Source organism: Entelurus aequoreus, linkage group LG23 (assembly GCF_033978785.1).
Source record: "Entelurus aequoreus isolate RoL-2023_Sb linkage group LG23, RoL_Eaeq_v1.1, whole genome shotgun sequence".
NCBI lineage: Eukaryota > Metazoa > Chordata > Actinopteri > Syngnathiformes > Syngnathidae > Entelurus > Entelurus aequoreus.
In genome coordinates, this window is record NC_084753.1 from 16,525,344 (window position 1) to 16,597,432 (window position 72,089).

General features: G+C 38.6%; 2 protein-coding genes across 4 annotated transcripts in view; both read left to right on the forward strand.

Annotated features, from left to right (window-relative positions):
- LOC133640985 (acyl-coenzyme A thioesterase 1-like) overlaps nt 1-12,648 on the forward strand; it is a 21,185-nt gene extending 8,537 nt beyond the window's left edge. For 2 of the 3 annotated variants that reach the window (XM_062034747.1, XM_062034748.1), the window contains 3 exons: nt 1,623-2,132; nt 2,198-2,400; nt 11,221-12,648. In XM_062034747.1, coding sequence (XP_061890731.1) covers nt 1,676-2,132; nt 2,198-2,400; nt 11,221-11,808 — 1,248 coding nt within the window. In that variant the 5' untranslated portion in view covers nt 1,623-1,675 and the 3' untranslated portion in view covers nt 11,809-12,648. Of the gene's footprint in view, nt 1-1,340; nt 1,398-1,622; nt 2,133-2,197; nt 2,401-11,220 lie in introns of all 3 variants that reach the window. The other variant, XM_062034746.1, reaches the window with a different exon arrangement.
- Nucleotides 12,649-23,635: 10,987 nt separating this feature from the next.
- gpr176 (G protein-coupled receptor 176) lies at nt 23,636-58,883 on the forward strand. The gene is made up of 3 exons (XM_062033912.1): nt 23,636-23,994; nt 48,005-48,257; nt 57,277-58,883. The coding sequence occupies exons 1-3, from the start codon at nt 23,766-23,768 to the stop codon at nt 58,481-58,483; spliced, it is 1,689 nt and encodes a 562-aa protein (XP_061889896.1). The 5' UTR covers nt 23,636-23,765; the 3' UTR covers nt 58,484-58,883.
- Nucleotides 58,884-72,089: the final 13,206 nt, after the last annotated feature.

Here is a 72,089-nt window from a genome sequence, read left to right on the forward strand (position 1 = left end):
CAGTAGACCCATAATAAATTCATAACAGAACCAAACTTCATGAATGTTTTTGTGACCAACAAGTATGTGCTCCAATCACTCTATCACAAAAAAATAAGAGTTGTAGAAAGTATTGGAGACTCAAGACAGCCATGACATCATGTTCTTTACAAGTGTATGTCAACTTTTGATCGTGACTGTATTTGTGATTTATATTTTTTAATAAATTAGCAAAATTTAAAAAATATATTTTCACATTGTCATTATGGGGTATTATTGTCTGCAGAATTTTGAAGACAAAAATGGATTTACTCCATTTTGGAATAAGAAAAGAAGCGCTGTGAATACTTTCCGGATGCACTGTAGAACTTCTATTACACCTGGTACATCCCGACACCATTTAAAACTAGAGGGGATAATATGTGTGTGTGTGTGTGTGTGTGTGTGTGTGTGCATATATAAGAAACTGGGTAAGAACATTGTTTTTATCTTCTTCGAGCAGAACGAAGGCCAAAGCTAGTATAGTTCAGTTCAGTTCAGTTTCAGTTTATTTCGAACATGCATACAATACAATGTAATGCATCACATATTTCCAGTTGTTTCATTACAGCACGTCCGAAAAGGAGTAGGAAGAAGCTGATCTTATTTAATCCTACCCCTTTTCATACCATAGCAATTTTATCCCATTCCCTTGTTCTCTGTAACAGAACAGTGAATAAATAAATAAGAAATTAATAATATACCATAGTAATTAAACAAATATTACATTCATAAATAATCTTTATCTCAAAATGTAATTCTAAAGTAAATTCTAAGGCTCTCCATTTTGCTCAAAGGAAGGAAAATGTCCCCATAACATTGTTTTGATATTGTCAGGCTTGTCCCTGACAGTTTGGTCAAGTTTTAGTTTTCTCTCTGTGTTTGTTTTATTTCCTGTCAGCACTCTTATTTTGGTTCAGTTTCCTGTTTGTCTCTCTGAGTGCTGTCCCCTCAGCTGTGACACACCTGGTGTCAATCAGCCAGCTGCTATTTAGACCTGCTTTGACCTCCAGTCAGTGCGGGATTATTGTAGTGTCTACTTGTCAATGTCGCTAATGATTGTCAAGGTCAGTGTCATTTATACTTGTTGATGTCATTTATACTTGTCGTTGTAGCTCTGTCTACTTCTGTTCACTCTGCTCATGTCATAGTTCATCCTGCTCGTTTCTTGCCACGTGAGTTTTGTTTATTCGTGTCACAGTAAGTGTTTTTGTTTCTTGTCCATAGTTTAGCCTTTGTGCTAGTTTCTGTTCTTAGCCAAGTTTGTTCTCCGCCTTGTGCGCGCCTTTTGTTTGTAACTTTTTGTTTGTTTTTTGCTACAGTGTTAAATTAAATCATGTTTTCCTGGACAATGCCTGCCGCCATCTCTGCATCTTGGGGTTCGTCACCTACACACTCTGACAGATATCAGGTTTGAGACAGGTGTGCTGCTGGTGTGGCCACAGTGTGCACGTCTAATGTTGCTCACATGTGGTCCACTGAATGCTCAGAGAGTTTGTGGGTTTGCTCAAACACGTGAAAAATTAGTGGGGACATTGCCCATATCTTACATGTCCTATTATGGAAATTGTTTATATGATGAGTCACGTTTCTTGCCTTGACAGATGCTGTGGTGACATCGTTGGAAGCGACATTCGTCTGAGTCACAAGAACGAAAATGGCTTTCTCTCAGATCCGCCTCAAAATCCTCCCCAGTGTTCGTTGCCTATTTGACAAAGTGGTCCAAGTGAAAGTGGAGGGTCTTGCTCCCCACAAAGCAGTACAGTTAAGGTCCAGGCTGGTTGATGACAAAGGGGTGGTTTTCAAAGCCTCTGCCCTATACAAAGCCGATGAAAGTGGCTTGGTAGACGTGAGTAGCGACCCCTCTCTAGGTGGGAGCTACACTGGAGTGGAGCCCATGGGTTTACTGTGGGCCATGGCACCAGAAACTCCACACAAAAAAGTTGTGAAGAAGAACGTGCTGAGCCCGACCCTAATTGAGATAGCGGCGCACAACGGCGACACTGGAGAACTCTTAGCTTGTGAAACCAACGAGCGAGGATACATGGCGGAGGGCATGAAGAGAATCCCTGTGCAAGAGGGAAGAGTGCGAGGAGTTCTGTTTATCCCTCCAGGTTGGTCTCGACTGCTGCATGAAAATACTTTCTTCCCTTTTGATTTGACTTTGATTTATTTTCAGGAAAGGGTCCGTTTCCTGCGATTGTGGATTTATATACTTTCGGCGGAGGCCTCAGTGAGCAGAGAGCCAGCCTGTTGGCGAACAAAGGTTTTGTTGTGCTGGCACTGGCCTATTATGGCTACCAAGATTTACCAAAAAAACCCAAACGCTTAGATTTGGAATATTTTGAAGAGGCGGCAAACTACCTACAGAATCATCCAGAGGTTAGTCAATTCATATACACAGGGGGCTCTATAGAACACACGTCCACCAGGAACAACTATCTCAAACAAACTGTTTTTAACTGAATTGGGGTATTCCAGGCATTGTAAGAGGTGCAACAAACTCTGAGCCTAAACCAGATATCTGAGTTGACTCACTCTAAAATGGGAAACTCCAGAACAGATCATCTAAATTAGTTCAATGTTTACTCAGAGTTACGACCATAATAAAAAGTGATGATCAATGGAGAGCTCTTTCAACACTTCACTATAGAGCAGGTAGCTAATGGTGGCGCATGGGAATGCAGCGACTCTGCTAACGCTCTTGGGAGTGTAGAGCGATTTGGCAAAAAACACCTGTCATTTCTGTCAATTTCATGGCTGGCTCAAAGCGTGAACACTCTGTGATCACATATGACCGACAGACAATTCTGGATGTGGATGGATCGGGTCGTTATAGACTGAAAGATGCATGTACGGTGGACCTCCTCGCTAGCATGGGAATACTTCGTGGGCTACATCGAGCGGCCTTTGTAGCAGCGGAGTCAAGTGCTAGCGGTGACCACCAATGGAGACGACATAGGCGGTGTGAGCGGAAGCAGAAGCGGGGATGCCGAGCTGGGCTAACAACAAAGAGAAAAGCTAACCAAAGAAGCGTGGAGTCTCTGGGTAAGAAGCCATTTAAACTAGAACTAGCCGGCGTCAGGCTGGATAATCCCTGCACACATAGCAATTCTCTTAGAATAAAACACAACTCACATAATGTTTTTTCTTTTGTGACCATGTCAGAGGCAGACATACATTGTACTGAGGTAGCTAACTATGATGCGTTCAGTTTATCGCAACATCAAGCAAACAATCTGAATATCCCCGTCGTATCAATTCCTAGATATGATCGAAACTATTTAAAGTGCAATATGCATAATAAACGCAACATTATTAATATTGCTACTTCGGATAATTTCAACAAACAATCCTCAAAACAGCCCACTACCTATAATATGGGCTTTTTAAACATAAGATCATTATCTTCCAAAACGCTATTAGTTAATGAAGTCATTAGAGACAACAAACTTGACGTCGTTGGTCTCGCCGAGACCTGGCTCAAACCAGACGATTTTTTTGCGCTAAATGAAGCATCTCCTCCTGGCTATACCAATACACATGTTGCCCGACCTCTTAAAAGGGGAGTGGGTGTCGCACTAATATACAATGAAAACTATAATCTTACACCTAACCTAAATAATAAATATAACTCGTTTGAGGTGCTCACTTTGAGGTTTGTCACACCGCTGCCTCTCCACCTGGCTGTTATCTACCGCCCCCCTGGGCCCTATTCGGACTTCATCAGTGAATTCTCAGAGTTTGTTGCTGATCTAGTGACGCACGTCGACAATATAATCATAATGGGGGACTTTAATATCCATATGAATACCCCATCGGACCCTCCATGCGTGGCGCTCCAGACTATAATTGATAGCTGTGGTCTTACACAAATAATAAATGAACCCACGCATCGCAACGGTAATACGATAGATCTAGTGCTTGTCAGGGGTGTCACCACCTCTAAAGTTACGATACTCCCGTACACTAAAGTAATGTCCGATCATTACCTTATAAAATTCGAAGTTCTGACTCATTATCAACAAACTAATAATAATAATAATAACTACTATAGCAGCCGCAACATTAATGCTGCCACAACGACGACTCTTACTGACCTACTGCCTTCGGTAATGGCACCATTCCCAAATTATGTGGGCTCTATTGATAACCTCACTTACAACTTTAATGACGCCCTGCGCGACACCATTGATATTGTAGCACCGCTAAAGCTAAAAAGGGCCCCTAAAAGGCGTACCCCATGGTTTACAGAAGAAACTAAAGCCCAGAAATTATCATGTAGAAAGCTGGAACGCAAATGGCGTGCGACTAAACTTGAGGTTTTCCATCAAGCATGGTGTGATAGTTTAATAACTTATAAACGCATGCTTACCTCAGCTAAAGCTAAATATTACTCAAATCTCATCCACCTCAACAAAAATGATCCTAAATTTCTGTTTAGTACAGTAGCATCGCTAACCCAACAAGGGACTTCTCCCAGTAGCTCCACCCACTCAGCAGATGACTTTATGAATTTCTTTAATAAGAAAATTGAAGTCATTAGAAAAGAGATTAAAGACAATGCATCTCAGCTACAACTGGGTTCTATTAACACAGATACGACTGTATATACGACGGATACCGCCCTCCAAAATAGTTTCTCTCTCTTTGATGAAATAACATTGGAGGAATTGTCAAAATGTGTAAATGGGACAAAACAAACAACATGTTTACTTGACCCAATTCCTGGGAAACTTATCAAGGAGCTTTTTGTATTACTAGGTCCATCAGTGTTAAATATTATAAACTTATCACTTTCCTCTGGCACTGTTCCCCTAGCATTCAAAACAGCGGTTATTCATCCTCTACTCAAAAGACCTAACCTCGATCCTGATCTCCTGGTAAACTACCGGCCGGTGTCCCACCTTCCGTTTATCTCGAAAATCCTCGAAAAAATTGTAGCACAGCAGCTAAATGAACACTTAGCGTCTAACAATCTCTGTGAACCTTTTCAATCCGGTTTCAGGGCAAATCACTCTACGGAGACAGCCCTCGCAAAAATGACTAATGATCTATTGCTAACGATGGATTCTGATGCTTCATCTATGTTGCTGCTTCTTGATCTTAGCGCCGCTTTCGATACTGTTGATCATAATATTTTATTAGAGCGTATCAAAACGCGTATTGGGATGTCAGACTTAGCCTTGTCTTGGTTTAACTCTTATCTTACTGACAGGATGCAGTGTGTCTCCCATAACAATGTGACCTCGGACTATGTTAAGGTAACGTGCGGAGTTCCCCAGGGTTCGGTTCTTGGCCCTGCACTCTTTAGTATTTACATGCTGCCGCTAGGTGAAGTGAAGTGAAGTGAATTACATTTATATAGCGCTTTTTCTCAAGTGACTCAAAGCGCTTTACATAGTGAAACCCAATATCTAAGTTACATTCAAACCAGTGTGGGTGGCACTGGGAGCAGGTGGGTAAAGTGTCTTGCCCAAGGACACAACGGCAGTGACTAGGATGGCGGAAGCGGGGATCGAACCTGCAACCCTCAAGTTGCTGGCACGGCCGCTCTACCAACCGAGCTATACCGCCCCAGGTGACATCATACGCAAATACGGTGTTAGCTTTCACTGTTATGCTGATGACACTCAACTCTACATGCCCCTAAAGCTGACCAACACGCCGGATTGTAGTCAGCTGGAGGCGTGTCTTAATGAAATTAAACAATGGATGTCCGCTAACTTTTTGCAACTCAACGCTAAGAAAACGGAAATGCTGATTATCGGTCCTGCTCAACACCGACATCTATTTAAAAATACCACCTTAACATTTGACAACCAAACAATTAAACAAGGTGACTCTGTAAAGAATCTGGGTATTATCTTCGACCCAACTCTCTCGTTTGAGTCGCACATTAAGAGTGTTACTAAAACGGCCTTCTTTCATCTCCGTAATATCGCTAAAATTCGTCCCATTTTGTCCACAAGCGATGCTGAGATCATTATCCATGCGTTCGTTACATCTCGTCTCGATTACTGTAACGTTTTATTTTCGGGCCTCCCTATGTCTAGCATTAAAAGATTACAGAGTGTACAAAATGCGGCTGCTAGACTTTTGACAAAAACAAGAAAGTTGGATCATATTACGCCTATACTGGCTCACTTGCACTGGCTTCCTGTGCACCTAAGATGCGACTTTAAGGTTTTACTACTTACGTATAAAATACTACACGGTCAAGCTCCTGCCTATCTTGCCGATTGTATTGTACCATATGTCCCGGCAAGAAATCTGCGTTCAAAGAACTCCGGCTTATTAGTGATTCCCAGAGCCCAAAAAAAGTCTGCGGGCTATAGAGCGTTTTCTATTCGGGCTCCAATACTATGGAATGCCCTCCCGGTAAAAGTTAGAGATGCTACCTCAGTAGAAGCATTTAAGTCTCATCTTAAAACTCATTTGTATACTCTAGCCTTTAAATAGACTCCCTTTTTAGACCAGTTGATCTGCCGTTTCTTTTCTTTTCTTTTCTACTCTGCTCCAAACCCGGGGTGGACCGCTAGCCTGTTCATCAGATGGGGACATCTCGTCTCCACTCGGGATGGTTCCTGCTGGCCCCACTATGGACTGGACTCTCGCTGATGTGTTGGACTTTCTCAATATTATGTCAGACCCACTCGACATCCATTGCTTTCGGTCTCCCCTAGGGGGGGGGGGGGGAAGGGGGGTTACCCACATATGCGGTCCTCTCCAAGGTTTCTCATAGTCATTCACATTGACGTCCCACTGGGGTGAGTTTTCCTTGCCCGTATGTGGGCTCTGTACCGAGGATGTCGTTGTGGCTTGTACAGCCCTTTGAGACACTTGTGATTTAGGGCTATATAAATAAACATTGATTGATTGATTGATATAGAAACTGGGGACAGAAAGGCAGTTTTTCTTGACTCAACATTAACATAAAGTGTAAATATGTGTTAATGTATTGGGGAGGATGCAGGTCTGATGCCAAGAAAGACCGGCGGTAGAGTTTTTTTGAAGGAATTTTCGGATGCAAAATCATGGAAACAAAACTTTATAATGTCTCAGAGTTTATTCTAAAGGCTTTTGATTGATTGATTGAAACTTTTATTAGTAGATTGCACAGTTCAGTACGTATTCCGTACAATTGACCACTAAATGGTAACACCCGAATAAGTTTTTCAACTTGTTTAAGTCGGGGTCCACATAGTCAATTCATGGCTCTGGAGATTCATGAAAGAAGTTTTAAATCCGAAGGAAAAGACTGTTCGTGCCACGACTGATACTGTTCCAGATGAAGTTAGCTATTGTTCTGGACTATCTTGCCAGTTGTGCGGAAAGTTAATCAGTTGGGAGTGCACAAATGCAGCGTGAAGAGGTTTTTGAACGCTTTATTCTTTGCCTTTAATATACCTGCTTCATTATCTTTCAGTATTTCGTTCTGGAGTCCAAATTAAGCCGGTATTTCACATTTCCTTTGCTACCTTCCTAAATAAATCTGTTTTTTTTTTCTACCATCAATACACCTTAAAATGGTCCGTTCTTTTAATTTGTGTAGCAAGTAAACAGTCTCCTCATCATTACATTTGTTGCTATGTTTAATGAATGATATCTGCTTTTGGGGTTGCATCCTGCGCGCTGAGACCGCCGCATGCGTGATACAAAGAGTCCTCTCCGACAGCACACAACTTCTCGAGAGATCTGGGGCCGTATTTATCAAGCTTCTTAGAATTACTCCATTTATCAAGCTTCTTAGAATTACTCCATTTTTCAAGCTTCTAAGAATTACTCCATTTATCAAGCTTCTTAGAATTACTCTTAAGAAGTCTGCTAAGAGTTGACTTATGAGTAAAGAAATTATTCGCTGAAAGCTGCACTTAAAAGTTAGTTATCAAGCGTCTTACTCACACTTTCAGCGAAGTGTAGGACTGAATCTTAAGTGTCACACTCAGAGCTGAATTACGACATTACTATGTGCCGTAAACGGAATTTTAGGTGACGTCATTTCTGTGTCCATAGAAATGACCAATCACTGAAGGGAATCCCTTGTCTGAGAATAAAGATATATCTTAGAAATATTTAAGTGGACAATGGGAGTGTATATTTTGACAATAAACTACAAAATAATACAAAACAAACAAACAATATTGGCAATGAATCAAAAATAAATGTTTCCTTTTCTTTCCAATTCATTACTCAGATATCGAAGCATTGTGATGACCTTTAGTTCTGCTATGAAAGCAGTGATGTTGCTGATGAGATGACGCCCCTTATTAAATCTGTGACAAAAATAATACCCGCTCTGTCTAAATGATACCGTTTGATCAGCTGCTCGTCATCAAACAAAGCCAGGACATCCTTCCGCTCCCTGAATGTTCGCGCATGTCTCTCTCGCCTCAGTGCCATCCCCCGCTGGCAACTCCTAACCACTTAGGACACCTCTAAAGGTCTCTTAAATATCGTGGAAAGTAGGAGTGATTCTTAGACTTAAGAAAGTTGATAAATAGCTTTTATTCTTAAGGTTGAGAGTAGGACTAAATTTCGCAAATTCTCAGGACTTAAGTGTAAAATGGCACTCTAGGACGCTTGATAAATACGGCCCCTGGTTTCTAATCGCATTATCCAGGTGTGTTAGTCCGACTTTTCAAAATCCAAACACGATCAGATTAAGGTGTTTCCATGGGTTGTAGGAGGCTAATTTAGACTCAATCTATTTGAGAAATCGGACTAATTCAGCGCCACCTGCGCTGACGGCAGCAGCAAGATCCCACCTCACTCCTACCCACTTCTCTAAAGTGGGCTGGCTCAAGGTGGAGGACAGGGTTAAACAACTTGCACTGAGCCTAGTCTATAAAATCCACTACACCTCCCTGATACCGAAGTACATGTCAAACTACTTCCTTAACGTAAATGACCGCCATAACCACAACACCAGGGGGAGCTCCACTAACCACGTTAAACCCAGATTCCGAACTAACAAAGGTCTTAACTCATTCTCTTTCTATGCCACATCAATGTGGAATGCGCTCCCAACAGGTATAAAAGAAAGGGCATCTCTATCCTCCTTCAAAACCGCAATAAAAGTTCACCTCCAGGCAGCTACAACCCTAAACTAACACCCTCCCCGGATTGCTAATAATCAAATGTAAACAATCAAATGCAGATACTTTTTCTTATGCCTTCTGATCTCTCTCTCTCTCTCTATGTCCACTACTTGCTGTCCATATCCTACCCCCCCCCTCCACACCCCTAATTGTAAATAATGTAAATAATTCATTGTGATTATCTTGTGTGATGACTGTATTATGATGATAGTATATATGATAGTATATATCTGTATCATGAATCAATTTAAGTGGAGCCCGACTTAAACAAGTTGAAAAACTTATTCGGGTGTTACCATTTAGTGGTCAATTGTACGGAATATGTACTTCACTGTGCAACCTACTAATAAAAGTCTCAATCAATCAATCAATCAAAGACCCAGCTTCCGCCAATGTTGATTATAAGTGCAATGGTACTCAAGAATAGGACTATACAGCCACCATGGCTCCCGCAAGCTTTTACTTCCTGATGGTGATGAGTCTCGATCCATAAGACAGACAAAGAGATTCTATGATTCGCCATAGCAACTGGGGACAAAAAAGGCCGTCTTTCCGGAGTCAACGCGTAAGTCATTGATTTAGTGTTTACTCTGAGTAAAAGCTAAATCGACCAGGTTAAGTTTACGGCGTAAGTTACAATAGTAACTGACTCTGTGTTTGACTTACCTCTGTTTTTGGAACGGAAAACCATGAATTTCCATTATCTTAGGGCAGTGGTTCTTAACCTGGGTTCGATCGAACCCTAGGGGTTCGGTGGAGCCTCCGCCACGGAGGTAAAGAGACATCCGACTTATCGTGTAAATAAAAACTTCTCCCTATCAGCGTATTATGGATACCCCCAAACAATGTTCCCTCTAATTTTCCATCTGATTTGCAGGTTTTTTGATTGATTGATTGAAACTTTTACTAGCAGATTGCAAAGGAAGAGAATACACAGTACAGTACATATTCCGTACAATTGACCACTAAATGGTAACACCCGAATAAGTTTTTCAACTTGTTTAAGTCGGGGTGCACGTTAATCAATTCATGGTAATGTGTGTAAGGTGTGTAATTTGTTGTGAGTTCATGCACTGTGTTGGTTTTGTTCTTTGAACAAGGTGATGTTCATGCACGGTTCATTTTGTGCACCAGTAAAAAAACATACGACTTTTTCTTGAATTTGAAAAAAATATATACCGTATTTTTCGGAGTAAAAGTCGCACCGGAGTATAAGTCGCACCACCCGAAAATGCATAATAAAGAAGGAAAAAAACATATAAGTCGCACTGGAGTATAAGTCGAATTTTTTGGGGACATTTATTTGATAAAACCCAACACCAAGAATAGACATTAGAAAGGCAATTTAAAATAAATAAAGAATAGTGAACAACAGGCTGAATAAGTGTACGTTATATGAGGCATAAATAACCAACTGAGAACGTGCCTGGTATGTTAACGTAACATATTATGGTAAGAGTCATTCAAATAACTATAACATATAGAACATGCTATATGTTTACCAAACAATCTGTCACTCCTAATCGCTAAATCCCATGAAATCTTATACATCTAGTCTCTTACGTGAATGAGCTAAATAATATTATTTGATATTTTACGATAATGTGTTAATCATTTCACACATAAGTCGCTCCTGAGTATAAGTCGCACCCCCTGCCAAACTATGAAAAAAACTGCGTCTTATAGTCTGAAAAATACGGTATATATATTTTTCACTAAAGAAGGGTTCGGTGAATGCGCATATGAAACTGGTGGGGTTCGGTACCTCCAACAAGGTTAAGAACCACTGTCTTAGGGTTTACATAATCAGTGTTTTCACTTAACCTGCTTTATGGAATACCCCCAAGGTCCGCTCAGTCCGCTGGGCCTTCTGTTGTGTCCGTCCCTTCCGTTGTCTCTTAACGTGGTTGGGTTGTTGGCGTACAGTTGTTGTGTTGACGCGGTTGCATTGGTAATGGCTTTTGAAGACGTGTTGTAGCTGTTGTGGGGTTTGCAATTGTTATGACCTTTCTCGACCACCGTAGACAAGTCATATACATTATTTACAATATATGCAGGTATTGTTTAAATGTTATAGTGAATATTATTTGTTTTTTCACAGGTTTTCCCCGGCATAGGTGTCATATCAATGTCTCACAGCGGTGCTCTAGGTTTGTCGATGGCATCTTTTCTCCCAGGCATCACAGCGACTGTCTGCATTAACGGCTGCCTTGCAAACACTGTGATTCCATTACATTACAAAGACATTGTCATACCGCCACTCCAACCCAACCTACAGAATATTCGGATGGTAGAATCTGGAATCATTGACATACGCAACGTCATTCCGGACCCAACCCTGGAAAAAAACATAGCGTCTTTAATTCCAATTGAACGTGCAAGCTGCCATTTCCTGTTTGCTGTTTCGGAAGACGACCACAATTGGACCAGCGCTGTTTTCGCCAAGCGGGCCGCTGAGCTTTTGGGAAATCACGGCAAGGAATCGTTCGAAGTAGTGTCTTATCCAAATGCTGGTCACCTTTTGGAGGTTCCACACATGCCGTGTTGCTCATCTGGCTTCCATGCAGCATTGGGATGTGCTGTGGTGTTTGGTGGTGAGCCAAAAGCCCACTCAGAGGCTCAGCTGGACCTGTGGGAGCGAGTCCAAGAGTTCTTTAAGAAACACTTGAAAAGCACCAGTGCTAATTAAAAAGCATGTCACGTATCCCAGACTGATAGCCTGTACCCAACCGAAAGGTGCTCGTGCACTGAACATTTTGAGAAGCGTTTGAAATTCTCCTAACTGGCAGACATGAAAGTTCCTGAAAAAAATCGAACTAAAACACACCATTAGTGGCTTAACAAAACTTTTTTTTTTTTAAATGTCAATTTTTCGCAATTACTAATTATATGGATAAAAAACGCTCGTCCATCTGAAGGATTTGTCTGGCATTCAAGGCCTGTAACTCAGGGATTGGTATCGAATCTGTTACTTTTTTTGGCATTGACCAAATCCCGCTGGTCCAACCGGGCACAGATTCACGTAAAATCCAACGCCTCAGTTGGCTCTTTCAACTTCGGCACTTGGCAATCACTCCAGCAGCACCGAGAGCGGACTCAGCCCAACTACCTGTAGGTAATTTTGCAATTTCCAATGCCAGCAAAGAAAGTGACTCATAAAAATGCTCCAACGTAAGTTAAGTAAGGCTCCACATTTCCAAAAAGCTCGCTTGATGTTAATATACTTTTGACTTTGCGATTGGCATGCTACTGATTAGCATTAGCGATTTTACATGGCAATTTTAACACCTCCAAATTTGTTAATGAAAACTACTACTAAGACGCACGCTACAATCAAACAGCTGGTGCATATTAAGTACAATATTTACAGTATTAACACTTTTTAGGGCGCAACACACAGCAACGACTGAACTGACCAACACACTATAAACTATACACTAATGCCATCTAATGTCTTGGACTTGCAACTGAAATAAACAAAAATATTTCATAATATATATCATAAGCTCATATTTAAATTTTGTAATAAAAACAATCATTATTTATTAACACATGTAAAAGTAGATGTGTTGTCACAGTGTCCTGCCGAAATCTTTGTATCTTCTCACTCAGTGAACAAAGCAAAGGCTGCATTGTTAGTTAAATAATTCAAATAATTAATTTACATTTGTTATGACATTCTCTTGATGAGCGTATTTAAACTTCTGCTGACAACTGTACTTTATTTAAAGGACCCAAAGTGTATTTGTATGTACTTTTTGCTCCTGAAAATGAATCTGGCAGTTATTTCCCATTATATCAAATCGTTTTTGAGAGATGGGTAGGTTACTAAGTGTACTTGGAACGCCCTCTCTCCATCGCTAGACTGGATATGTTGGATGTGACGTCATCTACAGAAGTAAAGCCCATTTCCCTTTACTTAATTGTATGTTTTTGTCGCCCTGGTCTATGATTACTTCAAAACTGATATGGTTAACATTATGAGCAAAAAATGAATATGAAATAATCGCCGTTTTCAGACATCTCTGCTATTCCATCTTTTCTTCCTTAGACATCCCACTGCATAAAAGAGCTGACAAAATATAAGATAAGACTACATTTGAGGGGGAAAAAAGACTAAAAACTATTGAAATAATCTGGCCATCTAGCTAGTTAATTTTACTTGATAAGACATCCTAAATTGAGATTTGTGTATATAGAAATCAGCCGGAAATAAGTATTTAATTCTGAAAACAAGGATTATTAAACTTGCAATTCTTAAATTAAGCATCCTCCGGATGTTGCATAATCTTTACACACACTTCTCTATGTAGGAGAAAACCAATATATCTTATTTGAATAGTTATTTTTGCACTTTTAACATTTCTAAACAAGAATAGACAAAATATGGATGAAATTAAGATCATGGTGTAAAGTCAAGAACTAAAAATAAGTAAATAGCTCTTAAAACTTGGGACAATTTTAGAAATAAAATGATTAATATTGGCATAGCCTTTGTTTCCTCATGCTCTTTCAGCATGTACTCAAGCATCTTGAGGAAAACATCAGTAGAAGAGGACACAAAATAGGATGCTATTTTGTTAGTTTTCTCTAGTTATTAAGGGCCTGGTCTACTATTTTGTTATTTTTCTCTCGTTTTGAGCGCCTGGTATCTGCTCTTCTTCCTTTTTTTCCCCGCAGGTTGGGACTCATTTTTCTCTAAAGAGGAGGCAAATTTTCAGAATTGGCTTTTCGAAGTCAGAATCATTTAAAGGATCTCTGCAAATTATACTCCTCTCGCTTGTTCGTTCCATTTTCGCGGGAGTCAATTTGACTGGAGAGGTCCATACTTTCCTTTTATTGCCATCATTTGGAAGTCTATGCAGACTGACCCCTTCTTTAGTTGTGTTGCTACAACCTGCAACAATGCATCTGGCAGACATATTTGACCATTCCTTCTAATTGTGCGCGATAATATCATGATTTGGAATGAAGATGCTACCAAAAACACATACTATGCAATATGAAATTGCCTCCAGTCTTCTGTAGGTGACGTCAGCAGGCTGATAAAGGCCCACTTTTAAATGTGCTGAAAGTTGTTAAAAAACAACCCTAAAATCCCTACTTTGTCTGGTATGGGGGAAATTTTACCTGTAGACATCATTTTTAGGTCCAGAACTATGAAATAAGTGCCAACATTATCAGCATCGGAGGGCATCTCAAAGCATTGTCAAAAATGTATGTGATTTTTATCATCAATCAATCAATCAATCAATGTTTATTTATATAGCCCTAAATCACAAGTGTCTCAAAGGGCTGTACAAGCCACAACGACATCCTCGGTACAGAGCCCACATACGGGCAAGGAAAAACTCACCCCAGTGGGACGTCGGTGAATGACTATGAGAAACCTTGGAGAGGACCGCATATGTGGGTAACCCCCCCCCTCTAGGGGAGACCGAAAGCAACGGATGTCGAGTGGGTCTGACATAACATTGTGAAAGTCCAGTCCACAGTGGATCCAACACATCAGCGGGAGTCCAGTCCACAGCGGGGCCAACAGGAAACCATCCCGAGCGGAGACGGGTCAGCAGCGCAGAGATGTCCCCAACCGATGCACAGGCTAGTGGTCCACCCGGGGTCCCGGCTCTGGACAGCCAGCACTTCATCCATGGCCACCGGACCTATGCAACTCCCCCTCGCAAGGGACAGGGGAGAAGAGGAGAGAAGAAAAGAAACGACAGATCAACTGGTCTAAAAAAGGGGGGGTCTATTTAAAGGCTAGATTATACAAATGAGTTTTAAGATGGGACTTAAATGCTTCTACTGAGGTAGCATCTCTAACTGTTACCGGGAGGGCATTCCAGAGTACTGGAGCCCGAATAGAAAACGCTCTATAGCCCGCAGACTTTTTTTTTTTTGGCTCTGGGAATCACTAATAAGCCGGAGTTCTTTGAACGCAGATTTCTTGCCGGGACATATGGTACAATACAATCGGCGAGATAGGCTGGAGCTAAACCGTGTAATATTTTATACGTAAGTAGTAAAACCTTAAAGTCGCATCTTAAGTGCACAGGAAGCCAGTGCAAGTGAGCCAGTATAGGCGTAATATGATCAAACTTTCTTGTTTTTGTCAAAAGCCTTGCAGCCGCATTTTGTACCAACTGTAATCTTTTAATGCTAGACATAGGGAGGCCCGAAAATAATACGTTACAGTAATCGAGACGAGACGTAACGAACGCATGAATAATGATCTCAGCGTCGCTAGTGGACAAGATGGAACGAATTTTAGCGATATTACGGAGATGAAAGAAGGCCGTTTTAGTAACACTCTTAATGTGTGACTCAAACGAGAGAGTTGGGTCGAAGATAATACCCAGATTCTTTACCGAGTCTCCTTGTTTAATTGTTTGGTTGTCAAATGTTAAGGTGGTATTATTAAATAGATGTTGGTGTCTAGCAGGACCGATAATCAGCATTTCCGTTTTCTTAGCGTTGAGTTGCAAAAAGTTAGCGGACATCCATTGTTTAATTTCATTAAGACACGCCTCCAGCTGACTACAGTCCGGCGTGTTGGTCAGCTTAGGCATTATCCTCTTTGCCTTTTAATTAGAAACTAAAAATACATAATTTTCCTTGAATCTACCTCTTTGAATGACATTGCATCAAAGAGTTTTGAAAATATTTCATTTGTTTTGTCATTTCTTTTCATTTTTTTGTGCTGTTATGAACTACTAGGGTGACTATTCTATACACAAGATACTTGAATTATTTCTATTGGTATCTTGAAAATGTATCTAAGAAAATGTGTTAGTATTGCCTGTAACGGCTTGGTGATTGGGATTATGCCTTTATTTTAGGTTTATACATTAGGGGATGTTGATGGCTCTTGAGGGTAAAAATTGGTCTTCAGCGGGGGTGTCCAAAGTGCGGCCCGGGTGCCATTTGCGGCCAGGAGCTTGATTTTTATCGGACGGCAACATATTTTAAAGACACAATAAACCCATTCCAGATTAAACCTGTCATGTCTGTTTATCATGTTTTTGTTTTGGCCATGTGCTGTTTGTTTTTTTGGACACTTTCTTAGTTCCTGGTTTCACTTCCTTGTTTGGTTTGGTTTCCATGGTCACCCATTAGTTTTCACCTGTCATGTCACGCACCTGTTTTACGTTTTGAGTCACGCACCTGTTTGTTCCAATCATGTCACTGTTATTTAAGTCTACCTTTGTTCATCACTCGTTCTGCCTGCATTGTGTTTGTCACGCGTTTATGTCAAGTAAGTGTTTGATTATGCCATGTCATCCATGCCAAGTATTTAAGCTTCATGTGTTTTAGGCACGCTTGCCTTTTTGCTGTATTGTTTGCGTGTGTGATAGTTTTAGTGATTTATGTTGAATAAATCCAAGCTCACCTTCACACTGTCGTCCGGAGCCGTTTTTTGCATGGGAAGAACAACCCCGCAGCCAACTGCGACCCCCCCACGTGACAAAACCATTGCGCACAAAACTATGAAAAAATTTAACTGGCCCAATTCCTCCTAAAATGGGCCCTCAAAACCAAAATGGGCAACGTCCTATATATTAACAACATTGGTAAAGAATAGTACTAATAAGACATTTTACATATCAAGCAGGTTATAGTAGGCTGGGCAAGTTTATTTCACAGCACAATTTGTACACAAGGTACACAAAGTGCTTTAAAGATGCATACAATTACAAGAAGGTGAACGCAATCATGAATAAAAATAAATTCATCATGAATTAATCAAATTTGCTTTGTTATCTATAATACACAGCTAATATGTGGATGTTTTGTACAGCTATTAGCACGAATTGACCAACATTGTATTGGTTTTACCGTAGTATCTTTCGTGTACAAAATGTGTACTTTAGGGGTGTAACGGTGCGTGTATTTGTATTGAACCGTTTCGGTACGGGGGTTTCGGTTCGGTTCGGAGGTGTACCGAACGAGTTTCCACACGAAGTCGCCTCCGCTTCCTTCTGCCTCTGTTTCTGTCAGTACTCTACACAGGACCCAGCATTGTCCCACCCACACAACCATCTGATTGGTTACAAACAGAGCGGTAACAGCCAATCAGCAGTGCGTATTCAGAGTGGTAACAGCCAATCAGCAGTGCGTATTCAGAGCGCATGTAGTCAGTGCTTAGCGTTTAGCAGGTAAGCATCAGGTAGTGGACTCTCCCCAAATTATAATAAACACCTCCCAGTCAACTACTAGTAACATCACTATGAGCCCGTTGACCTTCTAGAAATATAAAAGGCAGCTCAGCTCGCTCGCAGTCCTGGCTTGAGGTGAAGGCTAATTCGCTTTTAGCGTAACGTTAGCTCATTTTGCGGTGTGTGCGTGTGTGTGTGTTACGGACAACAAAGCCCTGTCTGTCTGTTATTTCACTTTACCTTTTTCTGTGTTGATTGAGCTGTGTTGAAGCAGCAAAAAAGGACATTATTTTAAATGAAGAGTTTCTGTCTTTGATAGTTGATATAATAATGTAAGTGCATCATTAAGCCTACATAAATTCCATGGTGTTCAGGGATGAATAGTCTCTCCTATTGCTATTGTACCATATTTTCAGCTATAGTTACATTAATCATTAGTAATGCAGCAGCCTAGTTTTGAATGGCAAGGGTCCCTGCTATCACATGTTGATAAAATTATAACATTTACATAATAAATCAACTACAGGCTTCCCAAATGCTGTAATAAATTAAGCATGATGAGTTGACTTGAACCTGTTTAATGTTGCACTGTTTATATGTAGAAGAACAGTTTTGTCATTTTATTTAATCTGAGCAACAACTTGAGGCAGTTTAATGTTGAGTAACGTGGTCAGAATTATTATAGTGTTCCCAATGTTAAAAGGATAAAGCCATTGTTTACAAATTTGGTAAATAAATAACCAAAACAATTATATTTTGTTGTTTTCTTACTGTACCGAAAATGAACCGAACCCTGACCTCTAAACCGAGGTACGTACCGAACCGAAATGTTTTGTGTACCGTTACACCCCTAGCATACTTAAATTTTTCTGTATATGGCCCTCGCTGGAAAACGTTTGGACACCAAATAGGAGAAAAATCTTCAATAAATGACTTATACAGTCAATTAATGAAATGCGTGGATTCAATTTTTGTCATTTTGTTTCTCAGCCCTTTCTAATTTATAACACCTGACCAGGAATAACGTTTATCATGTTAACTTCTCCTGTGTGTGTGTGTGTGTGTGTGTGTGTGTGTGTGTGTGTGTGTGTGTGTGTGTGTGTACACTATTTTGGTCGTTTCCACAAACCAAAGAGGAATGTCACAAGCAGTTGTGAGGGAACAAACAGAACATGGTAACAGTATTTCTTTCAGCCGCCATCAGGTTACGATACCCGCATATGCACCAACAACACAGTAATTCACAGTTTGCACACGTTCTTGCTCTGCAGACGTCTATATCATTAAGCTTAGCTTCCTGCACATTTCTCTACGATAGGGCATGAAAAGGTCTGGAGTGCACTAATTGTCTGTTTTTGTGTTGCAAGCTACTTCCTGGATCATGAAGGATGACGTAAGGCGCGACGGATGGATCGGATTGCGCCGTTTTTGGGGGTGAACACAAAAAAGTAACAAGTTTTCTACAAATGTTATCTGTATCTCAAACAAAATTGAATATGGTACCACGAGTCATGTATTGTACAACGTTTCAGTGTCATCTTTATACAAAGCCATTTTTAACTAAAAAACATTCAATGTTTACCAAATGTAATAATGTAAATTAAATGATTGATGATTAAATTGTGTAGTAAAACTTAAAATATTTCTTATATTTTTCCGTTTTTTTAACCCTATTTATTTTGTGACCAATAAATGTACACCTCATTTTGTAGAATTCCTAATTATTTCATGTAATTTTTATTAATTTAATAGAATAGTATGAGTGTTTATTGGCCATGAAATGCGCGCTTTATGAAAGTGGTTATTCGTTAATTTAATAGGGGTGCTGGGAAAAAAACGATTCACATTTGAAGCACGGTTATTATTAATTACGATTCTGAATAGATGCAATTTTTAATCACGCTTTTGCAGATACAGGTTTAAGAAATTATTCAAAGAACTTATCACTGATCTGCATCTACTCAGAGGTACACTATATATGAACTATATGTTTGGTGATTAAAAGTCCTTGAGCTTTAATGGATTACAGTCACAATTTATAGAGCCTTTTTTTGGATGATGTCGAGCTGCCCGAGAGTGGTCTGAGCGGCATTCATCCAGGCTAGGCAGGAGTACTCCGTAATGCTCCTGACCTGGATCTTGTTGGCCCGCTTACGTGGCGCTCGAGACGTTGACCAGCACGTTTGCAGATGTAGGACAGGTGGCTGGTCCACGTAAGGCTAGGCCTTCAGTGATGGCCGACTTCAAAGATTGCCTCTCAAAATACCATAATTGATGTCACCACATGACCATTGCTGGAGAAATACTATACAGAAACACATTTACGCACTACTGTGCATTAAATCACATCAACAGCATACAAAACGGGTTATTTTCTGGCGCATTTAAAAATCAATTAAAACGCATCAGCAATTAAAACATATCTTATGTGGTACTGTTCAAATTAAAATTGCAAAAAACATATTAAAAAGTGAAAAACTTCAATATTTTAACTCACAGTTAGTAGGACTTATTCGACGCCATATAAGCCAGTGGTACTCCCTCGTCGTCGGCTTCCCCATTTCCTCGCCAGAACAGCTGAGCTTGCTTCCGGGGTTGGCCGACACCGTCTCACAAGATGTAGTTTCTCTTTAAACATCCTTGCAAATATATATCTGCCACCTAATCAACGTTCTGGCTACGGCGAATATGAATCATTTTAGATATTTAGGGAAAGTAAATTAAAAAATAATTGTATCTTTAATTATAATCATGATTTCTGGTTATGTTAGGGCAGCAGAGAAGGCCTTGCTGGGCCTGACGGCACACCACTCCATGTACCCGGTATATATATATATATATATATATATATATATATATATGCATATACACACATACACTATATTGCCAAAAGTATTTGGCCACCCATCCAAATGATCAGAATCAGGTGTCCTAATCACTTGGCCCGGCCGCAGGTGTATACAATCAAGCACTTAGGCATGGAGACTGTTTCTACAAACATTTGTGAAAGAATGGAGCTCAGTGATTTCCAGCGTGGAACTGCCATAGGATACCACCAGTGCAACAAATCCAGTCGTGAAATTTCCTCACTCCTAAATATTCCATAGTCAACTGTCGGCTTTATTATAGGAAAATGGAAGAGTTTGGGAACAACAGCAACTCAGCCACCAAGTGGTAGGCCACGTAAACTGACAGAGAGGGAGGGGTCAGCGGATGCTGAAGCGCATAGTGCAAAGACTCTCTGCACAGTCAAGTTGCAACAGAGCTCCAAACTTCATGTGACCTTCCAATTAGCCCACGTACAGTACGCAGTGAGCTTCATGAAATGGGTTCCCATGGCCGAGCAGCTGCATCTAAGCCATACGTCACCAAGTCCAATGCAAAGTGTCGGATGCAGTGGTGTAAAGCACGTCGCCGCTGGACTCTAGAGCAGTGGAGACGCCTTCTCATGAGTGATGAATCACGCTTTTCCATCTGGCAATCTGATGGACGAGTCTGGGTTTGGAGTTTGCTAGGAAAACACAGTACATTTTGGGCTGCATTGTGCCGAGTGTGAAATTTGGTGGAGGAGGAATTGTGGTGTGGAGTTGTTTTTCTGGAGTTGGGCTTGGCCCCTTAGTTCCAGTGAAATTAACTTTGAATGCTCCAGGATACCAAAACATTTTGGACAATTCCACGCTCTCAACCTTGGGGGAACAGTTTCCAACATGACCGTGCTCCAGTGCACGAAGCAAGGTCCATAAAGACATGAGTCTGGTGTGGATGAACTTGACTGGCCTGCACAGAGTCCTGACCTGAACCCGATAGAACACCTTTGGGATGAATTAGAACAGAGACTGAGAGCCAGGCCTTCTCGACCAACATCAGTGCGCTTTTGGAAGAATGATCGAAAATTCCTATAAACACACTCCGCAACCTTGTGGACAGCCTTCCCAGAAGGTGTAATAGCTGCAAAAGGTGGACCGGCATCATATTGAACCCTATGGGTTAGGAATGGGATGGCACTTCAAGTTCATATCAGATACTTTTGGCAATACAGTGTGTGTGTATATGTATATATATATATATATATATATATATATATCATACTTGCCAACCTTGAGACCTCCAAATTCGGGAGATGGGGGGGGGGTTGAGGTGGGCGGGGTTAGGGGGGCGGGGTTTGGTGGTAGCGGGGGCGTATATTGTAGCGTATTGTAGAGTTAGTGCTGCAAGGGATTCTGGGTATTTGTTCTGTTGTGTTTATGTTGTGTTATGGTGCGGATGTTCTCCCGAAATGGGTTTGTCATTCTTGTTTTGGTGTGGGTTCACAGTGTGGCGCATACTTGTAACAGTGTTAAAGTTCTTTATACGGCCACCCTCAGTGTGACCTGTATGGCTGTTGATCAAGTATGCCTTGCAATCAGTTGTGCGCTTGTGAAAGCCGCATATATTATGTGACTGGGCCAGCACGCTGTTTGTATGGAGGAAAAGCGGACGCTATAGGCAGCGCCACGCCCCCTTTATTGTTGTACGGGTGGAAATCGGGAGAAATTCGGGACAATGGTTGCCCCGGAAGATTTTCGGGAGGGGGCACTGAAATTCAGGAGTCTCCCGGGAAAATCGGGAGGGTTGGCAAGTATGATATATACAGTATATACCAGGGGTGGGCAATTAATTTTTACCGGGGGCCGCATGAGCTACCCGAGCACTGCTGGAGGGCCACATCCACAATATTTCAATTAAATTTTGTTCAATATTATTTTTGATATATACCGTAAGATAAATAATAATAATAATAATAATAATAGTAATACTTCAACATAGTGTGTGTAACAGCATTCCATGACTAATATATATAAATTAACATTAATAATAAATGACAGTAAAATAAGCACACGTATGACTGAGGAGTCATAGTGTAACTTTGTGTGGTGTTTGAGTTGTCCGACTTTTTGTGTGGCCTTAAACGCACCAGTGGTTTAGTGCTATGCGTGTTGGTGACAGATGACAAGTTGGTTTTGTCCTGGTTTGTACGGCAGAAAATGACTAGTTTTTCGAGATAGAATTGTTTTACTCATGTTTTTGGTGTGGTTATGTCCGAATATAAACAGTTTTGTTCAATAAAGTGATCGATATAATTCCTGTCCTCGAAGCATCTCGATAGACGTTACAATAATTGAACGGTGTTCAATTGAACGGTGTTGACGAACACCGTTAGGGCCGCTTGTTGTCACTGTCACTCAAAGTTGCATTGCAAAATTCCATAGAATAAATATGTTTATTTTGTTTAGAATTCAGATGGGATTTGATTTGGTGCGCGGCATATACTTGCTGCGCGCAGCGGACGCTTGAGCAGTGCGCAATTGCGCAGGCACGCACCTTAGGTGAGGGGACGTTGCTTTGCAGTTCATGTGTTGTTGAAAACACGCCATTCCTCATCAACTTTTCTCTTTTTGGCGTCTCGGGTGTAAACCGTGCATCACTTGTCGCTGCATGTGCACCTTCACTCGCAGGTTACACACGGACACACGCCCATAAATAATACTTTTCAAAATAAAAGCAGCACAGTTGCATTGCGCGCAGGACATAGATGTTTTTTCAACTTTATTTTGTAATTGCAGTTGTTCACATTCTTCTCACAATCACGCATACGTCCACACGGAAGTAATACAAATAACGATTTTCAAAACAAAAGCAGCACCGTTGTATTGCACACTCGACATAGATACTTTTTCAAATTTATTTTGTAATTTATAATTGGCCTCACGCGGGCCGGACAGGGACGCACAAAGGGCCGGATGCGGCCCGCGGGCCGCAGAATGCCCAGGTCTGGTATATACAGTGTATATATATATATATATATATATATATATATATATATACTGTATATACACATGTGGAAATATATTGAGTTGCATGTTATGAGCCTACGTCTGTTTTAGTTTCACCTTTACACTCGCTTAAGTTTTTCTTCCATGCATTATTATGATGAGAGCGCCATTCATCATTTGTGTTGTCACCTCAGTGACAACACAAATGTGGCTGCTTGTCATTCATGAAGGAGCCCCAAAGTGCCCCCGCCCCCAAGGAAAAGGGGAGGAGTTTGACCCTTACACACCACCCCCCCTCCCCCCCCCCCCCCCCCCTCCTCTCCTCCCCTCCCTCTTCCACTCTCGCAGCGTGTCACGCTGTGTAACGTATGATGCATTCTTCGCGGGATCTCCACGCCAGCCAGCCGACCAATGGGCGACCTCTCACGGTGCAGCAGCAGCAGCGGCGGGCAGACATCAGGGAAGCAGAGAGGCGGCGGTCCCTCCTCCCGCCGGGCGATGCAACCGCGGCATGGACGTTGCATCGGAAACAACCGCGACCGCAATTCCCGCGCATGAATTTTCTCGCCATCTGCTAACGATGCACCGGTGCCTTGTCTTCTTCGTCTGTTTTGAAGGCAGTTTGAACACGTTCCAGTGGACGATCCAGCAGCAGCAGCCATCCTGAAATAAGGATCATGGAGAGTGGGAGCTGGGCTGCGATGGTCGGGGACGATGCGTCCAATATGACCGCGTCTCACATCTGGCTGAGTGTCCTCAACTCGTCCAGTCCGCCGACCCCATGGGACAGCAGTCCCTCTGCCCATGAAACCTCCCTGGAGGACCAGAACCAGCTGATCCAGGAGCAAGCTTACCGGGACTTCACCACCACCCTCCAGATTTTCATCCTCATCGGGTCTCTGCTTGGTGAGTCCTTTGTCTATTTGTCAATCCAATGCTTCACACTGGTGATAAAACCTCTAAAATGCTTAAAAATATTTAATTTAATACAGGGGTGTCCAAAGTGCGGCCCGGGGGCCATTTGCGGCCCGCAGCTAATTGTTTACCGGCCCGCCACACATTCTGGAAATGCTATTGCAAAAATGAAAAAAAAAACATTAAAAAAAGTGGAATGAGGTGAAATCTAACTAGAAAAAGTTGCAATGTTGACACAAAGCTGCCATGCAGGCTGTTTTTTTTCTTTTGTCTATCTTTATTTTTCTTTTTTTTGCCATTGTTAAAAAAAAAAAAAATCAATGTTATATTGGATTATTGACCTATTCAAGGCTCCAATTATTTCAAATATTTCACTTTAAAATGTTTTATGTGGAAAATATTGCAGAAAATATTGTGTGGTTGCCATAGAAAAACATCAACGTTTTCTTTGACTAAAGAGCATAAAACAAACAAAATAATAGTTCAAACGTAAAATCGACAGATATATCTGAAGTTGATCTTGTAACTTAAGTGTTGAAAGTAAAAAAAACACTAATAAAAATGTATCACTTTATATGAGTGGGGCACCTTTTGGATGCCAAATATATTTAATGGGATTTTATTTATCTTTTCACTGTGATTACTCAAAAATAATTATGAATTAAAATCAATGGTGTCCTGCATTATTGATCTTTTTAAGGCTCTAATTACTTCACATCAAACATTGCTTTCTGAATGTTTTGGGCAGTGGGGGAAATACTGCATATTTCAGTTTTATTATAAAAAAACTAAGTTGTCTTTGACAGAAAGGGCATAAAACCTTTTTTTTTTATTTTTTTACTTTATATCAACCTGAAGTTGATATACTGAAGAGATTTACTGTAAGCGTTAAATAAATAAAAATAATAATAATTTGACTTGTTTTTAACATTTTAATGACTTAGACCCTTTATGGTCCCCGGAAGCCCTAAAGGTAAATTAAAAAAAAAAAAAATCCATATATTTTGTTATGGTTTGAAAATGAAAAATATCAAAATGGCCCCCGCATGCTTTATTTTTTTCGTGTGCGGCCCTCAGTGGAAAAAGTTTGGACACCCCTGAAATACACCTTTTGTGTTATTGCAGCCCAACAAACACAAGTACACCTGTAATATATTGCCTGCAGTCCTTATTCAATAGTGATGGGAATTTTGTCTTTTATTGGGTCTCTTATTTTCCCCTTTAAATATGACATAATTCAACAGAATATTCCTTTTTAAAGTTAACAAGGTAGGTTTTAAAAGAATATATCTCAAAATTAGCTTTGTCCAGTCTCCGCTAAGTTATTTTTAGCATGAGTTATATAGTTAGTACCGTATTTTTCAGACTATAAGTCGCAGTTTTTTTTCATAGTTTGCGACTTATACTCAGGAGCGACTTATGTGTGAAATTATTAACACATTACCGTAAAATATCAAATAATATTATTTAGCTCATTCACGTAAGAGACTAGATGTAAAAGATTTCATGGGATTTAGCGATTAGGAGTGACAGATTGTTTGGTAAACGTATAGCATGTTCTATATGTTATAGTTATTTGAATGACTCTTACCATAATATGTTACGTTAACATACCAGGCACGTTCTCAGTTGGTTATTTATGCGTCATATAACGTACACTTATTCAGCCTGTTGTTCACTATTCTTTATTTATTTCAAATTGCCTTTCAAATGTCTATTCTTGGTGTTGGGTTTTATCAAATAAATTTCCCCCAAAAATGTGAATTATATATGTTTTTTTCCTTCTTTATTATGCTTGACTTATACTCCAAAAAATACGGTATGTTTCCTGGGACCTTTTTGTCCCCTATTGACTCCCTTTTATTATGGCCATTTTTAAAAATACTGTAAACCTGTTTTTTTGTTCATACTGCTTTTTCCATGAAAACCAAATTAATCCTGGCAGGAAAATATTTCATAGTTTGTGTTTTTACTATAGTAAAAAGGGTGTTTCTTTGACAAAAAGAGCATAAAACATAAGAGATGTCTGATATCGGCCGATAAATGCTTTAAAATGTAATATCGGTATCGTTTTTTAAATTTTTAATTTTTTAAAAATTAAATCAACATAAAAAACACAAGATACACTTACAATAAGTGCACCAACCCAAAAAAACTCCCTCCCACTCATTCACACAAAAGGGTTGTTTCTTTCTGTTATTAATATTCTGGTTCCTACATTATATATCAATAAATATCAATACAGTCTGCAAGGGATACAGTCCGTAAGCACACATGATTGTGCGTGCTGCTGGTCCACTAATAGTACTAACCTTTAACAGTTAATTTTACTCATTTTCATTAATTACTAGTTTCTATGTAACTGTTTTTATATTGTTTTACTTTCTTTTTTATTCAAGAAAATGTTTTTAATTTATTTATCTTATTTTATTTTATTAATTTTAAAAAAAAGGACCTTATCTTCACCATACCTGGTTGTCCAAATTAGGCATAATAATGTGTTAATTCCACGACTGTATCTATCGTTTTGGTTGATATCGGTATCGGTTGATATTAAAAAATATTTATGAATCAAAATCAATGTTGTTATTAATTATTGACCTATTAATGGCTCCAATCATTTTACATAAAATATTTGACTTTGACATTTTGTATGGGAAAATATTGCACAGTTTGTGACTATAGGAAAAAAAATGTTTGTTTGTTTTTTTGACAAAAGGAATATAACATTTTCAAAAACATAAAAAAATAGTAAAAAAACGAATATAAAAAGAAAGATGTAAAGTTTATTTAGAAATCTAAGCGTTAAAAGTGTAAAAATATTACTTACTTTTAACACTTTTATGTGTGGGACCTTTGAGGGTTCAAGGGACCAACAATTTGGAATTTTAATAAAAACAGTCAATGCTCAACAAATAACAATGAATCAAAATCAATGTTGTTATGAATTATTGACCTATTAAAGGCTCCAGTCACTTCACGTCAAATATGAGACTTTGACATTTTTTATGGTAAAATATGGCAAAGTTTGTGTTTTTGTCTTAAGACAAGTGTTTTCTTTGACAAAAATGCATAAAACCTGAAAAAACTGTATATCCACTACGGTCATCATTAATATTGTTTATCGTTACGTAAACTTTAATTGTGTGTTATTTGTCAATTTTGTGCTTCTAAGCCTATTTTTTTAAAGCATATTTTACTTATTTTCAATTTTATCTAATAACTTTCAAACATAAAAATTACTAAATGAACTAAAAATATCAATACTAAAGTAAGACTGGCCACTAGATGACACCAAATCAATCAGAGAGCGATGTTCAGTATCGTGGCCACTGATTGGCTCAGCCTGATGCAGCGTTACTATATTGGATCAAACAAGTGTAAAGGTGCCTATGTGGGTGTTATTTCATGTCTAATGTAAAATAAACATATTTAGAAGGTTGCAAAATGTATTTTTGTTACAGCTATGAAAATATAAATTTCTTGTAATTAATGATTCCTATTTTGTGGAAATTCATTGATCACGGACAACCATAAACATGGGACTACTGCGCTGTATTTACATTAGAACAACACAACATCACATAAATAAAAAAAGAAAAGGCAGCATGCAGGCAACTACACCACCATCTAAACATTAAACGTAATCACAGCATTGCTTAAAATGAGTATTATGTATCAGACATTACTAATAAATCATTAAGTCAGTAAGCCGAAAGGCCTATAATTCAAAATATAATTTAATTTAAGAACATATTTTCCATAATTTTAATGCCACAATGTCCCCATTCATATTTTTACACAGTAAATAATGTATTGCTTTACAAGACAAGTGTTAAAGTTGAGCCATGTACGGCATGAGGGAGAACATATGTTCCACACCTTTATGTAAAATCCCATTTCAACACAGGTTGCAACACTGCTTTACAGATTGAGAAAAATGAAAAAAAAAAAAAGAGTGCCTGATTGCTGGATCTGAAGTTAAGTTGTGCCCTCCTTACAATAAACACGTGCTTGATGGACTGCAATATAGAGCGCAACCGAGAGTCTCTAAAGTTGCACAAAACCCCCACAGAGGTTGAATTAATTTACTGTATGGCATCACACAACATGTTATTGCAAGAGACAAGAGGCTAGTGACAATATGACGTCATTGTTTCTTTTGCATCATCAACTATGACGACAAAAAATGCAAAAAAACAAACAAGTCACACAGACATAAATACGATTTGGTGTCATTTGTATCAACATAACTTTTTCTTTTTGTGTATTTAAAAATTTGTTTTACTACATAGGCTACACTTTGTACACCCTGGTTTATTTACATATAGTACTGTGCCCTCTTTGAATGTTGGAAATGAGTTTGGCATATATGTAAACAGCATGCCACAAGTAAATTGTTAACACCACAATGTTTTGTGCTAGGAGATGACCAAACATACAGTATATCACCTGGATGTTGAAGTGTTACCTTTCTGTATCACAGAATATTAACCAAAATATTATTTTTTCTTTCTACTTGTGGCAACCCTAAATTTACTTTTGGTAGCGTGCCACAATTAAATTAATATATTGGAAACACTACAATATTTTGTGGAACATGATTGCTAGGAAATTACAACATAAATCACCTGGATGTTGAAGTGTTACCTTGCTGTATCACAGAATATTGACCAAAATAAATATTTATTTCTACTTGTGGCAGCCCTAAATGTACTTGTGGTAGCGTACCACAAGTACATTAATATATTGGAAACACTACAATATTTTGTGGAACATGATTGCTAAGAGATTACAACACATATCACCTGGAAGGTGAAGTGTTTCCTTCCTGCATGTATCACAAATAATTGGGCGAAAAATCACAACAACCATTTTCTATTATATATATATATATTTTTACTTGTGGCAGCCCGCCACAAGTAAATGAATGTATGGGGAACGCTGCAATGTTTTGTGGAACATGATGGCAAGGAGATGGTAGCACAATTATCACATTGAAAAATACTAAAACAATTATTTAATATATTTTTTTACTTGTGGCAGCCTGCCACAAATAAATCAATATATGGGGTACACTGCAATGTTTTGTGGAAAATGATTGCTGGGAGATGGCAGCACAATTATCACCTGGAAGGGGAAGTGTTACCTTACTGTACTATATAAAAATGGAAAAAAAAACATTTAAAAAAAAAAATTCTTTACTTGTGGCAGCCCGCCACAAGTAAATGAGTGTATGGGAAACTGCAATGCTCTGTGGAACATGATTGCTGGGAGATGGCAGCACAATTATCACCTGGACGGTGAAGTGTTACCTTCCTTTCATCATCATCATCAATCTTTATTGCAGACCTTAAGATCCATTTAAACATATAAAAACAGAATACAATACATTAAAAAACAAAACAATAAAACATACATTAAAAACAAAACAATAAAACATAAAAATAATAAAAACATAAAACCCAAATGTCAGTTTCTGACATACAAACCGAACAGAACTGCGGCCAGAGTTCGTTAACACAGAGATTATGTAATTTTCAGACTCAGATACCCTACACATAAACTTATACATAATGTTGCGTAGCAACGCTGAAAAAGTGGGCACCCCAACACTAACAAACATCTGGCTTGCACTGGATCTTCTTGGAATTCCCAGGAGAAGCCTCATACAGTCATTATAAGCAACCTGCAGTTTCTGTATGCTTTTCTGCTTATACTTTACCCACAGGGGGGCAGTATACAGGGGAGTGCAATAGGCTCTGAATAAGTTTATCTTTACATCATATGTACAATAATAACATTTCTTTCTCAGCATGTTGACTTGGGCATACAGCATACGCCGCTGTCTGTATAGGTCATCATCATCACCCAATAGATCAGTAATGATGTGCCCCACAGACTTAGTTTTATCACACACACTCAGCACCTGTCCTGACAGATAGAATGAAGGAAAAGGGAGGTCCTTGTCCTCTCTTGTTCTACATATCATGATGACACTCTTTTTGGCATTATATTTCTCATCATTATTTAAACCATAATCTGTACATATATTCAGCAGCTGTTGGAAGCCAGCACTGCTAGGAGACAGGACAGCTAAATCATCCGCATACATAAAATGATTGACCACAGTATTACCAAGTACACATCCGGTTCTACATGCATTGAGCTGTACAGATAGGTCATTCATATACAGATTGAAGAGGGCAGGGGAGAGAATTCCCCCCTGGCGTACCCCATTCCCAACCTTAAATGTTGCTGAGCATTTACCGCCCCATCTGATCTGCATGCTCTGATTAGCATACCAATATGACAGAATTCTGATGATACTATCAGGCACGCCCCTCTCTTTCAGTTTTAAAAACAGTTTCTGATGGTTGACTCTATCAAAGGCTTTCGATGCGTCAATATAGCCAACTAAAACTGAGGAGTTCTTACCTTTATACATATCAATCACTTCTTTCAATGCATAGATACAAAGGTCAGTACCATGCTTAGTTTTAAAACCAAACTGATTGTCAGCAGTGGTAAGAAAAACGCTTAAGCGGTCTAATAAAATTATCTCTATAACTTTAGAAAGTATGCTTGCAAGTGCAGTAGGCCTGTAATTCTCCATGCTTCCCACCTTACCTGCCTTGTCCTTGATGACCGGCACCAGAGTGACAGCCATCATGGAGTCAGGCAGCAGCCCGTGTGACATCAGGCCTGTAAAACAGATGGAAAGCAGGACCGCTACTCTGGGGCTTGCATGTTTCAGGTGTTCTGCAGTTATATGATCAGGGCCACTGGCTTTATTATCAGCTAGCTGGGATATTGCCTGCAGCACCTGACTTACAGAGACTCCAACAGCCTCACTGTTGTGGATGCTGCCTATAACAAAGGGCTCACTTTTAACACAATTAAAAAGTGCAGAATAGTGCTGCCTCCATTTCTCAGCTATGTTATCAGCTCCATCTACACCCTCAATTGTGCATGGCAGAGGCATACTGCCTCGATTCAATGTTTTCACCTCTTTCCAGAATCCACTGATATTACAGTTAAGGAGTTTCTCAGCCAATGAGTCAGCTCTCATAGTGTGTTCATTTCGAATGACAAATCGAATGGCAGATTTGTACCTAGAACAGACCTGGGCATTCTGCGGCCCGCGGGCCGCATCCGGCCCTTTGTGCGTCCCTGTCCGGCCCGCGTGAGGCCAAATATAAATTACAAAATAAATTTTAAAAAGTATCTATGTCGAGTGTGCAATACAACGGTGCTGCTTTTGTTTTGAAAATCGTTATTTGTATTACTTCCGTGTGGACGTATGCGTGATTGTGAGTGAATGTGAACAACTGCAATTACAAAATAAAGTTGAAAAAACATCTATGTCCTGCGCGCAATACAACTGTGCTGCTTTTATTTTGAAAAGTATTATTTATGGGCGTGTGTCCGTGTGTAACCTGCGAGTGAAGGTGCACATGCAGCGACAAGTGATGCACGGTTTACACCCGAGACGCCAAAAAGAGAAAAGTTGATGAGGAATGCCGTGTTTTCAACAACACATGAACTGCAAAGCAACGTCCCCTCACCTAAGGTGCGTGCCTGCGCAATTGCGCACTGCTCAAGCGTCCGCTGCGCGCAGCAAGTATATGCCGCGCACCAAATCAAATCCCATCTGAATTATAAACAAAATAAACATATTTATTCTATGGAATTTTGCAATGCAACTTTGAGTGACAGTGACAACAAGCGGCCCTAATGGTGTTCGTCAACACCGTTCAATTATTGTAACGTCTATCGAGATGCTTCGAGGACAGGAATTATATCGATCACTTTATTGAACAAAACTGTTTATATTCGGACATAACCACACCAAAAACATGAGTAAAACAATTCTATCTCAAAAAACTAGTCATTTTCTGCCGTACAAACCAGGCCAAAACCAACTTGTCATCTGTCACCAACACGCATAGCACTAAACCACTGGTGCGTTTAAGGCCACACAAAAAGTCGGACAACTCAAACACCACACAAAGTTACACTATGACTCCTCAGTCATACGTGTGCTTATTTTACTGTCATTTATTATTAATGTTAATTTATATATATTAGTCATGGAATGCTGTTACACACACTATGTTGAAGTATTACTATTATTATTATTATTATTATTATTTATCTTACGGTATATATCAAAAATAATATTGAGCAAAATTTAATTGAAATATTGTCGATGTGGCCCTCCAGCAGTGCTCGGGTAGCTCATGCGGCCCCCGGTAAAAATTAATTGCCCACCCCTGACCTAGAATGTGTTAGCTTCTTACGATCTAGTACTGGACCTGGTCTTGGTCTGCCAGCCAGAACCCATTCACTGAAAGCCTCCTTAGCCGCAGTGTAATGCACTCGAACATGTTTATTCCAGCCTGGCTTCCCACTGGATTTCCTGTTTGTGCATGTAACATAAGAACTGCTAGCCTCACACAGGATTTTGACAATATAGTCATACATTACACAAAGGGATTTTCTATGATTAGTATCATTACAGTTAAGATTAGTACAAAAAATTGCATCAAGTGGAAGAGACATGTTATTTAAAAGAGCATCAGTTCTCCTGTAATAAAACAGCACTTCCTCATCTGTGAGTTTAGTCCAGTCTAGTTTGGCCCTCAGGCCATTAACTTCCTGGGTCAACTCAGGGAGACTGTCCAACTTAATATCTAATATGAATGGAATATGGTCGCTCATAGAGGCAATCTCCATAGAACGTATAGTGGCGTGTGCGTCAGCTGTACTGACACAGTGGTCAAGCCATGATGTTGTGTGCCAGGCTTCACTAATATAAGAATAGCTATCAGCTGGCAACAACCCTTGACTAGATAAGGTGAGTGCATTTTCATCACAAAACTGTATTAGGTGTCTTGCAAATAAAGAGCTGCCATCAGAAATATCAGCATTCCAGTCACCGACCACATAAATACATGTACAGTGATTATCCTGTATAAAAGAATTAATAAAAGCAAGTTTAAACATGTAGTCATCCTCATTGTCTTTACATTCATACGGAGTGTACACATTAAGAACAATAAACTCCCTATTGTTGGACTTATACTGAACAGCAATACACCAATCAACTTGGAGCCTAATAACACTAATAACTGCATCATGCTTTTTGTGCCAGAGCACAGCAACACCTCCCTTTATTGCGTTATTAGAAATAAAATAAATCAAAATGTTTTACATGTGGCGGCCTTAAATGTACTTGTGGCGTGAATGTATGGGAAGCACTGCAATGTTTTGTGGAACATGATTGCTGGGAGATGGCAGCACAATTATCACCTGGAAGGTGGAGCGCTACCTTCCTGTACCACAGAAAAATGGAAAAACAAAACAAAACCATTTTTTGTCTATTTTTTAGGCTGCCACAAGTAAAATGATGTATGGGAAACATTGCAATGTTTTGTGTAACATGATTGCTGGGAGATGGCAGCACAATTATCACCTGGAAGGTGGAGCGCTACCTTCCTGTACCACAGAAAAATGGAAAAACAAAACAAAACCATTTTTTGTCTATTTTTTAGGCTGCCACAAGTAAAATGATGTATGGGAAACATTGCAATGTTTTGTGTAACATGATTGCTGGGAGATGGCAGCACATTTATCACCTGGACGGTGAAGTGTTACCTTCCTTTATCGCGTTATTGAAAATAAAATAAATCAAAATGTTTTACTTGTGGTGGCCCTACATGTACTTGTGGCGTGAATGTATGGGAAGCACTGCAATGTTTTGTGGAAAATGACTGCTTGGAGATGGCAGCACATACAGTATATCTCCTGCAAGCAAACCTTGCAAATTAATAAATATTAAAAAAATCAAAATGATTTTTAATTTGTGGTGACCCTAAATTTACTTGTAGCGTAAATGTATTGGAAACACTGCACCACTTGTTACTGTATCAAAGTCAAAGTAAAGAGTTGTCATTGTTTTGAGCTTTTACCGTTGACAGGGTTTCACTCTGTGGGAGTGTGAGCAAGAGCGTTCGCGTCAATTAGCACATACACAGGTGCTGCTGCAAAATATGCAGTTTAGCCAAAGCAATCACACCGTGGCGAACAGGAGTCGTGGGGAAAAGGTGCCGACAGGAAGTGGGACTGAAAACACATTGGCGTCGCCTACAAAAAAAAAAAAATGCAGTAAATATTAACTGGCTGCTTAAGATGAGGCAGCACACTTCTCTGGTAGTACTGATGGTAGTGATGGCTGCATGGATGCACATGGACGCCATAAATGGATGCATATAACATCCTCTGCCCTGACAGCGCAACAGGCATAATTACCACAGTCGTTTCCTGTCTTATCTTCGTGTAGCTCTCTGCAGACTGAAGAGGTAGCCAGGATTTAATGCCGTCACTCAATGGGTCGCCCTAACTGACACAAAACATGTCCTTAGCAACTGGGAATTTCTGAGCAACACATGAGGCACAAACATAACAGCAGCAAATAGTAAGAACATGCAAATAAGCTGCACAATGCATTATATATCCCCTGTTATGTACAATATTATGTTCCTAAAGCCTTTTTTTGGCTTAATGAACTAAAAAAAAAATAAAAAAATCAGGCTTCGCTGCACGCCTTGCAATAAAATCTGAGGGTCTGCCAACTACAGTCAGCTACTGATGACTAAGCTAACTTCAGCAACTAAGCTAACGCTTTCAAAATGTTCGGTATCGGTTTCAAAAAGTAAAATTTATGACTTTTTAAAACGCCACACTGTGAAACCACACCAAACAAGAATGACAAACACATTTCGGGAGAACATTGTAACACAACATAAACACAACAGAACAAATACCCAGAACCCCTTGCAGCACTAACTCTTCCGGGACGCTACAATATACACCCCCCGCTACCCCCTAATAACATGTTGGCATTTTTTTTCCATAACTTGAGTTGATTTATTTTGGAAAACCTTGTTACATTGTTTAATGCATCCAGCGGGGCATCACAACAAAATTAGGCTTAATAATGTGTTAATTCCACGACTGTATATATCGGTATCGGTTGATATGGGAATCGGTAATTAGGAGTTGGACAATATCGGAATATCGGATATCGGCAAAAAAGCCATTATCGCACATCTCTAATTTATCTATATGTATATATGTGTAAAGATGTATATGTATATATGTGTATAAATGTATATGTATATATGTATTAGGGCTGTCAAGTGATTAATTGTTTAATCAGCTTAATCACACTCTTGAACTGTGATTAATCATGATTAATTACAGGTTATTATTTGCTTGCATTAGTAAAATTTGCTTAAGAAAATACCCCAATATTTGGATACCAATGCAATTTGTTAGTCAGAATGCCATACAGGAATGTTATTTATAAATATTTTACTGAACTTCAAGTCATTGATTTGCTCAAAACTTTGTGACAGTAAGTATAGTAAGAATGATGTGCACTAGGGATGAATCCGGCAACACAGATGCATCGGCGCATGCGTCGAGCTCATAGAGCAGGGGTCACCAACGCGGTGCCCGCGGGCACCAGGTAGCCCGTAAGGACCAGATGAGTAGCCCGCTGGCCTGTTCTAAAAATAGCTCAAATAGCAGCACTTACCAGGGAGCTGCCTCTATTTTTTAAATGTTATTTATTTACTAGCAAGCTGGTCTCGCTTTGATCGACATTTTTAATTCTAAGAGAGACAAAACTCAAATAGAATTTGAAAATCCAAGAAAATATTTTAAAGACTTGGTCTTCACTAATTGACAAAGAAACAGATAACAGATTTGGTGTCCAGTTCAAAGTGTGACATGATTTATTTAAAAATTTGAGAGTTGACTTTTGTATTTTACATGAGTTATTATTTGTACAAACATGGTGCAAAGTAATTCTTGATTTGTTAAAAAAAGTTAGTGGCTAGCTAGTTAAAATGGGATATTGTGATTTCACAAGACTGTCTTAGAAGTGATCATTTGAAAATGTTCAATTTGAAAAATGTGCACTTAGAGAAAATATAAAAATAAAGTGTTGCATATTGATATTTATCTGTTTCTATATATATTTATTGTGAGAAATCATTAAGATGATCAGTGTTTCCACAAAGATAAATATAATTAATTATTAATAATAACATAGAGTTAAAGGTAAATTGAGCAAATTGGCTATTTCTGGTAATTTATTTAAGTGTGTATCAAACTGGTAGCCCTTCAGTACCCAAGCAGTAGCTCTTGGTTTCAAAAAGGTTGGTGACCCCTGTCATAGAGCAAAACCTTGTGTTGGTGCGCGTACCGCTTTTAGAAAGTCACGTGACCAATCATGAGCTGTTTCGGTCACGTGACCGATATGCGAACTGTGCCCTGTGAGCGGGTCTTTTCTACAGCCGGAGAAATAATAACTAAGAAGAGAAATCGTCTAAAATTTAATACGTTGGAAAAACTGTTTTTTTTTAATTAAAAATGTGTAAAAAAAAAAATAAAAAAAATTCCCAGTCCACAAGCATCCTCATTCACAACACGTTCTCTTAGATTTCCATTAGGGATGTCCGATAATGGCTTTTTGCCAATATTGTCCAACTCTTAATTACCGATACCGATATCAACCGATACCGATATATACAGTCGTGGAATTAACACATTATTATGCCTAATTTGGACAACCAGGTATGGTGAAGATAAGGTCCTTTTTTTTTTCAATTAATAAAATAAGATAAATAAATTAAAACATTTTCTTGAATAAAAAAGAAAGTAAAACAATTTAAAAACAGTTACATAGAAACTAGTAATTAATGAAAATGAGTAAAATTAACTCTTAAAGGTTAGTACTATTAGTGGACCAGCAGCACGCACAATCATGTGTGCTTACGGTCTGTATCCCTTGCAGACTGTATTGATATATATTGTAGGAACCAGAATATTAATAACAGAAAGAAACAACCCTTTTGTGTGAATGAGTTTAAATGGGGGAGGGAGGTTTTTTGGGTTGGTGTACTAATTGTAAGTGTATCTTGTGTTTTTTTATGTTGATTTAATAAAAAAATCAAAATAAAAAAAACAATACCGATAATAATAAAACCGATACCAATAATTTCCGATATTACATTTTAAAGCATTTATCGGCCGATAATATCGGCAGGCCGATATTATCGGACAACTCTAATTTCCATGTTATGATACATGTTCACATTATTTATTGACTGTATCTAAAAAAGATCAAAATATATTTTTATTTAAATGAAGATATGAAATAATCCTAAATGAAATACAATGACTTGGTTTATATTATTGTATATACTAAGTCAGGGGTCGGCAACCCGCGGCTCTTTAGCGCCGCCCTAGTGGCTCTCTGGAGCTTTTTCAGAAATGTATGAAAAATGGAAAAAGATGAGGGGGAAAAAAATATATTTTTTGTTTTAATATGGTTTCTGTAGGAGGACAAACATGACACAAACCCCCCTAATTGTTATAAATCACACTGTTTATATTAAACATGCTTCACTGATTCAAGTATTTGGCGAGCGCCGTTTTGTCCTACTAATTTTGGCGGTCCTTGAACTCACAGTAGTTTGTTTACATGTAGAACTTTCTCCGACTTTCTAGGACGTGTTTTATGCCACTTCTTTTTCTGTCTCATTTTGTCCACCAAACTTTTAACGTTGTGCATGAATGCACAAAGGTGAGTTTTGTTGATGTTATTGACTTGTGTGGAATGATAATCAGACATATTTGGTCACTGCATGACTGCAAGCTAATCGATGCTAACATGTTATTTAGGCTAGCTATATGTACATATTGCATCATTATGCCTCATTTGTAGGTATATTTGAGGTCATTTAGTTTCCTTTAAGTCATCTTAATTCAATGTATATCTCATGACACACTATCTGTATGTAATATGGCTTTTAATTTTTTGCGGCTCCAGACAGATTTGTTTTTGTATTTTTGGTCCAATATGGCTCTTTCAACATTTTGGGTTGCCGACCCCTGTACTAGGTCATAAAATCAGTGTCAGTTGAGTCGGTCCATAGGTTGCCTGTAGGGATTTTTAATGTCCAGCAGATGTCAGTATCTAGTGACACAGTATCGACACAGTATCAATACAGTTTTGCAATGTGTTGAAACGCTTCATAACGCCTCATCAACCCATCACTAATGTGCACATTTGAATAGTCTTTGAAATGATATTGTTAAGGTCTTGGTCAAAGGGGGGGAGGGTGACCCTAGGATGCAGAGACGGGAAAACATTTAATTAGACAAAAGGGATAACTAAGGGCAATGGGGCAGAAGCGCACACCATGTAACCTGGACAAAATAGGTCCCTCAGTGGTCGGCAGGAGAAGAGGCCAGGGCGCACTGAGCAGGGCAAGAGTCCAACAAAAGAATCCCCTTTACCTCAGGGAGGCTAGGAAACAAACACAAAAGATGTTAGGGAATTCAGGACTAAGGAGCGACAACGTACCAGGTCTGGTGAGGTGAAGCAGGCGCATGCACGAGAGAGGTTCAGGATACATTAACCGGCAAGGCCAAGCTGTCAGTGACGAGCCTAAATACTGGCGGGCTAATTGCGAGCAGGTGTGCCTCTAGGTCCGCCACTCGCCGAGGACGAATCACTGAATACACAGGTGCAGACATAAAGGAGAAGGCAGGATAAAGATAAAACACAACAGATATTGCAAATAAGGTACAGTTACTAATCGATAATGTAGTAAACACACTCATGAACAACTTAACATAGTACACCCTTCAAATCCGCATTTACTCCTCTTCAGTTTAACTAGTTGATTAAACAAACAAGCTTGTTTACCCCTTCAGATGACAATGCTGATATCTTCTTTTGGTCCACTGCGACCCCAGCTCGTTGTGATTACTTACACATGTCCAATGTTCTACAAAAGCAAAATAAATTCACGTTCAGCCCGTAGTTGCAACTTGATGCTCTTGTTTGTGTAGTACATTTGGTTCATACTAGCTGTAATTGTAGCCTCTCCAAGGTATTGCACGGCGGATCAGCTGTGGTGCAATACCAACAAGTTACCTCAGTTTTATCTAAAGTTCTGTTTTGAAGACCGTGTAACAATGCACCCGTCTTCCAGGTTAAGTCTTAACCCAGATGTGATTAATCTTCATTCATATTTAATAGCGTGATAATATCTCTTTTTTATTAATCACAGGCATTAATCCGTTAACGTTACATATATATATATATATATATATATATATATATATATATATATATATATATATATATATATATATATATACTACACTGAAATATATACATAAATATTTAAATTTAAAAAATAACTTATTTAATTAAAAAAAAAACCAAATAGTATTATATGTGACCAGGTTTTAGTCAAATCACACAGATGATCATGCTGCTGGAGCCTAACCCAGTTGACTGGTTAGCAGTCAATCACAGGGCAAATTAAGACTCAAACAACCACCAAATAAAATATCGACCTTATTTTTGATATTTTCGATACCAATAAGGCAGTTAGATTCTGTAAAATGGGCTCATTTAGCTGAAGAATAAAGTGTAACTGTCATTTATAGTTTGAGCATAGGACCATATTTAGGAACTTTAGCCGTAACTAAACATTACAAAATGTGGGCATGAAAATTATTAGAAAAGTTGGAAGTGAGAACAATATGATAAAAACTTCAAATGTGCTTGCTGTGGGAAATATGAAGTATTGTGTGATCACACATGCGGCATATTGGTGAGTCTGACATCACACTGCTAGCAAGAGTACAAGTGTCACATTGTAGGGTCCTTAAGGCTCTTACACGTGTGTTACTTTACACGTAAATTGTGTATCTGGGTCCTCACTCAGTCCTGTTTCCTTACAACACACACACACACACACACACACACACACACACACACACACACACACACACACACACACACACACACACACATATATATATATATATATATATATATATATATATATATATATATATATTAGTCAAGGTTTCTGTGGTTTCTCCGTTACACAGTGCTCAATACTGGGGTAGAGCGGAATATACGTTAGGTCAGGAAAAAACACAGAGGCAAATTTTTTATATATTTTTAAATTTTATACAATCATGTGTGCTTACGGACTGTATCCCTGCAGACTGTATTGATATATATTGATATATAATGTATATATTGTGTTTTTTATGTTGATTTAATAAAAAAAAAAATATATATATTTTTTATTTTTTATTTCTTGTGCGGCCCAGTACCAATCGGTCTGCGGACCGGTACCGGGCCGTGGCCCGGTGGTTGGGGACCACTGGTCTAGAGTCCCTATAGGCTACTGTTTATTTACCTGTGAAGATTTGGGCATATTTCCAAAGGTTTGGAGGCAAATATAAAAGCGATCATGAAAAAAAAATATTTAAAATGGGATGGAGTGGATTTATACACTCTTAAGAAAATACATTTTTTAAAGATTTAAACAATTTATCGTCACCAAGATGTTACTGCTCGCTACGACTTCACGTCATTTGACACTAACAAGGATTTAGAGAAGAAAAGATCATGTCTTTACATGTGAGGGGTCCACAAATTAAGCATTAATCGGTGAAAGGCAAAGTTGGACTTATGCGTGCATCGCTAAGCAACATATTTGATTGACATAACAAGTGCCATGCTGTTGTGATACTAATGAGAAAAATTGAAGTTTGTTTGCAGTTGATTTCCTGCTACAAATATTAGTCTCATGTACAATTCATGTCTGTAGTTGTTTTTATGGTGTGAAGTTCATATGGTGTCTCGTTATTTAGCTCTAAATGTCCCTGTTGTTCAGCAATGTTTGCTGGCGATATCAAGATTCAGTATATGCTGTTGACCCTACCAGAGATTTATTCATCATCTTATTATTACTGTTAAGGATATTTTCTTGATGCTAACAAATATCACCAAATACGTTATAATGTGGTCATTTGTGTGGAATAAAGCACTTGGCTTTCCTGCACAACTACAACAACATTAAGCTTTTAGTTTCTGTTTTGAAAATCGACAACGGAAATAGGATGGATTGGACCAATAATCCAAATATTTATTACCAGGACTTAACATGACGTTAGTTTATTTGCACAAGCAGGTCTTGGTAGTTATATTTAGGCAAAGCAACCACAAAAGAACCCAAACTAATGCGATCTCTTGTTATTTTCTTACGTTTAGTTCTGCTCTCAAACACTACTAATATGGTGGAGAATAAACTCGATTGCATCACAAAAAGTTCCTGAAGCAAACAAATGTTCAAACAAACATTTTACAAAGTGATCGCTGCAGACACGAGCATGGTCAATTCAACAGTTTTACAAGGTTTATAGAACTGTTGCAAACTGAACTCTAGACCCTTATTAGTGGTCATGTTTTTTGTGCGTGTGAGAGGATGAGGATACATCTAACACTCTCAGCGTAATTACATCTGCAGCGGCTGCGTGACCCCCTGTCATCAGCCAGAGCGCCAGAGGGATTTTATCACCTTTTTAAACCAATTTAAGAAATATTAATGTGGTTGCTCTAAAATGACACTGCTTCCAGCACGTTTACCTTCATCAGGGATTTGTCTCCCAACATTTTCCTTGTGACACTTGTAGCTCATTGACAAATGTGAAAGGCCTCTTCAATCAAACTTTATTAGGGATCGAATGTCCCTTTGGGACAGAGGACCCTATTGTATCTGTAAGGTTTTATTATTATTATACCGCCGCCTCTTTGAGCTGTAATTTGACCCCCTTAACATGCTTCAAAACTCACCATATTTGAGACACACATCAGGACTGGCGAAAATTGCGATATAATCAAAAAACCTAGCCCCAAAACTCAAAATTGCGCTCTAGCGCCCCCTAGGAAGAAAACACAGACAAAATCGCCTCTAACTCCCGGTACGAATGTCATAGAGACATGAAACAAAAACCTCTATGTAGGTCTCACTTGGACCTACATTTCATTCATTGACACCCCCCAGCAAAAATCAACAGGAAGTTTGCAATTCCCCCTTCAAAACAAACGTTTTGTAAAAACAGTCACCTTTGCCTCTTTCAGCTGTAATTTGACCCCCTTAACATGCTTCAAAACTCACCAAACTGGACACACACATCAGGACTGGCGAAAATTGCGATCTAATAAAAAAACCTAACCCCAAAACTCAAAATTGCGCTCTAGCGCCCCCTAGGAAGAAAACACAGACAAAACTGCTCCTTGGAAGAAAACACAGACAAAACTGCCTGTAACTCCCAGTAGGAATGTCGTAGAGACATGAAACACATACCTCTATGTAGGTCTCACTTAGACCTACATTTCATATATTGACAACCCCCAGCAAAAATTAACAGGAAGTTTGCAATTCCTCCTTCAAAATAAAAGTTGCGTCATAACAGTCACCTTTTTTTAAACATTATCTCCTTTGTCGTTTCGGCTTCAAAATATCACAGGAGAGAGATTGAACCCTTCTGATTAAAAGTTGATGAAAGAGTTTTAATTACTGCTCCGGTTTGGATTTTATGAGCCCTATTGCGCTCTAGCGCCCCCTAGGAAGAAAACACAGACAAAACTGCCTGTAACTCCCAGTAGGAATGTTGTAGAAACATGAAATAAAAACCTCTATGTAGGTCTCACTTAGACCTACATTTCATTCATTGACACCCCCCAGCAAAAATCAACAGGAAGTTTGCAATTCCCCCTTCAAAACAAACGTTTTGTAAAAACAGTCACCTTTGTCTCTTTCAGCTGTAATTTGACCCCCTTAACATGCTTCAAAACTCACCAAACTGGACACACACATCAGAACTGGCGAAAATTGCGATCTAATAAAAAACCTAACCCCAAAACTCAAAATTGCGCTCTAGCGCCCCCTAGGAAGAAAACACAGACAAAACTGCTCCTAGGAAGAAAACACAGACAAAACTGCCTGTAACTCCCAGTAGGAATGCTGTAGAAACATGAAATAAAAACCTCTATGTAGGTCTCACTTAGACCTACATTTCATTCATTGACACCCCCCAGCAAAAATCAACAGGAAGTTTGCAATTCCCCCTTCAAAACAAACGTTTTGTAAAAACAGTCACCTTTGCCTCTTTCCGCTGTAATTTGACCCCCTTAACATGCTTCAAAACTCACCAAACTGGACACACACATCAGGACTGGCGAAAATTGCGATCTAATAAAAAAACCTAACCCCAAAACTCAAAATTGCGCTCTAGCGCCCCATAGGAAGAAAACACAGACAAAACTGCTCCTTGGAAGAAAACACAGACAAAACTACCTGTAACTCCCAGTAGGAATGTCGTAGAGACATGAAACAAATACCTCTATGTAGGTCTCACTTAGACCTACATTTCATATATTGACAACCCCCAGCAAAAATTAACAGGAAGTTTGCAATTCCTCCTTCAAAATAAAAGTTGCGTCATAACAGTCACCTTTTTTTAAACATTATCTCCTCTGAGCGCGTTTGTCGTTTCGGCTTCAAAATATCACAGGAGAGAGATTGAACCCTTCTGATTAAAAGTTGATGAAAGAGTTTTAATTACTGCTCCGGTTTGGATTTTATGAGCCCTATTGCGCTCTAGCACCCCCCTAGGAAGAAAACACAGACAAAACTGCCTGTAACTCCCAGTAGGAATGTCGTAGAGACATGAAACAAAAACCTCTATGTAGGTCTCACTTAGACCTACATTTCATTCATTGACACCCCCCAGCAAAAATCAACAGGAAGTTTGCAATTCCCCCTTCAAAACAAACGTTTTGTAAAAACAGTCACCTTTGCCTCTTTCAGCTGTAATTTGACCCCCTTAACATGCTTCAAAACTCACCAAACTGGACACACACATCAGGACTGGCGAAAATTGCGATCTAATAAAAAAACCTAACCCCAAAACTCAAAATTGCGCTCTAGCGCCCCTTAGGAAGAAAACACAGACAAAACTGCTCCTAGGAAGAAAACACAGACAAAACTGCCTCTAACTCCCAGTACGAATGTCGTAGAGCAGGGGTCACCAACGCGGTGCCCACGGGCACCAGGTAGCCCGTAAGGACCAGATGAGTAGCCCGCTGGCCTGTTCTAAAAATAGCTCAAATAGCAGCACTTACCAGTGAGCTGCCTCGATTTTTTAAATGTTATTTATTTACTAGCAAGCTGGTCTCGCTTTGCCCGACATTTTTAATTCTAAGAGAGACAAAACTCAAATAGAATTTGAAAATCCAAGAAAATATTTTAAAGACTTGGTCTTCACTTGTTTAAATAAATTCATTAATTTTTTTTACTTTGCTTCTTATAACTTTCAGAAAGACAATTTTAGAGAAAAAATACAACCTTAAAAATGATATTAGGATTTTTAAACACATGTACCTTTTGACCTTTTAAATTCCTTCCTCTTCTTTCCTGACAATTTAAATAAATGTTCAAGTAAATTTATTTTTTCTATTGTAAAGAATAATAAATACATTGTAATTTAATTCTTCATTTTAGCTTCTGTTTTTTCGACGAAGAATATTTGTGAAAGATTTCTTCAAACTTATTATGATTAAAATTCAAAAAAATTATTCTGGCAAATTTAGAAAATCTGTACAATGAAATTAGAATCTTATTTCAAAGTCTTTTGAATTTCTTTAAAAAATTTTGTTCTGGAAAATCTATAAGAAATAATGATTTGTCTTTGTTAGAAATATAGCTTGGTCCAATTTGTTTTATATTCTAACAAAGTGCAGATTGGATTTGAACCTATTTAAAGCATGTCATCAAAATTCTAAAATTAATCTTAATCAGGAAAAATGACTAATGATGTTCCATAAATTGTTTTTTAAATTTTTTCAAAAAGATTCGAATTAGCTAGTTTTTCTCTTCTTTTTTTCGGTTGAATTTGAATTTTAAAGAGTCGAAATTGAAGATAAACTATGTTTCAAAATGTAATTGTCATTTTTTCCGTGTTTTCTCCTCTTTCAAACCGTTCAATTAAGTGTAAATATCATTAATTATTAATAATAACATAGAGTTAAAGGTAAATTGAGCAAATTGGCTATTTCTGGCAATTTATTTAAGTGTGTATCAAACTGGTAGCCCTTCGCATTAATCAGTACCCAAGAAGTAGCTCTTGGTTTCAAAAAGGTTGGTGACCCCTGTCGTAGAGACATGAAACAAAAACCTCTATGTAGGTCTCACTTAGACCTACATTTCATACACTGACAACCCGCAGCAAAAATCAACAGGACGTTTGCAATTCCCCCTTCAAAACAAAAGTTGAGTAAAAACAGTCACCTTTTTCCTCTTTCAGCTGTAATTTGACCCCCTTAACATGCTTCAAAACTCACCAAATTGGACACACACATAAGGACTGGCGAAAATTGCGATCTAATCAAAAAACCAAACCCCAAAACTCTAAATTGCGCTCTAGCGCCCCCTAGGAGAATGGTCCCGGCCATCGCTGCTTGCAGCTTTAATTTTTGTTTATATTTGTATAGCATTTTTCCTGCACAGGCCAGTTGCAGCACAAAGGGCTATACACCTGTGATTAATACATTAATTAATACAAATACAATTGAAATGGAGGGAGAACAACTAAAAAGTAGCGTAATCTAAAAATATAAAAAAAAATATATTTCACAATATATGCAAAGTAAGGTATCAAAATATATTAGTAAATACATGAAAACACAAAATAGTTAAATTGGATGTAGTAATAATAGAAATAAATAACAGTTAAAAGTTTAAAATAATTTTAGTAATCTTACTCTTGATTTTAATCGTATTCAATAGTTATATTGAACTTTTACAGGGATAAACCTTGTCAAATGATATGAAGCAATGTGTTAATCACAAATATTATATGTATATACAGTACAGGCCAAAAGTTTGGACACACCTTCTCATTCAATGTGTTTTTGTCATGTCTTGTGATCATGTTTTGTTTAGTTATGTTCTGTTTGGTTAAAACTCCATAGTTCCTGTTTTTTCACTCCCTTGTTTTGTCACCCATTAGTTTCACCTGTCATGTGTTCGGACTCACGCACCTGTGTTAATCAAGACTTTATTATTTAAGCTTGTAGTTGCCAGGCAGTCGGCCTGGCGTCATCACTCTGTTTATGATTACTCTGTACTCTGATTCTGCTTCATGCCATGTTTACTGTTTCATGCCATTTCATAGTTCATGCTGCTCTGCTCACGTCACCGTAAGTGTTTTTGTTTTATGACCATAGTTCAGTTTATGTGTTGACTATTTGTGTTTCCTTAGCCAAGTTTGTGTCTCCGCCTTGTGCGCGCCTTTTGTTTGCACGTTTTTTATAGTAGAATTAAATCATGTATTTACCTTCACGCCATGTCCAATCCAGTTCTTTTGCATTTCGGGAAAACAATCCACGCAGGAAACTGCACCATAGTCCTAGTCTTGACAGATTTATTTACAAACCCCGTTTCCATATGAGTTGGGAAATGGTGTTAGATGTTAATATAAACGAAATACAATGATTTGCAAATCCTTTTCAACCCATATTCAATTGAATGCACTACAAAGACAAGATATTTGATGTTCAAACTCATAAACTTTATTTTTTTTTTGCAAATAATAATTAACTTCATGGCTGCAACACGTGCCAAAGTAGTTGGGAAAGGGCATGTTCACCACTGTGTTACATGGCCTTTCCTTTTAACAACACCCAGTAAACGTTTGGGAACTGAGGAGACACATTTTTTAAGCTTCTCAGGTGGAATTCTTTCCCATTGTTACTTGATGTACAGCTTAACTTGTGCTCGAATGATTCTATTTTCCAACAGTCTAAGAGTCCTTAAATGTGTCGTGACTCGGTGAAAACAGAGGGGAAGATACCATGGGAGAGAGACGCTCCGTGGAACATCTGTGGATGGTTTTATGGCTCGTTGCAATAAAGTGATTGTTGATCGACCACTCCCTCCTCGCCTCATCAACCTTTTAACATTCGGGGTAAAAGCTATATTCTACATGCACTTAAAACCATCCGAATCTGGGAGATTTGTAACTACAAAATAAAAGCTCCAAACAGGAAATCCAAATCCAAAACTCCAATCTGTCACACGGAGCTTGCCACCAAAATAAAATGGAGAATTGTTACTACTGTGGTTCTTGAACAGGGTTTGTAAATCGGAAAGTTTGTAAAGTGAAGCAAATTTCTCCATAAGAAACAATGTAAATATGAATAATAGGTTCCAGCCTCGACAAAAGTCCATATTTTAGTCTATGTTGGTACACAAGCTGAACTGTCCTGTATGCGCTGCTCTGCCAACACACACACACACATAAGTCCCTTTGGTGCCCTCACAAATAATCAGAAATCCCAACCACTTAAATTAACATCATCAAAGGATGAGCTGACGAGAAAGGAGAAGACAGAGGTGGCGTGGAGGAGAGATAGTCTTTTTCTCCGCTGTGATAGAAGTCTGCTTTGGCGTCTTTTTCCAGAAAAGTCCGGTCTCATCACAATTAAAACTTGCTGTGGTACGACGCCTGCTTCGTCGATTCCTCCATACTTGCAAGCGCCATTAATGTACTTGTCGAAAATAGTCTTTTTTTTTTTTTTAACTCCACAGCGATTCCCTCTGTCTTTCCACGCTGGTGTGTTAAGTTTTTGGACTCATGTCGAGTTAGCGAAATGGAAGACATTTGTCAACTTTGCCTGCAGGCCGGACACAAAATGAGTGAATGAATGAAGCCTTGGTACACAGAGACATGGTTCGCACATGGCGGCATATTTGGCTCCATTTAAAAATTTGTAAATCGAGAAGTTCACAAATAGAGGGGTTTGTAAATTGAGATTCCACTGTACTGCAGTTCTACATTTCTAAACAAAGTCTTCCTACTTTCTACATATTAGAATGTGCATAATGGAGTTCTGAGCTTATTAGGATTGAAGCACCGTATCCAAATCCATTTCCCACATGAATATGCTAGAAATAGTCCTGTCCAAACTAATGTGATCCAGAAGGCAGGTTTGGACACTGGCAATGGTTTTAAAGCTCTTGATTTTGTTCCCGGCTCCCCACAGGGAACGCCACGGTGTTGTGGTGCACCTGCTCCACAAACGTCTTCAAGTCTGTGACCAATCGCTTCATCAAAAATCTGGCGTGCGCGGGCATCTGCGCCGGGTTGGCGTGCGTTCCCTTCGACGTGGCGCTGGGCTCCAGCCCTCGCTGCTGCTGGTGGCTTCACACGCTGCCGCTCTGCAAGGCCTTCAGGTTCCTCCAGAAGCTCTTCTGCTCCGTCACCGTGCTCAATTTCAGCGCCATTGCGCTGGACAGGTCAGTTCATCAAATTGTTATGTAAGAAAAAAATAAAATAAAAAGATAAAAAATAAAAAAATTATATATATATATATATATATATATATATATATATATATATATATATATATATATATATATATATATGTATATATATATATATATATATATATATATATATATATATATATATATATATATATATATATATATATATATATATATATATATATATATATACTACCGTTCAAAAGTTTGGGGTCACCCAAACAATTTTGTGGAATAGCCTTCATTTCTAAGAACAAGAATAGACTGTCGAGTTTCAGATGAAAGTTCTCTTTTTCTGGCTATTTTGAGCGTTTAATTGACCCCACAAATGTGATGCTCCAGAAACTCAATCTGCTCAAAGGAAGGTAAGTTTTGTAGCTTCTGTAACGAGCAAAACTGTTTTCAGATGTGTGAACATGATGGCACAAGGGTTTTCTAATCATCAATTAGCCTTCTGAGCCAAAGAGCAAACACATTGTACCATTAGAACACTGGAGTGATAGTTGCTGGAAATGGGTCTCTATACACCTATGTAGATATTGCACCAAAAACCAGACATTTGCAGCTAGAATAGTCATTTACCACATTAGCAATGTATAGAGTGTATTTCTTTAAAGTTAAGACTAGTTTAAAGTTATCTTCATTGAAAAGTACAGTGCTTTTCCTTCAAAAATAAGGACATTTCAATGTGACCCCAAACTTTTGAACGGTAGTGTGTGTATATATATATATATATATATATATATATATATATATATATATACACACGTTAGGTCAGAAAAAACACAGAAAATATCATCCCTACAAGCCTGTTTCGCAGGCTTGTAGGGATGATATAGCCTCTGTGTTTTTTCCTGACCTAACGTATATTCCACTCTACCCCAGTATTAAGTACTGTATAACTAAAAACCACAGAAAAGTTGACTTTGTATATATATATATATATATATATATATATATATATATATATATATATATATATATATATATATATATATATATATATATATATATATATATATATATATATATATATATATCTATATCTATACAAACCCCGTTTCCATATGAGTTGGGAAATTGTGTTAGATGTAAATATAAACGGAATACAATGATTTGCAAATCCTTTTCAAGCCATATTCAATTGAATGCACTACAAAGACAAGATCTTTGATGTTCAAACTCATGAACTTAATTTTTTTTTGCAAATAATAATTAACTTAGAATTTCATGGCTGCAACACGTGCCAAAGTAGTTGGGAAAGAGCATGTTCACCACTGTGTTACATGGCCTTTCCTTTTAACAACACTCAGTAAACGTTTGGGAACTGAAGAGACACATTTTTTAAGCTTCTCAGGTGGAATTCTTTCCCATTCTTGCTTGATGTACAGCTTAAGTTGTTCAACAGTCCGGGGGTCTCCATTGTGGTATTTTAGGCTTCATAATGCGCCACACATTTTCAATGGGAGACAGGTCTGGACTACAGGCAGGCCAGTCTAGTACCCGCACTCTTTTACTATGAAGCCACGTTGATGTAACACGTGGCTTGGCATTGTCTTGCTGAAATAAGCAGGGGCGTCCATGGTAACGTTGCTTGGATGGCAACATATGTTGCTCCAAAACCTGTATGTACCTTTCAACATTAATGGCGCCTTCACAGATGTGTAAGTTACCCATGTCTTGGGCACTAATACACCCCCATACCATCACAGATGCTGGCTTTTCAACTTTGCGCCTATAACAATCTGGATGGTTCTTTTCCTCTTTGGTCCGGAGGACACGACGTCCACAGTTTCCAAAAACAATTTGAAATGTGGACTCGTCAGACCACAGAGCACTTTTCCACTTTGTATCAGTCCATCTTAGATGAGCTCAGGCCCAGCGAAGCCGACTGCGTTTCTGGGTGTTGTTGATAAACGGTTTTCGCCTTGCATAGGAGAGTTTTAACTTGCACTTACAGATGTAGCGACCAACTGTTGTTACTGACAGTGGGTTTCTGAAGTGTTCCTGAGCCCATGTGGTGATATCCTTTACACACTGATGTCGCTTGTTGATGCAGTACAGCCTGAGGGATCGAAGGTCACGGGCTTAGCTGCTTATGTGCAGTGATTTCTCCAGATTCTCTGAACTCTTTGATGATATTACGGACCGTAGATGGTGAAATCCCTAAATTCCTTGCAATAGCTGGTTGAGAAAGGTTTTTCTTAAACTGTTCAACAATTTGCCCACGCATTTGTTGACAAAGTGGTGAACCTCGCCCCATCCTTGTTTGTGAATGACTGAGAATTTCATGGAATCTACTTTTATACCCAATCATGGCACCCACCTGTTCCCAATCTGCCAGTTCACCTGTGGGATGTTCCAAATAAGTGTTTGATGAGCATTCCTTTAACTTTATCAGTATTTATTGCCACCTTTCTCAACTTCTTTGTCACGTGTTGCTGGCATCAAATTCTAAAGTTAATGATTATTTGCAAAAAAAAAAAAAGGTTTATCAGTTTGAACATCAAATATGTTGTCTTTGTAGCATATTCAACTGGATATGGGTTGAAAATGATTTGCAAATCATTGTTTATATTTACATCTAACACAATTTCCCAACTCACATGGAAACGGGGTTTGTATATATATATATATGGTGGCTATTCAGGGCAAGTGCGTCACTTCCTAACAATGGTGCTTTTTTATTTTATATTGCAAACGTCAATCTGTTATTTCGCAGCCCTGAGTTGTTGTTGGTGAATGATGTGTCATAATGTGTGGAAAAACGGTGCCCTTCACATAAAAATCTATCCAGTTATCAATCTGCTGGGCTTCCACTGGCTACAGATGAGTATTGTTCACATTTCAACCAATACTGGACCCAAATTGGTACTTTTCAAACCAGTTCTTGAAAAATAGAAACCATACAAATTTTGTTAAAAAAAACAGCCCCTTTTTATTTTGACAGAATGATTATATTTTGTTATAGAAGTTATTCATTTACTATTCTGATCAACTTGTATGTCACAAGATTCTGGAAATAAAGCAGCACGTTTATTCAGACAGCCAGTTAAACGCTAAATGTAAACACTGTATGCTATAGACTACCAGGAGCTAGCAGCTACACAACAGCTAAGCGCCCAGTAGCTACACAAGCTAGACATACATGCATTCTCAATTATTTTCTGGTATACCCGCCTTGGAAAAAGAACACATTTCGCATTCCCCCAATCTCTGACAGGACTATAAATAGTATAATTTGTCTATAAAATTGTTACAGGTCTACCTCTACACTCACTATTTGAGAAAAATAGCTTTTACTGAACAATATTGCAGTCTAAAACAGCACATTTGTCAGTATAAACAAATATCAAATATCATACCGTATTTTCCAGACTATAGAGCGCACCGGCATATACATTTTAGAAGAAATAAATATTTTTCCACACCGTACCATAAACCGCGTATATACACGTTGGGACATGAGTTATTTACACAGAAATATTCTGTGCAACAGCTCTCCAAGATGTAAATACTGTACTTTTTTTTTAACTGCGGACTATTGAACAGATTTAATCTGATGCAGGCGTTAGCTTTGGAAAGTGAAAATTTACAGGGTGATTCCATATTTTTTTTACTCTGCTCGATTTAAAAATGAAACTGTTACTGTTCATTACAATTTTCAAAACCCAAAACCAGTGAAGTTGGCACGTTGTGTGAATCGTAAATAAAAACAGAATACAATGATTTGCAAATCCTTTTGAACCTATATTAAATTGAATAGACTGTAAAGACAAGATACTTAACGTCCGAACTGGAAAACGTTGTAATATCTTGCAAATATTAGCTCATTTGGAATTTGATGCCTGCAACATGTTTCAAAAAAGCTGGCACAAGTGGCAAAAAAGACTGATAAAGTTGAGGAATGCTCATCAAACACTTATTTGGAACATCCCACAGGTGAACAGGCTAATTGGGAACAGGTGGGTGCCATGATTGGGTATAAAAGCAACTTCCATGAAATGCTCAGTCATTCACAAACAAGGTTGGGGCGAGGGTCACCACTTTGTCAACAAATGCGTGAGCAAATTGTCGAACAGTTTAAGAACAACATTTCTCAACCAGCTATTGCAAGGAATTTAGGGATTTCACCATCTACGATCCGTAATATCATCAAAAAGTTCAGAGGATCTGGAGAAATCACTGCACGTAAGCGGCTAAGCCTGTGACCTTCAAGCAGTACTGCATCAAAAACCGACATCAGTGTGTAAAGGATATCACCACATGGGCTCAGGAACACTTCAGAAAACCACTGTCAGTAACTACAGTTCGTCGCTACATCTGTAAGTGCAAGTTAAAACTCTACTATGCAAAGCCAAAGCCATTTATCAACAACACCCAGAAACGCCACCGGCTTCGCTGGGCCCGAGCTCATCTAAGATGGACTGATGCAAAGTGGAAAAGTGTTCTGTGGTCTGACGAGTCCACATTTCAAATTGTTTTTGGAAACTGTGGATGTCGTGTCCTCCGGAACAAAGAGGAAAAGAACCATCCGGATTGTTATAGGCGCAAAGTTGAAAAGCCAGCATCTGTGATGTTATGGGGGTGTATTAGTGCCTAAGACATGGGTAACTTACACATCTGTGAAGGCGCCATTAATGCTGAAAGGTACATACAGGTTTTGGAGCAACATATGTTACGCCCCTGCTTATTTCAGCAAGACAATGCCAAGCCACATGTTACAACAGTGTGGCTTTGTAGTAAAAGAGTGTGGGTACTAGACTGGCCTGCCTGTAGTCCAGATCTGTCTCCCATTGAAAATGTGTGGCGCATTATGAAGCCTAAAATACCACAACGGAGACCCCCGGACTGTTGAACAACATAAGCTGTACATCAAGCAAGAATGGGAAAGAATTCCACCTGAAAAGCTTCAAAAATTGGTCTCCTCAGTTGCCAAATGTTAACTGAGTGTTGTTAAAAGGAAAGGCCATGTAACACATAGGGTTGCACATCTCTCTCTGATAAACGATTCGATATGCATCTAGATACACAGGTTACGATTCGATTCAAAAACGATATCCTTTTATTACAGACCGATTCGATTGGATTCGATTCTGAACGATACGATTCGATTTGACGGTTAATATTCCAGAATCCAAATCCCCAAGCATTGTAGCTTTATGGCACTGGCAAAAAAAACAGAACAACTAAATCACATGTCAATGTATTTATTTTTAGACATGGACCAAAAAAAGTCTGGCTGAATTGTAGGATGGGAACTCCAGAGGTAAAAGTAGCACAGAATAGTAACAACAAAGTGCAATATTTCAGCCAGAGCATAGTTTTGAACACTAGAGGTAGGTAACAAAGATTCAATATTTCAGCCTGAGCATAGTTTTGAACACTAGAGGTAGGTAACAAAGATTCAATATTTCAGCCTGAGCATAGTTTTGAACACTAGAGGTAGGTAACAAAGATTCAATATTTCAACCTGAGCATATAGTGTTTTGAACACTAGAGGTAGGTAACAATGAACACTAGAGGTAGGTAACAAAGGTGCAACATTACAATGTAAACAAGTTACACACCTATAACACATCTCAAAATGTGGCAACAATGAGCACAGTGACAAGTGCTTTGTGTAAAAGAATAGAGAGAATAAATACATATGTAAAAATAAAAATCAAACTACTGTGTGTGAGGTACCGTTTCCCAGGTCAAAAAGCAGTAGTTCACTTACACTATGCCTGTGCATTTTCATCATCACTGTCCTCTGTTTTTTTGGAGGGCAGATTTTTTTTAAGGAAAATCAACTGATCCACATGCTCATGTTTGAGCAGACTACGTTTTGTGGAAACAATGTCTCCCGCAGTACTGAACACACGTTCAGATGCCACACTCCTGCTCGTTGGCACGGGGTTTTAACTCACCGTACTCTTGGCCGTGTTTCCTCTTTGCATGCTGGTCGAGATTTGTAGTGCTGCCAGTGTACGTCAACGATGCTCGACACAATTTACAAATAGCATGGCTTCTGTCGAGCTTCCCTTCCTTCTTATAAAACCCAAAAACTTTCCACACTTTGGATTTCTGTCTCCCCGATGCGTTGAAAATCTTTCTCGGTCCATTATCAACTTCGGTCAGACTGACGCTTTCGTTCTCCTCCACATTCATTTTCCGTGTTGTCTCTTGTTTATAACTCGTGCTAATACCAGCTAGGCCAGGGGTCGGCAACCCAAAATGTTGAAAGAGCCATATTGGACCAAAAATACAAAAACAAATCTGTCTGGAGCCGCAAAAAATTAAAAGCCATATTACATGTGTCATGAGATATAAATGTAATTAAGAGGACTTAAAGGAAACTAAATGAGCTCAAATATAGCTACAAATGAGGCATAATGATGCAATATGTACATATCGCTAGCCTAAATAGCATGTTAGCATCGATTAGCTTGCAGTCATGCAGTGACCAAATATGTCTGATTAGCACCCCACACAAGTCAATAACATCAACAAAACTCACCTTTGCGCACTCATGCTCGACGTTAAAAGTGTGGTGGACAAAATGAGACAGAAAAAGAAGTGGCATAAAACACGTCCTAGAAAGTCGGAGAAAGTTATACATGCAAACAAACTGGACGGTGAGTTCAAGGACCGCCAAAATGAGTAGGACAAAACGGCGCTCGCCAAATACTCGAATCAGTGAAGCACGTTTAATATAAACAGTGTGATTTGTAACAATTAGGGAGGTTTGTGTCATGTTTGTCCTCCTACAGAAACCATACTAAAACATAAAAATAGATTTTTTTTCCCCTCATCTTTTTCCATTCTTCATACATTTTTGAAAAATCTCCAGAGAGCCACTAGGGCGGCGCTAAAGAGAGCCGCGGGTTGCCGACCCCCGAGCTAGGCAGTGTCATCCGTGGTCATGTTTCCTCTTACGTCATTGACAGCGATCGATAGCACTTCGGCTTTGACTGCCCGTCGCTGGAAGGATACTTCGTCTTTGACAGCTGCTGGAATCTGAAGAAATCCATTTTTTTTAATTTTGTTGTACAGGCGCGAAACAGGACAGTCATGTGCAGGTTAAGGACCCCCGGCAACTTTGTGATTTTATTGGACGCAGCCCCGGAAGTAAATGGGGGAGGGAAAGTTTTTGTAGAGGGAAGAAATTTGGCGTGACAGCGGCTACCGCGTTTGGCGAGTAGCTTCAGCTCTCGCGTTGTTTTAGAGACGCTGGCGCATATTGTAATCTAGCCAACCCATGCAAAGTCTCGCGATAACCCAGACCTGGGCATTCTGCGGCCCGCGGGCCGCATCCGGCCCTTTGTGCGTCCCTGTCCGGCCCGCGTGAGGCCAATTATAAATTACAAAATAAATTTGAAAAAGTATCTATGTCGAGTGTGCAATACAACGGTGCTGCTTTTGTTTTGAAAATCGTTATTTGTATTACTTCCGTGTGGACGTATGCGTGATTGTGAGTGAATGTGAACAACTGCAATTACAAAATAAAGTTGAAAAAACATCTATGTCCTGCGCGCAATGCAACTGTGCTGCTTTTATTTTGAAAAGTATTATTTATGGGCGTGTGTCCGTGTGTAACCTGCGAGTGAAGGTGCACATGCAGCGACAAGTGATGCACGGTTTACACCCGAGACGCCAAAAAGAGAAAAGTTGATGAGGAATGCCGTGTTTTCAACAAGACATGAACTGCAAAGCAACGTCCCCTCACCTAAGGTGCGTGCCTGCGCAATTGCGCACTGCTCAAGCGTCCGCTGCGCGCAGCAAGTATATGCCGCGCACCAAATCAAATCCCATCTGAATTCTAAACAAAATAAACATATTTATTCTATGGAATTTTGCAATGCAACTTTGAGTGACAGTGACAACAAGCGGCCCTAACGGTGTTTGTCAACACCGTTCAATTGAACACCGTTCAATTATTGTAACGTCTATCGAGATGCTTCGAGGACAGGAATTATATCGATCACTTTATTGAACAAAACTGTTTATATTCGGACATAACCACACCAAAAACATGAGTGAAACAATTCTATCTCGAAAAACTAGTCATTTTCTGCCGTACAAACCAGGCCAAAACCAACTTGTCATCTGTCACCAACACGCATAGCACTAAACCACTGGTGCGTTTAAGGCCACACAAAAAGTCGGACAACTCAAACACCACACAAAGTTACACTATGACTCCTCAGTCATACGTGTGCTTATTTTACTGTCATTTATTATTAATGTTAATTTATATATATTAGTCATGGAATGCTGTTACACACACTATGTTGAAGTATTACTATTATTATTATTATTATTATTATTATTTATCTTACGGTATATATCAAAAATAATATTGAGCAAAATTTAATTGAAATATTGTCGATGTGGCCCTCCAGCAGTGCTCGGGTAGCTCATGCGGCCCCCGGTAAAAATTAATTGCCCACCCCTGCGATAACCGATCCATGACTCTATAACCGATTCAGCTAGGAATTCATGGATTATTCGCATTGATTGAGGAGTCTGCTACTGATGCAATCTAATCGCTCACTTGTTGAATCGAATACTCGGTCGCATCGGTTTATCGATCACAACCCTAGTAACACAGTGGTAAAAATGCCCCTGTGCCAACTTTTTTGCAATGTGTTGCTGCCATTAAATTCTAACTTAATGATTATTTGCAAAAAAAAATACTTTTCTCAGTTCGAACATTAAATATCTTGTCTTTGCAGTCCATTCAATTGAATATAAGTTGAAAAGGATTTGCAAATCATGGTATTCTGTTTTTATTTACGAATTAAACAACGTGCCAACTTCACTGGTTTTGGGTTTTGTATTTTCTTGATATCTTGTAGTGTTTCTCCAATCCACAAAGTTGCCATTTGAGAGGACGATAGTTTTGTGTCTTTCTGTAGATCCCTTTTGTTCATACTAACAAGAGGTGGTGTCGGTGTCATAAAAGTATGCCGGTGATTCAAGAGATTGTCCGTTGTGTCTGCAGATACTGCTCCGTCCTGTACCCGTTAGAGAGGAAGATCTCGGATGCGAGAGCCAGAGATGTGGTCATCTACATTTGGGTGCACGGCGTGGTGGCGAGCCTCCCTGTGTTTGTGGTCGCCAATGTGACGGACTTGTACGTGGCGTCGTCCTGCGCGGAAGACCACGCCGGCTCCCCGGGGCGCGCGGCGTACATGTGCATCTACAACGTCACCACCGTCATCCTCCCGCTGGCGCTGGTCTTCTTCTTCATGCTGCTCATCCGCCGGGCGCTCAGTACCAGCCAGAAGAAGAAGGTGATCATCGCGGCCTTGCGGACGCCGCAGAACAGCATCTCCATCCCGTACGTGTCGCGGCGAGAAGCAGAGTTGCACACCAGTCTCCTGGCGGTAGTGCTGGCCTTCTTCGCCTGCAGCACCCCCTATGGGGCGTTGGTGGTCTATCGCACCGTTTTGGTGGACCCCAAAGAGCTGCCTGTGTTCTTGTATCTCACAGCCTTGTGGCTACCGAAGGTGTCCTTGCTCACCAACCCTCTTTTATTCCTGACTGTTAACCGCTCGGCACGCCAAAGCTGCCTGGAGCTGCTCTCCCGGGTCCACAAACGCTACAGCCGGCGTAACGCGATCAGCACGGGGGGTCTGGCCTCTATCGGGGCGGAGGTTGCGATAGGAGAACCCGTAGGACTGGAGACAACCGGTCGTTCCGGAAGCCAACTTCTGGAGATGTTCAACATCGGCCAGCAGCAGATTTTTAGACCCTCTGAGGAGGAGGAGAAGGAGGATGCAGCAAATGAGGGACTAGAAGGACCCAAAGAGGACCACAAGAACGGGTCAAGGCTCCAAGGACTCATAACACAAGTGATCACCAAAAACGATCTGTTGCAGGGACACAGAGGAGGCCTGGCCAACGAGGGCCCGCCTGCAACCGCGGCGTCGCGCTCCTCTCCGGCCCACGGGTGCGCTTATACGTCGTCGTCGCAGGTGGCGCCCGCTTCGCTTCCAGAGACGGAAGACCCCACGCAGTTTGGGTTCGGACCCTTCGAGCTGCCGCCTCAGTGGTTACCTGAGACCAGGAACAGCAAGAAGAGGCTGCTGCCTCCTCTGGGGAACACCCCTGAGGAGCTGATCCAGACCAAGCTGCCCAGACCGCGGCCCGAGCGTCGGATAAGCAGGAATAACAAAGTCAGCACTATTTCTGCTGTGGACCCGTGAGCGGACTGTAGTGGACTCTGGACTCATCTCATGGAGGCCATGTTGTTGATGGAGCTAAGACCCTTGGTCCCACCAAAGCTGTTTACATCAGTGGTCCCCAACCACCGGCCCGGTATCGGTCCGCGGACCGATTGGTACCGGGCCACACAAGAAAAAAAAAAAAAAAAAATAATTTTTATTTTTTTTGGTATTAAATCAACATAAAAAACACAATATATACATTATATATCAATATAGATCAATACAGTCTGCAGGGATACAGTCCGTAAGCACACATGATTGTATTTCTTTATGAAAAAAAAAATAAAAAAAATTTTGGGACAATTTTTCAAGCGTTGACAGGTCCGCAGCTACAAAAAGGTTGGGGACCACTGGTTTACATGTTGACTGCATCTCAGCCAGGAGATCAGGGGCCGTACTTATCAAGCTTCTTAGAGTGCCATTTTACACTTAAGTCCTGAGAATTTGCGAAATTTAGTCCTACTCTCAAACTTAAGAATAAAAGCTTTTTATCAACGTTCTTAAGTCTAAGAATCACTCCTACTCTCCACGATATTTAAGAGACCTTCAGAGGTGTCTTAAGTGGTTAGGAGTTGCCAGCAGGGGATGGCACTGAGGCGAGAGAGACGTGCGCGAACGTTCAGGGAACGGAACAATGTTTTGTTTTTTTTTGATGACGAGCAGCAGATGAAACGGTATCGTTTAGACACAGCGGATATTATTTTTGTCACAGATTTAATACTTTTCGATTCCTTGTTGATTTCTGCATGTGTCTGCACTGGGCTAGTATATATAGAGCCACCCACACCAGTTTCAAATTAGTTGCCTAATTAATGAATTGGAAAGAAAATGTTATGACAGTAGCGTATGTGTGTGGCCGTGAGGTGAGTGACGTCAGTGAGTGTGTGGGCGATAGAAGAGAGGGAGCGGTAGCGTGAGTGCCGGCGGGGACTAGTTTGTTTTGTATTATTTTGTAGTTTATTGTCAAAATATACACTCCCATTGTCCACTTAAATATTTCCAAGATATTTCTTTATTCTTAGACAACGGATTCCCTTCCGTGATTGGTCATTTCTATGGACACAGAAATGACGTCACCTAAAATTCCGTTTACGGCACATAGAAATGTCGTAATTCAGCTCTGAGTGTGACACTTAAGATTCAGTCCTACACTTCGCTGAAAGTGTGAGTAAGACGCTTGATAACTAACTTTTAAGTGCAGCTTTCAGCGAATAATTTATTTACTCTTAAGTCAACTCTTAGCAGACTTCTTAGGAGTAATTCTAAGAAGCTTGATAAGTACGGCCCCAGGGCTTTCCAATGTGTGAAGCGGGATCCCCCTTGGCTAGCAGCTTTGTTTTTCAAATCTGCTAAGCTAACTTTAGTTTTGGTTTAAGGAGTGCCATCAAACCATTGTCTTAAATCAGATTAATGGCACTTTTTGAGTTTTAATTAATCGTGATTAATCAGCCAATTACTGGCTTGCTTGATTTAAATTAACTATAAAAAAAAAGCACAAATATTTGGACAGAAATTTTATTTTATCGTCACAATGTCATACACAAACATTTTTAAATGCACGTCATTTATTTTGATTAATCGTGATTAATCAGTCAATTACTGTATTGCATAATTTAAATGAACTATAAAAAAAGACACATTTGGACTGAAATTCAAGTTTATCATCAGGATGTCATACATAAACAGTTTTAAATGCACATCATTTATGTTGATTAATCGTGATTAATCAGTCACTTTCTGTTTTGCATAATTTAAATTAACTATTAAAAAAAAAAAGACACATTTGGACGGAAATGCAATTTTATCATCAGGATGTCATACATAAACATTTTTAAATGCACATCATTTATGTTGATTAATCGTGATTAATCAGTCAATTTCTGTTTCGCATAATTTACATTAACTATAAAAAAAAAAAAAGACACACATTTGGACGGAAATGCAATTTTATCATCAGAATGTCATACATAAAATTTTTTAAATGCACATCATTTATTTGATTAATTGCGATTAATTACAGTCAATTACTGGCTTTCATAATTTAAATTAACTATAAAATAACTAAAATATTTGGCCCGAAATGCAATTTTACCATCAGAATGTCATGCACAAACATTTTTAAATGCACGTCATTTATTTTGATTAATCGTGATTAAACACAGTCAATTACTGGCTTGTATAATTTAAATTAACTATAAAAAAAAGACTAAAATATTTGGACAGAAATGCAACTTTATCGTCAGAATGTCATACACAAATATTTTTTAGATGCACGTCATTTATTTTGAATAATCCCGATTAATTATAGTCAATTAGTGTATTGCATAATTTAAATTAACTATAAAAAAGACACATTTGGACAGAAATGTAATTTTATCGTCAGAATGTCATACACAAACATTTTTAAAATTAAAAAAGAAAATGTATTACTTGAATGCACGTCATTTATTTCCTGAAAACTTGCCAAAAGTGTTTCCTAAAATCCGATTTGCAATTAATATCATAAAACTAACGGTGAAATCATGTATGAACGAAGATTAATTGCGTCATGTTTAACATAGTTATGTTTGAGGTAGTGCTGTCAAACAGTTGTTTTAAATCAGATTAATTGCATTTTTGAATGTTGATTAATTACAGTAAAATAATTGCTTGCGTAGTTGAAATTAACTTTAAAAAACACATTTTGACACAAATGCAAATTTTATTGTCAAATTGTCATACAGGAACATTTTTAAATGTGTTTCTTAAATGCACATTTATTTTCTCAAAACTTGCCAACAGTTTTATCTACAATCCCGTCAGTGATTATTACAATACAATTATCGCCTGAATCATGTATAAACCCAGATTAATCGTGTTATGTTCAACAAAGTTATGTTTAAAGCAATGCTGTCAAACGATTATTGTTTTAAATCAGAATAATCACATTTGTAAAATTTTGAGTAATCATGATTAATCACAGTAAACGACTTTCTTGCATAGTTGAAATTAACTTAAAAAAGACACATATTTTGACACAAATGCACATTTTATTGTCAAATTGTCATACAGGAACACTTTTAAATGTGTTTCTTGAATGCACATTTATTTTCTCAAAACTTGCCAACAGTTTTATCTACAATCCCGTCAGTGATTATTACAATAAAATTATCGCCTGAATCATGTATAAACCCAGATTAATCGTGTTATCTTTAACAAAGTTATGTTTAAAGCAATGCTGTCAAACGATTATTGTTTTAAATCAGAATAATCACATTTGTAATATTTTGATTAATCATGATTAATCACAGTAAACGACTTTCTTGCATAGTTGAAATTAACTTAAAAAAGACACATATTTTGACACAAATGCACATTTTATTGTCAAATTGTCATACAGGAACATTTTTAAATGTGTTTCTTGAATGCACATTTATTTTCTCAAAACTTGCCAACAGTTTTATCTACAATCCCGTCAGTGATTATTACAATAAAATTATCGCCTGAATCATGTATAAACCCAGATTAATCGTGTTATCTTTAACAAAGTTATGTTTAAAGCAATGCTGTCAAACGATTATTGTTTTAAATCAGAATAATCACATTTGTAATATTTTGATTAATCATGATTAATCACAGTAAACGACTTTCTTGCATAGTTGAAATTAACTTAAAAAAGACACATATTTTGACACAAATGCACATTTTATTGTCAAATTGTCATACAGGAACATTTTTAAATGTGTTTCTTGAATGCACATTTATTTTCTCAAAACTTGCCAACAGTTTTATCTACAATCCCGTCAGCGATTATTACAATAAAAGTAAACTAAGATTAATCGTGTTATGTTTGACATAGTTATGTTTAAAGCAATGCTGTCAAATGATTGTTTTAAATCAGATTAATCAAATTTTTCAAATTTTGATTAATCATGATTAATCACAGTAAACGACTTTCTTGCATAGTTGAAATTAACTTGAGAAAAGACACATATTTTGACTTTAATGCAAATGTTATTGTCAAATTGTCATACAGGAACATTTTTAAATGTGTCTCTTGAATGCACATTTAGCTTTATCTAAAATCCAGTCAGCGATTATTACAATAAAATTATCGCCTGAATCACGTATAAACCCAGATGGACAATGCTGCCAAATGATTGTTTTAAATCAGAATAATCACATTTTAAAAAATGTTGATTAATCATGATTAATCACAGTAAACGACTTTCTTGCATAGTTAAAATTAACTTTAAAAAATACATATTTTGACACAGGCACATTTTATTGTCAAATTGTCATACATTTTTAAAATGTGTTACTTGAATGCATGTCATTTGTTATGATTAATCATGAATATTCAAAATTTAGAGGTGTGATTAATCTAATTAGAAGAAAAAAAATGATTGCATTGAATCGACACTTGCACAAATTTAGCGTTTTTTTTTTAATAAAAACAAAAAAAATACTGATTCTACTTTTTATTGTTCACAAGTTTACCTTTAAAACATGTGGAAAGCAGCACTGCAGTTCATGAAATGCACTTGAAAACATTTGGTGGTGGTTATTATTATTACGCCGTGCTCAGCCAATCAATACAATCAAAGTGTACAAGAAACCCAGTCACTGTGATAGATAATGTAAGATATTTGTAATTTGATCATTTTGATAATAGCGAGACAGTTGAACAAAACATTTTTTTAAATGACTGCTGTTATAATGTGTCACTGTTTCCTATTTCTTGTCATGTTGTACTTATTGTCCATACTTACAAGGATGCTTGTGTACATTATGCAAATACAGATGAAAAAATGGCAAATTCCGGTTTTGTCCAGTCAATTGAAGGGAATTTTTGTAGTAACCAATCTGTCCTTGTTACTATTGCTTGTGTCTCCATGGCGACGCCTCAACTTGAATCTGTGGCTGATCAACACTTCAAATATTTATCAGGCCGTAACCCCCCCTGCAGGGTTTCCCACAAGCCCTTGCTATGTCCACAAAGCACCTGCATCACGTCTGTTATCAGATCTTTCTCGCCTGATTGAACAGCATCCATTGATGCCACTAACGTGTCAAGAAGAAGGCAAAACTAAAGGTTTTGTGAACATTAAAGCAGGTGTGTCTAAACCACGGCCCGCGAGCCAAGTGCCGCCCGCCAACCTTTTCAATCTGGCCCATGAGTTCCACAAAGCATCGGAGCACGGAGTGCTTTCAAATGAATCTTAAATACCAGACGGTTCTGGAATGCTACATATTTGCTGCCATCTGGTGGTCAATGTGAGTAAATCAGATGAATGACCCTTGAAAATACTCTATAATTAAAACACAGCATTCAGTTGTATGACACAATCCAAACAACCTTCCTTAGTCATGGGGCAAAAAAAATAATAAAATGCAACTAACATTAAGGTCAACACACATGGTCACAAATAACACAACCTGCTCACTGAACTATTAGGAAAAACGTCCAAACACCGTAAACAAAATCAAAATTACACCCATTTAAATTCATTAGAGTGCACGATGGGAACATTTTAAACTCTCTCTCCACACTTATCCGTGTTTGGTGCATATTAGGTGCTTGATAATTCTGATTGACTACAAATATATTTATAATATTGTGGAGGGGGGCGTGGCCTGCGGACCTGCAGCGAAGCAGGGTGTGCCAGGACCGGCTTCGAGATCAGCGACAGGTGCCTAGATGGCCCACCTGGGCCTGTTTATCTAATCACCTGTCGCTCAGTTAAAAGGCAGCAGCCGGGGAGGAGAGGAGAGTTGGTGGTGGAGCGAGAGCGAGAGAGAGAGACCAAGGGACACTTGCTGAAAAGCACAAACAAAAAAGACTTATTGAAAAATAAAACAGTTTCGAAACCCTGAAACAGAGCGGTCATGTCGGTGATTGGTGGTCCGAGGAACCCGGAGGGAAGAAACGTCCACATACCTCCACCGCCGCGAGCACGCTCGAGAGAGCCACTCTTTTTCAGGGGTTTCGAAACTGTTTTATTTTTCAATAACTCTTTTTTGTTTGTGCTTTTCAGCAAGTGTCTCTTGGTCTCTCGCTCTCGCTCCACCACCAACTCTCCTCTCCTCCCCGGCTGCTGCCTTTTAACTGAGCGACAGGTGATTAGATAAGCAGGCCCAGGTGGGCCATCTACGCACCTGTAGCTGATCTCGAAGCCGGTCCTGGCACACCCCGCTACGCTGCAGGTCCGCAGGCCACGCCCCCCTCCACAAATATATAGTTGGCTTTCAGACACCGGCCCAATTTTTTTAGCCCAATGTGGCCCCAACAGTCAAAACGTTTGGACACCCCTGCATTAAAGGAATGCGGTACTTTTATGGCACAGCCAAACTACCTCTGCGTAATGTTGCAACTTTCAATGCCGAAAAAAGCAATTTGGTTTAAAAAACGCAACTAAAGTAAGGCCACTCTTGATTAGCATTAGCGATTTTACATGGCGATTTCAACATATCCAAATTCGCATGTTGCGTTATAAGTACAATACATATATTATTAACACTTTTTGGGGCGCAACATACTACTATATTAAGCAAAGACTGGACTGACTAGCCAACACACTATACTGCCATCTTGGACTTGTAACTGTAATTGCAACTTAATGTCATACTTGCAAATGAGACTCAGAAATGTAACACTGAAACAAGACATTACACTTGGACATCAGTTATCATAATCATCTCATTTTGTAAGTACCAGTAGTGTCACGGCCATGGCGCATCCCAATGCGCACTCATCTGTGCGCTCTGCTGATCGTGCCTCCAAGAGCAAACCTGCGCGCGCCACTCCGGCAGAGGCAGCTGCAATCAATCTCCAGCAATCAGCCCACCTGTGGCTGATCAGAGGACCACCTTCATAAGCCTGCACAACCAGCTATCCCGTGCCAGAACGTAGCTACCTGTCCTGTACAGTAAGCCTAACCTGTCTAGCTCTATGATATACTCTCTCTCTGTGTTTCTCCCTCTTTGTGTTTGATTGGTCCCGTGTCCATAACCACAAAACCAGAGGGAGCTCCACTAACCACGTTAAACCCAGATTCCGATCTAACAAAGGTCTTAACTCATTCTCCTTCTATGCCACATCAATATGGAATGCACTCCCAACAGGTGTAAAAGAAAGTGCATCTCTACCCTCCTTCAAAACCGCACTAAAAGAACACCTCCAGTCAACTACAACCCTAGACTAACACCCTCCCCCCACCACATCCCACCTCCCCGGATTGTAAATAATCAAATGTATATACTTGTTCTTATGCTTTTTGAGCTCACAATGTTCACTGCTCGCTGTACATATCCTACCAAGTCAGACCTACACTGTTACAATGTCCATTTCTCAGATGATGCAATTGTTGATGGCTGAAGTGCTGATATCAACCAAACCTAACCCCCCCGCCCCAACCCCCTCCACATCCCACCCCTGGATTGTAAATAATGTACATAATTCAATGTATATACTCTGATGATGATTAATTTGTGTGATGACTGTATTATGCTGATAGTATATATTTATACCATGAATTTATTAACATGGACCCCGACTTAAACAAGATTAAAAATGTATTCGGGTGTTACCATTTAGTGGTCAATTGTACGGAATATGGACTGTGCAATCTACTAATAAAAGTCTCAATCAATCAATCAAAGCGCAACAGAGGACCCTCCATCTGTTGACTCAAGTGTTAGCTATTTATTTACGATTTCGAATGAATAAAAAAGCCAAGCATATGTTCTTGTCTTACATAAGGATTGTGAATGATAAACACCACATCTCTTTCCAATGTTTGCGTATTTCCAGTACGACTGATCTAATAATATGGTCAAAGTGCAGACGCGGTACTACACTGACGTAGAATCTTCGGAAATTGCCGAAAATATTCGGAGCGGAATATACTAAATGGCCGACTGAATTTGTGATGTTTAGACGGTATTTTCACATACTTTGCGTATCGTAAAAACAATTGGATATGTTTTAATGCAGTGGTCCCCAACCTTTTTGTACTTGCGGACCGGTCAATGCTTGAAAATTTGTCCCACGGGGTGGGGAGTAAAAAAAAAAAATTTTTTTTTTTTGTCATAAAGAAATACAATCATGTGTGCTTACGGACTGTCCCTGCAGACTGTATTGATTTATATTGATGTCTAATGTATATATTGTGTTTTTTATGTTGATTTAATTTTTAAAAAATATATATATATTATTATTTTTATTTTTTTTTTAATTTCTTGTGCGGTGGTTGGGGACCACTGTTTTAATGGATACAATGAGACACAATTAAGTATATTTAATTGTTTTTTCCACTCTACTGCTACTTTAAATGTTGCAATGATAAAATGAGACTTTATTGGGTGGTATAGCTCGGTTGGTAGAGCGGCCGTGCCAGCAACTTGAGGGTTCCAGGTTCGATCCCCGCTTCCGCCATCCTAGTCACTGCCGTTGTCTCCTTGGGCAAGACACTTTACCCACCTGCTCCCAGTGCCACCCACACTGGTTTAAATGTAACTTAGATATTGGGTTTCACTATGTAAAGCGCTTTGAGTCACCAGAGAAAAGCGTTATATAAATATAATTCACTTCACTTATTGTCAAAAACAGTTAATAGTTCTCAACAAACAAAAAAGTACCAAAAATTGGTACCGGTGTCGATTCACTACCAAGTTCTCTTTGTGCATTTTTAAAAATTAATCTGGCAGTCATATCCCATAATATCAATTAGTTTTTGAATAATAGGTAGATAACTAACTGTACTTGGAACTCTGCCTTCTAAAATGTGCTGAAACTTGTCAGAAAACGAGCCTAAAATCACTCGCGTCTATTTTGGGCCTCATTTGACATCATTTTTAGGTCTGGAACTACGAACTAAGTGCCAATGAAAGGCAGCCTTTAAGTAAGGCTCGGTCTACTTGGGACATTTTTAGGTCGGAACGGTATAATAGTGTATCGTCTCGCCTCCATGGCAACGGTGTTCTGCGTGTCCTGTTGGGCTGTGAATCTTTGGGATCCACACGTTCCGATTCAATTCTTGGGGGTAACGATTCGATTCAGAATCGATTCTTGACTCAAAATCAATACTTTTTTAAATGAAAACATTAAAACAAATAAAAAAATAGATTTTTGATTTTTATGAATTGATTAAGAATTAATAAGAATTTTTTTTTTTTACACCATTAGTGCCCTGCAACAATATTTTTCCATTGTTAAACTCGTTGAACTCAAACTGCACAGGTATCCCGGCGGCCATGTTTTATGAGGCAAATAAAGGCTGCGGAGGTATTTCATCTCATAATCTTCTTCGGCTGGCGGTAAGGCCGAGCGCATGACGACCGTGCAAAGTCTCCTGTCATGTGGATGGCTTTGTTTTCACGGTAATCCAAGCAGGAATTATAGTCATTTAGGTTATTTGCCCTTCTGCTCTTTTTAATCTGGAGCCCATGGATAAAGTTCTCGCAAATTAAAGAAGCAGCACTTTCACTTCTTTTCAAATCTTCTACATTTTTTTCCTTTCTCTGCTTCACTGATCGCCGTTATCTGATAATTAGCATCCTAACTCATCCACATTTTACCAGCGGCTTTGTGCGTATGTGTGAGCGACGGGAAGAAAGTCACTTGCTGTAGCTAATAGTGGAGGTCAGTTCTCAAATAGGAATATTTGTTTGAATTACCTCAGTGACCATAGATGTGATATTCAATCATCCCAGCAGGCACACCAATGATTATACATACATGTCCTTTAAAACTGACATTGAAACAACGTTGGAAAATAGTTGTATTTGTAAATTGAGACAACGTTGGATCCACGTTGTTGGTTGGGAAATTACCAAATTTCACTGGTCAAATCAACGTCATAACCTGACATGCAATAAACGTTGTTAAAAGCATGTTGTTTCAACATTGTATTTGTGTTGTAGAATATTGGTTAGGACATGATCAAAATTCAATGGTCAAATCAACGTTACAACCTGACATTGAATAAACGCCATCAAAAAGCATGTTGTTTCAACGTTAGGTTTGAGTTGCTCAACGTCAGGACCTAATTCAACATGTTCTCAGCGTAGTTTCAATGTCTTGTGCCTGCTGGGATATTGTACTTTAGCTTGTAAGGTGTAGAATTGAATCATCTTTACCTAGCACACCTGTTTAGTGGTCTTTAACAGTGGTTCTCAAACTAATATATATATACAGTACACACATATATATATATATATATATATATATATATATATATATATATATATATATATATATATATATATATATATATATATATATATATATATATATATATATATTAGGGGTGTGGGAAAAAATCGATTCGAATTCGAATCGCGAGTCTCACGTTGTGCGATTCAGAATAGATTCTCATTTTTAAAAAATCGATTTTTAAAAAAAAGAAGTATTTATTTAGATTTTTTTTATTTATTTTTTTAAATTAATCAATCCAACAAAACAATACACAGCAATACCATAACAATGCAATCCAATTCCAAAACCAATAAACAGAGCAATTGAGAGGAGACACAAACACGACACAGAACAAACCAAAAGTAGTGAAACAAAAATGAATATTATCGACAACAGTACCAATATTAGTTACAATTTCAACATAGCAGTGATTAAAAATCCCTCATTGACATTATCATTAGACATTTATAAAAAAAAAGAAAAAAAAAGAACAATAGTGTCACAGTGGCTTACACTTGTATCGCAGCTCATAAGCTTGACAACACACTGTGTCCAATATTTTCACAAAGATAAAATAAGTCATATTTTTGGTTCATTTAATAGTTAAAACAAATTTACATTATTGCAATCAGTTGATAAAACATTGTCCTTTACAATTATAAAAGCTTTTTACAAAAATCTACTACTCTGCTTGCATGTCAGCAGCCTGGGAGAGGCTATTTCATCCCTACAAGCCTGTTTCGCAGATTTCCCTCCTCTTCAGGGGATTTTATTGAAGTGTCTGTAGTTGTTACATATATATGGGGTACATTACATGGGAGTGTGGCCATTGTTACACAGATTTTGTTACACAATGCACCCCATATATATGTAACAACCACAGACACTTCAACAAAATCCCCTGAAGAGCAGGGAAACCTGCGAAACAGGCTTGTAGGGATGAAATAGCCTCTGTGTTTATTTCCTGACCTAACGTATATTCTGCTCCACCCCATTTTTTTTTAATGGCGTTAATTTTTGTTATTGTTCAGTGTGGACGCCTCAAAGGTGGTGTTTTTCCTTAAATCCTCAGTGCCATGCCATGTTTTGTTTTTGCTTTGTTAATAGTGCTGTGTACATGTGTGTGTGTGTGTGTGTGTGTATGTGTGTGTGTGTTTTCTTCTCTTCTTCTATTATTGTTTTTTGTTTTGTTTTGTTTATTTGCATGAAAAGTGCTGCACAAATAAAGTTTGATTGACATCCCCATTATGTTATATCCTTAGCCGCCTCTTACTAGCAGTTTTTCACTATTTAGAACATAACGTGTGAAGGATCGTGGGCAAAGTTCCCCTAAAGGTTGCGATTGTATGACTAAAACCCCGCATTTTTGCCTTTTTTAAACTACTTCTGTTGCAATATATCAGTATATATTATATACTGTATATATAATATGTAAATATTACATATATGTTATATTTTATATTGCTACTATGGTACATTTTTTTGTCTACGTTATACCTGCATTATCCTTTCCATCCTTTTTAACTGAGCTACTGTGTGGAACAATTTCCCTTGTGGATCAATAAAGTTTGTCTAAGTCTAACTCAATAGCGTCACTTTTGTCTGCGTCACGTGGCGTAACATAGACGTTCTGGGGCCAAAAGTTCAATCAAAGCTGTTTAAAGGCGGACCAGGTCATGTAGCCCCTTGTTGTGGCTAATCTGCAGAGTAAGCAGTTTAGAGAAAACAGGCCCATTTAAATGAATGAACAGCATCGCTGCGCCTGATTGGCTCATTCGTATGCAAGCGTTGCGTTTGGAGACCCATAATCCCTGCGTGATATCCTATTAATATAACACAAGTCCATCTTGATGAAAGAAAATTTAACATTATTTTTACTGAACAACCCTCCCTAACCGTTGCTCCTAAGACAGGGGTGTCCAAAGTGCGGCCCGCAGGTCATTTTTTAACGGTCTCACGGCCAATTTTAAAATAAGATTTAAAAAATTAAAAACATAAAAAGTGGTATGAAAGACCAAACAGGTGAAATGTAACAAGAAAATGTTGCAATGTTTACTCTAATAACACAAAGCTGCCATGCAGGCTGTTTCTTTCATTAAAAAATAATAATGAATAAACATCAATGTTATTATGAATTATTGACCTATCCAAGGCTCCAATTACGTCACATTAAATATTGCACTTTGAGATATTTTTTTGGGAAAATGTTGCATATTTTGTGTTTACCATATAAAAAATTGAGCTGTTTTTTTTTTTAAAGAAGGGCCTAAAACGAACAAAAAAAAGCATAAACAACAATACAACTTATAATTGACGGATAGATCTGAAGTTGATCTCAGGATTATTGTGTTAAAAGTAAACAGTAAAAAAAAAAAAAAAAATTATTTTTTAACACTTTAATGAGTAGGACCCTTTTGGTTCCCCAATAATTTTAGTGTGATTTGTTTTTAAGTGTCATCGCTCAAAAAATAATAATGAATTAAAATCAATGGTGTTATGATTTATTGACCTTTTTAAGGCTCCAATTATTATATAAACTCAAATATTCCACTTAACAATTTTATTGGGTGAAAATATTTCATATTTTGTGTTTTTTCCATAAAAAAAACAGGGTTTTCTTTGACGAAAAGAGCATATGACTTAAATCTTTCAAAACGTTATATTGACAAATAGACCTAATGTTGATCTAGGGATTTAAAACTTGAATAATAATAAAAATAATAATACTGAATAATGACACATTTATAATGTTTTTTTTTACCAAAACCTTTTGGGGTCCCTGGGATCAAGCCTGAGTGGAGGCCTAAATGTATATTTTTTATACATATATTGTATTGGTTTTTAAAATAAAAAAATATCAAAACGGCCCCCGCTTGCTTAGATTTTTCAGTGTGCGGCACTCAGTGGAAAAAGTTTGTACACCCCTGTCCTAAGACCTTGAGCGATGAGTGATTTAATTAACATGGTCGCCTAGCAACAGGTAACCCAGATACTAACGAGTAAGCCCCTGTGCTCACTGTTGACTTCAAAACCCTCATTGGGTTTTAAACATGAAACGGACAATTTTTTTGGCCACATGTATTCATTCATTTGCCCTCGCCGAGAACTGCATGGACTAATTAGGTCACGGAAGTATTAGAAATATGTTTGAGCAAACTGCAAGCGTGCTAATTAACATCATAATGGTCATGCTCGACTAAAAGCACATAAAAAACAGAAACAAAAGCAGCAACAATGTTTTTTTTTATTTGCATGAATGCATCATTTAGTGACTTTTGTGGTGTTTCTTTCTACCTGTCAAGTTTCCAAACCAGTCTAAGCGAGTGATGGGAGTGGCTCCTCAGATTTTTTGTTACTCGAATTAATAAAGTTCCAAATGATGTGTAAAATGAATAACTCATGTAAAAA

Excerpts from the sequence above, each read along its gene's own strand:
- gpr176 (XM_062033912.1), top strand. The coding sequence starts at position 23,766 with ATGGAGAGTGGGAGCTGGGCTGCGATGGTCGGGGACGATGCGTCCAAT. Across the intron at positions 23,995-48,004 it reads CCTCATCGGGTCTCTGCTTG|GGAACGCCACGGTGTTGTGG; the intron begins GTGAGTCCTTTG and ends GGCTCCCCACAG. Across the intron at positions 48,258-57,276 it reads AGCGCCATTGCGCTGGACAG|ATACTGCTCCGTCCTGTACC; the intron begins GTCAGTTCATCA and ends TTGTGTCTGCAG.